Source organism: Papaver somniferum, chromosome 10 (genome assembly GCF_003573695.1).
Source record: "Papaver somniferum cultivar HN1 chromosome 10, ASM357369v1, whole genome shotgun sequence".
Lineage (NCBI taxonomy): Eukaryota > Viridiplantae > Streptophyta > Magnoliopsida > Ranunculales > Papaveraceae > Papaver > Papaver somniferum.
In genome coordinates, this window is record NC_039367.1 from 9,220,207 (window position 1) to 9,292,295 (window position 72,089).

The 72,089-nt window shown below is 35.6% G+C and overlaps 2 protein-coding genes and 1 long non-coding RNA gene across 6 annotated transcripts; 1 reads left to right on the forward strand and 2 right to left on the reverse strand.

Moving 5' to 3' along the window:
- Positions 1-33,365: 33,365 nt before the first annotated feature.
- On the forward strand, positions 33,366-36,522 carry LOC113316890. 4 transcript variants are annotated; one of them, XR_003343063.1, is made up of 4 exons: positions 33,366-33,755; positions 34,021-34,209; positions 34,937-36,209; positions 36,341-36,522. It is a non-coding gene; the product is annotated as an uncharacterized LOC113316890 (long non-coding RNA). The 4 variants fall into 4 exon arrangements; XR_003343062.1 differs by having other exon boundaries at positions 33,374-33,755; positions 34,937-35,021; positions 35,829-36,522; XR_003343064.1 differs by having other exon boundaries at positions 33,375-33,755; positions 34,937-35,021; positions 35,893-36,522.
- A 4,272-nt stretch (positions 36,523-40,794) lies between these two features.
- On the reverse strand, positions 40,795-43,036 carry LOC113315052 (myb-related protein 305-like). The gene is made up of 3 exons (XM_026563361.1): positions 42,773-43,036; positions 42,448-42,577; positions 40,795-41,425 (listed from the first exon to the last, which is right to left on the reverse strand). The coding sequence occupies exons 1-3, from the start codon at positions 42,906-42,908 to the stop codon at positions 41,065-41,067; spliced, it is 627 nt and encodes a 208-aa protein (XP_026419146.1). The 5' UTR covers positions 42,909-43,036; the 3' UTR covers positions 40,795-41,064.
- Positions 43,037-65,431: 22,395 nt separating this feature from the next.
- LOC113315826 lies at positions 65,432-71,303 on the reverse strand. Its single transcript, XM_026564077.1, has 2 exons — positions 68,960-71,303; positions 65,432-68,218 (listed from the first exon to the last, which is right to left on the reverse strand). The coding sequence occupies exon 2, from the start codon at positions 67,768-67,770 to the stop codon at positions 66,415-66,417; it is 1,356 nt and encodes a 451-aa protein (XP_026419862.1). The 5' UTR covers positions 67,771-68,218; positions 68,960-71,303; the 3' UTR covers positions 65,432-66,414.
- Positions 71,304-72,089: the final 786 nt, after the last annotated feature.

Genomic DNA, 72,089 nt, shown 5'->3' on the forward strand with positions numbered 1-72,089 from the left:
CACAAATAATCAAGAAAAATCATAAATAAACTCATAATAGTGCAAATAGTCATAAAAGAATTAAATAGAATTACTCATGCATAAAGAATGGTTTCCTCCATCATCCCAGTAATGGGGTTTAGCTATTCATAATAATCATGTTCTAAAAATATATATTTGATGCTCAAAATATGATTAAAAGAGTCAAAAGTTATGAAACAATGATTCTAAGACTCACAAGATTTTTAAAAGATTGAAAAAGGGATAGCACAGAGGATCTACGACCCTCAGTAAGCGTCCAGAAAGAAACAATAGATGGTAACTGCAGCTAAACTACGACACTTCCTCTCTGCTGCTTGCACTGTTGAAGAACGACGGCCCTGGAGGGTCCGTTCTTCGTCTTCTTCTTCCTCCTCGAGCAGCAACAGGAAGCTTTCCTGCAACTCCTGTTCTTCGCCTCTGCAACCTCCCTATGGTCTCTGATCGACCCCAAAACTCTTGATAACTTATCTTGGACTCGTAACAACCTTTTTATACACAATAGGTCAACTAAATCTTCCCCAATATTTTCGTTTATCTCCACAGCAAGTTACGGGTTTTTTCCTCTGCCAAACTCTCTTTACGCGTCTTCCTTTTGAGCCGTATACTTTCCAAAGCCTTTATAAGATATATTAGAATCTGTGGGAAGATATATCTGCATTCTAGTCACGCTATATTTCTGGCAACAAACCAAACAGGACCCGACTTTCTTTCTCTGTTTGAACCGAGTATTTTTCTTCCCTGTTAGTCGATATTCCGGATTATCCAGCCCAAGTTAATCGATCAAAACACATGTACAAACCCTGTTTACTCCATTCGAGTCCAGCCCAACTTAGTTTGGCGGTTGAATCTCTCCAAAGAACGTCCAACAATCGAGTTCCAAATCTGTTCCGTCAGCAAAGTTCTTTCCCGCCAAAACGTTAATTTGAAATGTGAAAAAGGATGCCCCCTATCCTCTGATGGGGTGCGAATAGCAAGTGGGGCTGAAATAAAGTTATTGGGTGGAAATAACCAAAACTTGGGTGCCTTTAGTAATTTTTCTGGGATGTTTTCCGCACTTTTTCGGGGTTCCTCCGGAGTATTTCTGGGGTGTCTCTAGCATACTTCTGGGGAGCTTCTGGTACGTTATCTACGGAGGTTCAAGTGCCACATTTTGAGCCAATTTCGCCGCAAAAGCTTATTTCTCCAAAAACACCTACAAAGACATAAAATAACCAAATAAGTACAAAATCGAGCACTAACAATATATACAATTGGGACAAATTAGACACATAAATGCGTCTATCAAATACCCCCAAACTTATTATTTGCTAGTCCCGAGCAAATCAAAACTACAAAATAAAATCCTAACTCACTGTCGCAGGCATCGTCGAATGCATTTAGCGTATGCAATAAGCCTTTAAACCCCTAGGTGTCCCTAGTGGCCGAGTTATAGTCTCGGGAGGGCTTACAAGAGATATACCCACAAAATCTGTACTCCAGACCTTAGCTATCTACGCAGAACCTTGGAAGGCACTAAAGAATCTCCTTGGTTGGCATACTTATTGACCACAGGAAGAAGTACCCTGATGTGAAATTCCAATTGTTGTACACGAGTTTTCACTCAAGCATACTAAAATTCATATAAAGTGACAGAGCTCTACTAAGATAGTCGCACTATGGACATCAATATCCGGAGTTAAAACTAATCACATGGATAGATCAAGAAGATGGATATACAAAAACATAGATGGTTTTGATGTTTACTAAGTGAACGGTGTTTCCCATATCTGTCTGAAGGCCTCTGCCAAGATGAACCTAACCTAAATGACTGAGATACTAGTCTGACTAATATCAACTCACTAGCATATACAAGGGAACCAGTGGTCGATAATCCTAACTCTAGGTCAACACAACTGGCATATACAAGGGTTCCAGTGGTCGACTTTATTTAGTTTTATTCCGTTTGGTCTAATGGTCTGGTTTCAATTTCTCTTTCTTTTCTCTTTTTTTTCATAACTTTTTTTTTTTCTTTTCTTTTTTTTTTCAATTTTTTTTCATGGTATCTCAATCACTCTAATTCACCGTAGCATTGGTAACAACTTGAATCGTGAGCCCCACCAAATCACTTAGAAACATATTTAAAAAGAAAACAACATCAAAAAAAAAGTGAAAATGACTCAACGAGATATGGTGAAACTATCATGTTATTCCTAACAACTGAGCTCTGTGCTTTTATGAATATACTCTTTAGATGTTGCCATCTAATCAGATTGGTTCCTCAACTACTACAACCAAAATGCTTCCATCCACTTAGATTAGTTAGTGCAATCCTCAATAGGCATAAATTTCTAGGTTCTGGAGTTTATTTATTCATACTGCAACTAAAAAAGTTTCTACCATACCCCCAAAATTAAATCTAACATTGTCCTCAATGTTCTAAAGATAAAATTAAAAGCATGAACAAGGAGAAACTGTTACCATTTGAAGCAAAAGAGTTAAGGAAAGATATTACCGTGTTGCATAAGATTGGGTTACCTCCAAAGAAGTGCTAAGTTTAAAGTCTTCAGCCAGACTTAGGAAAGGATTAGTCAACTCGAACAGTATAAAAGTAGTCGGAATAATTGTGGTCTTTAAAACCAAAAAGAGCTGACAAAAGGAAACTGCAGTGAACCAACGAAATGAACAATACTAGCATGCCCTTACCTAGTTTCCTGATAACTATCGCTATTTGCGGTTCAGGTTCAGGTTCTATGAAAGGGTCTAAATAGAATATTTTCCTCGGATGCATTTCCTCATAGGTTGGATCCAAATTATTAGGTCCTAGAGTCTGGAAAAACTCAAATAAGAACTTAGAATCACAAAATAATAACCTAAATAACTGAGGATCCTCTAAGTCAATCAGGTTTGACTTACATAATTGACCACAGTGAGAGTAGTGGTCATTCTTAGGAAAATGTGTCGATTCTATTAACCTAAAGTACTTAGGCTTAGTCTCAGAACTTAATATTCGACTCATTTTAAATACAAACATTCCCACATTTGGAAGAAAACTATTTGGTGGGAAAATAAATTCAAACTTGGTGTTATTGCCTGGGCTAACCACATCTACCATAGGATGGGTTTCTAATGACTGAACTTCTTCTTGGACATTATGAGGTTCAGGAGAGCGAGTATGAAGATAATCTTGTAAGATGGCTGAGGCATTGATGTCAAGTCCCAAGTGAGGGACCTTTCTAAGAGTTGAAGCATATGGAGAATGATAATCACCCCCAAACTTAGAGTTTTCAGTGTCTCTAGTTAGACTAGTCACAATCTCCCTAATTCCTAGGTCATCAGATTCCTGAAGATGGGCAATTGATTCTTCTAAGTCAGGTTCATCCTCATTAATCTCTACGAGTTCATCTAAGACTATTATTTCTAAATCGTACGACTATGAAACAGTATTCTCAGGGTAAAATCGTTCCTCGAAAGCATCATCGATTACAGTTTCTAAATCGTTCGACTCGAAAACAGTAGTCTCAAGATAAACCGGTTCCTCTAAACCTTTATCGGATTCGTAAACAGGACATACTACATCGTCTAAAACGGGGATATTTCTAGTCAAATCCTTGTCCTTTTGAATAGGTGAATAATTGTTAAAATTATTAGGATCTGAAAAAGAAATAATATAATCATTATAAGGCTCAATTGGGTTAAGAAATTCCTGATCACTATTCCCACATGTTTCTGATTCTTCATCAGCACTATCCTCATCACAATCGTTAATATAATAGCATGAAAATGGTTGAACCTCATCTAAGTAGTGTTATCAATTCTAACCTCGTCATCCTGATTATGGAAATAACTATTCTCAAGGGTATTATCGGAAACACTATATCGAGCATTCTGCGCCTCTAACAAACGCTTCTCAATCCACTCACAAGATTTCCTGATGGTGTCATGTATCGAAGGTTCACTATTAGTTGCGATTCTTTAGTCCATAACTAAGTCATTTATCTCAGTTGACTCATATGTTGACTCAAGTAACCTACGACGTGATGACTCAATTAGCCTACGCGCCTCATCTAGAGGAGAGGAATTATAAGATTTTTGCTCGTAAGACAAATTCGCGTGTGGATAGTAATTGGGCTCACCATGGTATGAACCATAACCTTGAAAAGGTTGGCGTTCCCAACTACTATTCTCACCATGGTCATAAAATTGATGATGTTCATATTCAACTTCAGGTCGATACTCATTGTATTGGCTTCTATTATACCAGTTTGACATTCTTAATTGCAAGGGAATTCTACAAAACCACAAACAAGGCCGACTCGACTCCACCAAAAAAAACCTAAAGATTTCTAGCAAACAAAAAGCATGATGGCTCCACTTAGATTGTTTCTAGACCAGCTTCTATCTCTCGAAGGGGAATTCGTTACAGTTTGAGCAACCCCTCTGGATCAATCCGAGCTAATGTGAGATGAAACTGAGGCGAGGGAAGCTCAATGGAGCTTTGATACCCAAGGCCTCACCGGCGTTACAAGGCGGATTGTTTCAACTCCCAGAAGTCATCATGAACTTTGAAATTGCTTAAAAGGTAACCAATATCCTTCGAAAAAATTTCCTAACAAGCTCGATACCCTATAGGTCTCTTTATAATCAGATTTTTAAGCTTGGGTTCGCATTAGGTTTTGTTTTCCTAAAACGGGAAAGAAGGGAACGGTGATGAAATCCGAACCCTTATCTTGTTTAGGCCTGGCCTTGCCCTTTACTAGGAATTTAGAAACAGTCCAAATTTGTCCTCAATCAATGAATCACCTTAAGGAATACAGTAACTCGCTTACAGGAGATTCGCGAGTGTTTCGATGGACTTACCTCCCGTACCAGACGGGGGATGAACCGTTGAAGTCGACTCGGGCCACGACTCCTATGTCATGTACGAACCCGAGGGGCCGAGACAATATCGTAATCGTCGTCCTTCCCTACACACAGTTTGTATTTAAGAGTACCCTTCCATAGGGTATAAAAAAATGTCCAATGTCCAAAAATAAAGAATAAAGTCCAAAGAAAAGTCTAAAAATTACAAAAAATTACGAAAAATAAAACCCTATGTACAATTTCTAAACAAAAATAAATAAATAAAAAGCTATATACAAAAATTCTTCATCACTCCTTTTGTATTCCTCTATTCTTTCTTTGGCTTCGCTTTTCTTTTTAGCACTTTCTCTTTTCCTTTTAGCGCAGCTCCGAGTCCGAAAGCAAACAAAAATACCAAAACGGGTAAAAAATAACAAAAAAAATAATAAAAAAAAAAATAAACCTAAAAACAAATCTATAAACAAGTCCGCGTCGGCGGCGCCATTTTGTTGTAATAATTCGATTGCGGTAAATAAGGATTCGTTTCTCGGACTTGAAAAGATTTTTAAAACAAAAAAATATACAAAATTTGTCACAGGATCAAGAGATACTAGGACTCAGGATTCCACCAATTCTTGTACTCATGCGAATCAACTATTAATTCTAGACAATTATAGTTTATAATGATAACAAATATCGACTCTTTTCTTTGCCAAAAAATAGATTTTGTAAAGTATTAGATGTAAATCATAAGCATGATGCATCAAGAGTTCCTAGACTAAGCATACAACATCAGATAAAATCACAAATAATCAAGAAAAATCATAAATCAACTCATAATAGTGCAAATAGTCATAAAAGAATTAAATAGAATTATTCATGCATAAAGAATGGTTTCCTCCATCATCCCAGTAATGTGGTTTAGCTATTCATAATAATCATGTTCTTAAAATATATATTTGATGCTCAAAATATGATTAAAAGAGTCAAAAGTTATGAAACAATGATTTTAAGACTCACAAGATTTTTAAAAGATTGAAAAAGGGATAACACAGAGGATCTACGACCTTCAGTAAGCGTCCAGAAAGAAATGATAGATGGTAACTGCAGTTAAACTACGAAACTTCCTCTCTGCTGCTTGCACTGTTGAAGAACGGCGGCCCTGGAGGGTCCGTTCTTCGTCTTCTTCTTCCTCCTCGAGCAGCAGCAGGAAGCTTTCCTGCAACTCCTGTTCTTCGCCTCTGCAACCTCCCTCTGGTCTCTGATCGACCCCAAAACTCTTGATAACTTATCTTGGACTCGTAACAACATTTTTATACACAATAGGTCGACTAAATCTTCCCCAATATTTTCGTTTATCTCCACAGCAAGTTACGGGTTTTTTTCTCTGCCAAACTCTCTTTACGCGTCTTCCTTTTGAGCCGTATACTTTCCAAAGCCTTTATAAGATATATTATAATCTGTGGGAAGATATATCTGCATTCTAGTCACGCTATATTTATGGAAACAAACCAAACAGGACCCGACTTTCTTTCTCTGTTTGAACCGAGTATTTTTCTTCCCTGTTAGTCGATATTCCGGATTATCCAGCCCAAGTTAATCGATCAAAACACATGTACAAACCCTGTTTACTCCATTCGAGTCCATCCCAACTTAGTTTGGCGGTTGAATCTCTCCAAAGAACGTCCAACAATCGAGTTCCAAATCTGTTCCGTCAGCAAAGTTCTTTCCCGCCAAAACGTTAATTTGAAATGTGAAGAAGGATGCCCCCTATCCTCTGATGGGGTGCGAATAGCAAGTGGGGCTGAAATAAAATTATTGGGTGGAAATAACCAAAACTTGGGTGCCTTTAGTAATTTTTCTGGGATGTTTTCCGCACTTTTTCGGGGTTCCTCCGGAGTATTTCTGGGGTGTCTCTGGCATACTTCTGGGGAGCTTCTGTTACGTTATCTACGGAGGTTCAAGTGCCACATTTTGAGCCAATTTCGCCGCAAAAGCTTATTTCTCCAAAAACACCTACAAAGACATAAAATAACCAAATAAGTACAAAATCGAGCACTAACAATATATACAATTGGGAAAAATTAGACACATAAATACGTCTATCAGTTAGGGTCTTGCAATGCATGTTGTTCATTCATGAAAACTGGACATTCATCTGCAATATGTCCAATAAGTCCACAGCAATAGCATAATGTAGGAAGATACTCATATGCAAATTGCACCCAGCTTTTTCCTGCAATGTCCAGTAAAACCCCAGGCATAAAAGGTTCAGGTAGGATCATCTCTACCTTCGTTCGTACCATCTTGAAGTTGATATCCACCTCCAAAACTTTTCCTGAGTCACTTAGTAGTTCCTCCACCGATGTTTCATCCTCTAGGTATAAAGGTAATCCTAATAGCTAAATCCAAAAAATTGCATATGTGAAACATGCAAGTGGGTCTTGTTGATATTTGATCCAATCCTCTAGTAGGACCACTTGGTTGGATTATCCAAGTTTTTCTTAACTAGGATTGTTTCTTGTCACTTACATGCTCCATCGTGCGCTGGATGATTTTGTTGTCGGTGTTTGGTCATGTCTCGAACTTTTTGATTTTGAGTGGGTGTCAATGTTTTGTAACCGCTTGTTTGAGGCCGGAGAATGTGAATTAACCTGCATGTACCGTAACTGCCAAACATCTGTTGTTATGAGCTTGCATGAGAGACTTCTTTCTTTCTGTGAGGCGGAAAAGTGAAGTTTCCTTCTTTTTTTTTGTGAAGATTTGGTTGTGAAAAGGTGTGGTATCTTCTGTGAATGATTGACTGCCTTGCCTTGGTTTTTTTCCTCTGCAATTATTTTCTTTTTGTTTTGATTCTGTTGGGGAATCTTTCCTTCCTTTTGCTGGAAATTATGAATCTTTTCTCTACTTTTGCTTTTTGGAATTGGAACTGAGTGGGCTGAGAAAATAAGCAGAAGATGAAGATGAGAGGTTTGATGTTGTTTGTTTTGGAGGAGCAGAGGATATAGAAGGATCTGAAAAGGGGGGGGGGATATTTTGGTTTGTTGGTGAGTTCTCGGGAAGTAATGGATTTCAGGTATCTGTGTATGGTGTGCAGGTGCTGCAGTCGCGTGTGGTGAGGGTGATGATTGATTTTATGCCGTTAGAGGAGGCCATGCATTATGATTTTGGTTTTAAGCTACTTGAACTGATCTTGAGGGAACATAATTGAAAGCTTCCTTTCTACCGGAAACCCTAACAACATAGAACACTATGGTGATATGTAGGATTTCTTTTATTCTTGTCTTTAGTCAATGCAACGACCATCTTGACCCAAGAGAGAGAGAAAAATTTTCCGGACGAAATCTGGATTTATACAAGGGTGATCACAGATCAACTTACAATCATCAAGTTTAAAGAAAGGTTGTTGACCTGGACTCCTACCATTTCAACTTTTACAATCATTCCATAAATTACTAAAGAAATATCAGTTGTATAAAAATGCGAAGAGATCAAACTTTTTTCATACAAAACACTTTGCATACTGCAAAAACGCAATAGTGGGGTGTCTGAAAAGATCCAACTACGGGAAATCCCTACAGGAATGAATAAATGAGATTATTTTTTAAGCCACATGGATGGACAAAGTGGACTTTCCATAACGGTAAAAATGAACCTAGCGGTGGAAAAATAAATGCGCGGCTTAGATTAGACCACGCGGTTAACATTAAGATGCTGGCGGTTACGCTTCAGCCGCTAGTGTTTTTAACTTCGCCGCTGGAGTCTTAGCCTAGGGCCGGAAACGGTCACCCAAACAACTATTCTTTTTCCCTCAACATATACTACTCAGTGTTATCCTCCAAACTCATAGCACTCTTTTATCCAATCAATTTTCTCTCAATTTAAATCAATTTAATTTTTCAACCATGAATCCTGATTTTGGTACTTCTGACGAAGATATGGAAATTGATAAAACCTTGTATGTGTATGTAGATATTTTTGCCTCAGATGGATGAAGAGGCAATTGAGGCTAGAAGGTGGCGAAACTTTATGTTGCAATTACATTATGGTATGATATCAAAACCTTTAGGGCCACAAGATGTTTTGACTAGAAGATGGACGTGGAGAGTCGACATTTTTACTATGAAAAAATGATGCATGATTATTTTATCTCTGGATACATGCATTCCTATGCAGATTCTCAGCATCGATTTTGTATAGGCCGCAACTTGACTCAAATGATTATTGCTTGTAAAGACGAGGGTACCCAAATAAACCACAATCTTTTTATTTAACTTATACGTCATTTTACCAAGTGTGATCGTCTATAGACAAAGTTGAGACAATACAACAACTTCGGTACACACACTTTGTATGATCGTCTATGGATACGAGATCGAGGCAATACGACAACAAGATAACTTATATGATTGACTATGGATACAAGATTGAGACGATACGACAACAAAGTGATCACTTGATAATAGGTTCAGAATCAACCGAAACTCTATAAGATCAATATCAAGTGTTACGGAGTTAACGTATAAGTGTAATTTACTTTTAATTATAATAAACAACAATTATAATTGCGGAATAGAAAAGTGAATGACACACTAAGGTTTTGTTAGCAAAAAAACCGCAAATGCAGAAAAACCCCGGGACCTAGTCCAACTTTGAATCAGAATTAAGCCGTTATAAAAAAATCTAATATCAACTTCGTATAGTTGAGACCAAGAAGACTACCTTCAATATCCCTGCGTCTTCGACTTCTAGAGTAACTCATGTGAATAACAAGTCATTTGGATCGTATTCCAAACAGCAAAAGAAGAATCTATTTGGTAACCACTCTAATCAATCTTGCTACAAGATAAGAAGAGTTATTGACAAAGGCTCCTATGTTTAATCTAATAAACTCCTTTGTCTGGTTAGATCAATCTATTCAATAACTACCGAAATAGTCAAGTATAGATTCACACTCAATCAATATAAATCTCAAAGAGAAATATAGAGAATGTCGATATCACGCAACTAATCAATCATATCTATCAAAGATAAACTGATTCTAGTTGGAACCCAGTCGATCAAGGTTTGTGCACTAAATCCACAATATACGAAAACTAATAAGAATTATTCTCCGTTTTCAAATCTTCTATTGCCTTCAAATACCTGACAACACCACTTGAATCTCTTGTGATAAATCACGCACAGAACGAAGTTTGTTAACAATGGGTTATCATAAGATGTCTTTAGATCTAACAACAGATCCCATCGATACTTTGATCTAGTCTGAACGAATCTTATATCAGAAGAGAAGATTTTCAAGAATAAACAAACTATGTGCAATCAAAGTTTCAACAAACGTTAGTCAATCAAATCAAATCGAAAACTAATAGCACTACAATTATCTAGTTTCCCACCAACGGTACTCGTAGAGCTTCTTGATCCCACAGAAGTATTTAAACGAGCATTCGTAAGAGATTTCGCCTAATTAGGATACTTTCCTCTCCGAATAGACGGATCCACCAGAAACAACATGAAATGAAGTTTTCCTAGCTCTTAGTATAGTTTGCAAGAAATGCAAACTTAGATATTTATAGACCAAGGATGTTTGGACACCAAAGAATTTCCAAAACCAAAAATATTCTCAAGATATGCAATGAATTCCCAAAATTCGGTTTTCCTAATTCCAATAAATGCTTGTCCAATATTTCTGAAATCTCTCATAGAAAATCTCCAATTAGTAAATACATTACTAATTTTTATTCTCTATAGATATGCATTAATTGTTGATAATTAAAGCATATAAAACCAAAAACCTTAATTAAAAAATTCTTAATTTATTTCGGTACATGATCACCTTGAGTACCAAGGAATATCTTTGAACAATAAATGATAAGAGTTACTGTTTGAGTTCAAAGTATATTGACATCTTTACACTGCAAATCCTTATCCTGTATTTACATGGATTTGAATATTGGAATCGGTTACACCACACTTCCGAACAAGTTTAGAATTGGTTCTACCACACTTCCAAGTCTACTATGTGATTGGTCATACCAAGTCACAATGTTTAGTTGTGATCGGTACTTCCAAGTCACATACATGGGTTCGAATCGGTTATACCATTCACTAGGATCGGTTGTACGTAAACATGGTACCTACTTGTTATTGGTCACACCATTCACTAGGATCGGTTACACTAATTACAAGGATCGGTCACAAAACCACTTATGATCGGTCACACCAATAATCATAATAGGTTACACCAATTACAAGGATATACCATCTCATGGTGATTACTTAGGATCGGTTATACCAAGATACATAACCTGAGTTAAGATCGGTTCTACCAACTCACACATATTGGTTATCAAATAATATACAATGAATAGTCGGACCAATAAACCTATTGATTTCCCTTTCGATTCATGAAACAAGTTCATGAATGTACTTCCTTTAAACAAATGTAAAACACCGTTTCATATGATGAAATCTTCACAATTAACTTATACACATAATCATCAAACTATATACAAGATTATGTCGATGTCATATCTACGAAGTTCAAAAGATAAGCGTTATACTTCGTAATTTAATTCCTTAATACTATGACCATACTATTATGATAATATCTCTTCACTAGAGTATTTACAATATGTACAATACAGCTTCGCATGTTATGTTTTCAATATAGCACGACTTGAAAGATACGTTAGGAATGAAACACGTTCAAGTCAATATTACTAACCTCAAGTGGAAGGATGATGTCGTCGTTATAGTTCTTACTTCTTCACATTCTTCAGGTCTTCGGAGTAATACTTGTATGTTTCAACATTCCTAGACTTTCTAGTCTAACCTAAACGAAGTTGACTCTAGTATTTAATCAAGCGACTCTATATGAGTTTTGATACTAAAATATGACAACCAAATTTGACATACCAACGCTTGATGAGTTCAACCCAGCTATACTCTAACATTGCGAGCTTTGTCGGGTACAACCTACTTTTTTTTTTTCTTGATCAATATATTTTATTACCAAAAGAATAACCAAAGAGTTACAAAGAAAAGCCATAATGGTTAAAAGAAAACGAAACAAAAAAGAAAAAAAACAGAAGGAGAGCCTTAATATAAGGTTACCCCTTAACAAAAACGATAGTATCTGTCATTCGGATTTTCTATCATTTCGTAAAATCTTTTCTTGTATAAAATCTTCTAACTTCACCTTTATTCAAACCCGCATCCTTCTTGGCAAGACCATCAGCTGTGAAGTTGATCTCTCTGGCACTATGAAAGAATTTTAACTTCTGCAAGAAACTTTTAACTCTCTCCCACCTGGACTGCACAAACCAAAGAAGTCTCCCTGATGTAAATGCTTTTATTGCAGCAGTTGAATCTGAATTTATAAGTAAATCAGATGCATTATTTAGTTTTCCCTATTCCATTGCTCCAATTACTTTCATTATTTCAGCTATAAAGTTAGTAGCTACTCCCAGTCCTCTTATTTCAGCATACAAAACTTCACCAGAACTGCTTCTGCAAGCAAACCCATATCCTGCATTCCCTGGATTACCCCTTGAAGCTCCATCACAGCAAATTAATATTTGATTAGGAGCAGCATGATAGAATTGCAGCTCCACTATCCTATGAGTCTTCACAGGCCTCCTTTCCAAATCAAAACTTTTGAGTACTTGAAAATCATAGCTACATTCCCACATACATCCTTTCATTTTTATAGAATAGTCTGTTACGGACTGCATAAATCTCTTCTTGAATTAGTTATATCCTGTTTTTGTTCTTCAAATACAATTATGTTCCTCAAGAACCAAATCTCCATCATGGTCACTGATGCTGCTATTTTCCACACCTCTTTTACTGCACTACTCTTATTCTTGGGAAATTTCATTATGTCTTCATATGTTTCAGGTACTTTGAATAAGAAAATATCACCTAGCCATTTCCAGATTAGTTTACTGAAATCAGATTTCCACAATATGTGTTATATGTTCTCAGAATCTTTGCCACATAAATAACATTTAGGATAGAGAGAAACCTTTCACCTGCAGTTTTTTATCTGTAACACACACTCCTCTGACAAGTTTCCAGACATTACTAGCTGTAGTTGGATGCAGGAAAGAATTCCAGATTGTTTTGTACCATTCCACAACTGGAAGGTGATTTCTTATAATTTGTATAGCTGATTAACAGTAAATCTCCAGTCATAGTTCCACTCCAAATCCTTTTATCATCTTTTCCAATTATCACAGGCAGTTCTTCAACTTGAAAATAATTCAACATTTGTTCAGGAATGAACCATTCATCACCATATATTAGTTCTGCAACCATCATTGATTGATTTTGAGCTATGTATTCATCCTCAAGGGATAATTCACTTAAAGACTTTTCCTTAATCCATGCATCATGCCAAACTAATATATTCTTCCCATCTCCGACAATCCATCTTGTATTTTGTTTAACTTCACTGATAACCCATCTAATCCCGGGCCATGTAGAAGATTTAAATTAATTGGATTGCCATTCACCACTAGCTTTTTGAAATTTGGCTTTAAAAAATAAATCTTATTCATCATCTGAGTTTTGGATCTTCCATAACAATTTCATCAACAAAGCTTTATTTATGTCTGTTAATATTTTAATACCTAATCCACCTTCCTCCAATGGTGCACAAGTTTTATCCCATTTTAGTGTAACTAAATTTCTTGTAGATGGATCTCCTGACCAGATAAAATTTCTTATAATCCCCTCACAAGTTTTAATTACTTTTACTGGACATTTGTACACTAACATGTTGTAGATAGGTATGTTGCACAAAACTGTTTTAACCAGAATGACTCTTTCTTGAAATGCTAATAATATTCCTTTCTAACTAGCAAGTCTCTTCTGAAGCATCTCAACAAACCCCCATATATGACCTGTTTTAACTCCACCTTGTTTTAGAATCACTCCAAGATACTTGTCGGGAAAATTAGAGAGAGTCATATTAAATGATTCAGCAGTTTGGTTTTTTCTACCTTCGGTAACTCCTCCCGCAAAGATCTTACTTTTCTATTGATTAATAACTTGTCCAGAGGATAGTTGATAATCACTTAACAGTTTTAAAACCTTCTCAACATTCTTCTTATGACCATTGAAAAAAAGAAAAACATCATCTGCAAAGAAAATGTGAAAGGTTGAATACGTTTTCCGTTGACCATTGGGATGAACTTGTTTTCATTAATCATCTTGCTTATGCACCTACTTAAAACATCCTCTGCAATGACAAAAAGAATAGGTGACAGTGGGTCACCCTGCCTTAACCCTCTTGCAACTTGAAAGAAGCCAACTGGTCCACCATTGACTAGAACAGAAACTCTTGCTGAAGAAAGAAGTAGTTTGATCCAATTTATGCAATTGTCATAAAAACCAAATTTCTTCATTGTTATGAATAAAGAATCCCAACTCAGGCAATCAAAAGCTTGATTAATATCCAACTTTAAACCCACATTTCCACCCCTTATTTTTTTATCCAATTCATTGATGAGTTCATAAGCTAAAAAAATATGTTCTTGAATACATATTCCCTTTACAAATGCACCTTGCTTCCTTAATACAATTTTTTCCATTAAAATTCCTATTCTTGTGGTAAGAATTTTAGTAAAGATTTTGAAGCTGAAATTACTTAAACCTATTGGTATGAATTGATTTGGCTTTCTAGCACAACTTACTTTTGGAAGAAGGAATAGAAAATTTGAGTTCAAACCTTTGGGTATAAAACCATGCTTCCAACAGTATTGAATAACTTGAATTACACCATCTCCTATGATATCCTAAGCAAATCTGTAGAAGAAACCTGGAAATCCATCTGGTCCTAGTGCACTATCAGCATCTAATTGAAAAACAACATTTTTGATCTCTTCATAAGAAGATATTGATTCTAGCATTTTTATTATCTTCTTGAGTAATCACCTCTGGAATTGTTTCTAATATGTCCTCCACCAAATTATTCTCTTTAAATTTAAACTTTTCCTTGAAGTGTTATTCAAGAATAGAAGAAATCCTTTGTTGATCTGTTATTATAGCTCCTGAATCATCTTCCAACTCAGATATTGTATTAGCTGCTTGTCTTAATTTAACTAAAGTATGAAAAAATCTGGTATTAGCAGCTCCTTGTTTCAACCATTTTTCTCTTGACTTTTGTTGCATAATAGATTTATGTTACTGAGTTATGGTCTCTTGTCTCCCTCTTGCTGTAATAAGGTTATTTAAAAGAGTAATGTCTTCTGGATTCTTGTCAGATAATAATGAAGCTTGTTTTACCTCTTCTTCAACATTTGCATTTTTAATCTCACATCTCCAAATACATTCCAGTTCCATTCTCTAATTTTATTTTTCATAATCTTCATTTTTTTGCATAAAAACAAAAGTTGGATTGCCAATCACTTCTTCAGACTATACCTCTTTGATAAATTCTTTAAAACCATCTTGAGACAACCAGATTTTAAGAATTCTAAAAGGAATATTCTTAGGCTTTGGTATATGAATATTTGATCTCAAAAGGGGACTATGATCTGAAATACCTCTAACCCCAACATTGTAACTCCATCGTGGATAAAGGTCTGACCATTTCAGATTATATAAAGCTCTATCAACAGTGCAAACTATTCTTTTCAAGCCCACTCTATTATTACACCAAGTGTATTAAAGACCAGAATGAGGTGCTTGAATGAGATTTCATGTATTAATGCAATCATGGAAATCTTGCATTGCAACACCAAGATGATTTCTCCCTCCAATCTTTTCCTCCATACTAAGAACAGTATTAAAGTCACCTATTATAAGCCATGGTAAATCCAAACAATTTATGCTTAATAGTTCATTCCATAATTCTTTTCTATCCACTATCAAAGAATCAGCTTGAACCCCTGAGACCAAAACACCACCAAAATTTACTTTTATTACCTTCTTTGTAATAGAAACTACAGTTGGACTAGTAATTGAAGCACTCCAAAAAAGCCAAATATTTCTTTTTCCATCATTAACAGAATTATGTATTATCATGTGATTCATTTCTTTTAACTTCAAGCTCTTACTATCTTTAGAATTTCATTTAATTTTTGGTTCAACAATCCAACATAATGTAGGACTAAACTAATTCACTAAACTTCTAAGTTTGTCTTTCGTTTTAACTCTTCTTAAGCCTCTGACATTCCAGAATAAAGTCCTCATTTAGATTGAGAAGGTTGAGAAGAAACAAGACTTGTCATTCCTTTTTTATCTTTTACAAAATTTTGAGCTCTTTGCCTTCTTTTTGTGATGAGACTGATTTGCTTAGGCTTAACAACTTTCTTAATAACTTCATGAGTACCTTCTTCCTTTTCACCAATAACATGAAATGCTTGAAGAATTGAAGAAGTACTTGATGTTGCATCTAAAATTTTGTCAACACTTAATGGAGGAAAGTTATCATCTAATTATTGTAAAGCATGGAATTTACCTGAAGTACTTGCTTTTGCAGAATTTTCAACTTCATTGCTCGCTGGAGGAATGATTCCATCAACTAATGCATCTTAAGTAATATCAGTTTCCATCCTCTTGTCAGAACCTTCAAGTGTTTGACAAATATCAAAACCAGTGGGTACCAAATTCCTTCTTTTAACTCTCCAAACATTCTTTTGTGGAACTGGAATAGAATTATTAGTTCCTTCATCTTGAGCTTGTTCTTTCTTTAAAACTCTGCATTCAGTAAATAAATGGCCTATGAATCTACCATATTTTGTTTTGACTAAAATTTGATGAGGAATATGATTTGCTAAATCTATTTCAACAAGAACACTTGCATAATATCTTACTTCCCTCTTCAGTGTAGTTTCATCAACTTTAATGGCTCTTCCTAGAATGTCACCCAAAGCCATAATCATCTTCTCCTTCCAGTATTCAATCCCCAATCCTGGGATATTAACCCATACAAAAGAAGTGGTTGTTATTGAGTTGCTGGATTGAAATTAGGTTCCCATAATCTCAGTTTAAAGGCTTGACCACCAACCATCCAGTAACTATTCTAAACATATTTCATATCAGTTTTCATTTGTGAGCTTAATGATGAAAAAACCTTTACCAATCGGGATTAATTGATAAGTACCTGTAAGCTTCCGTTGATCTTAAAGAAGATGCAGCCGCTTCAAATTTCATTTTTCACAAAATCTAATCTTCCAATAAGACTATACTTCCATTCAATCAAACTTTTATCTATATCTTCATCTGGAATTTACAATGAAGGTTATACTACATTATTTCCATTTTCCGAAACATTCTCTTGATTAGTGAGAGAAACCCTAATTATTTTTTTTGATGCATATTCGATCCAGATTCAAAATCTGTATCAGATTGATCCCTTTCAGACATCATTAATGTTTAAATCGAACCATAAAACTAACACGGATCATTGATATGATGTAAGAATTACCTAATTAATGCTTGAAATCCTTGAAATCGAAGAGAATTTGGAAGAAATAAATGACTGAGTTAATCGGAGTTAAGATAGATCAGGATTATTGACGTGTTCCAAGATTTCAGTTGTATGGCTTGTTAAAAAGAATAACTTTGTATGAGGTACAACCTACATTTAATTATCAGTATGATGCACGACATGTAAGAGGGTTTAATCATGAACAAAATGTCACTACAACCCTCCAAATACTATGTTATGAGATAGCCGCAGATTCCATGAATGAGTACATCCTTATGGGAAAGGCAACCGCATTTAGGCATCTCAAAATGTTTTTCGAAATAGTAGTCAAGTATTTTGGTCCAACTTCCTTACAAGAACTTACTCAGATATATATTGATAGAATTCATTGCAGAAAACACAATTAGCGATTTTCCAGGAATGCAAGGTAATCTTGATTGCATGCATTGGGAGTTGATAGACACATTTTTGTGTCCGATTTGTCTCGATTCTATATATTGTTATGGCTCATTTTTGTACTTATTATGGTGTTTTAGTTATTTGTTGGTATTTTTGGCCAATAAACATTTTTGGAAAAAATTGGCTCGGAAAGTACCCGGAGGACACATGTTATTCGGACCCCCGGTTTGGATAAGGGGCACCCCCAGGACACCCCTTTAAGGAATCTGCTAAAGGCACCCCTACTCTGGATAGGGGGCGTCCCTTCTTCTTCACAGTTTCAAATCCTCAAAATTGGCGGGAAAATTAGTGGCAGTGAAGAATAGATAAGGGTTCTTGATTTGGAGGAGTTTGAGGTCGATTAAACCTCTGATTTTCATAGGATAGACTCCTTATGGGTCTAGGAATCTGATATGGGTGTTGAAATCGATTAGACTTGGCTCAATCGACGGATTTTTATCACAACAGAAATATATGGAAAGTCACGTGTGTGACCTGTTTTAGGGAGTTTTAGAGAGATTAAAGTGCTATGAACCTTCCCAAAGATTTGTATCTATCTAAGGAAGAGTTTAGAATAAAAAGGAAAGCTCAGAAACGTGTATAAATTCTAAAACAAGAAATTGCCGCAACTTGGACGTGAAGAGAGGGGAAGAGATTTTGGAAGATTTGGGAGAGACTTAATCAGTATTTTTGATATAAATAGATTGTTTGGGTCATATAGAAGGGAAGTCGAGAGTTGGGGGAAGTTTAGAGAAGAACAGAGAACGAAATCAAGAGTTGCAGGAAATTGTTTCTGCTGGTGCACAAGGAAGAACACGAAGAACACGAAAAACAAAAGGCCATTGAAGACAGTCGTTTCTGGGGTCTTAAAATCAGCGACAAAGCAACAGTATTTACAACAGTTTTCTGTAACAGTTGTTTTGTAACTCCGATACACTGTTGCAAACAGTATGTGTTATTACTTTTCACTCTTTTAATCATCTTTTGAGCAACAAACACATATTTTGAGACCATGATTAATATGAGGAGCTAAACCCCATTGCTGAGGCGATAGAGGAAGCTATTTTTCCAACAAAAAGTGGTATATTCTATTTTATCTTTTTATTTGCAATAATTATATGATTATTTGCCTTGAACTATTATTGAATATGATTTTTATTTGAGTGATTGTGATCTATTTTGATGGAGTATGCTTAGTTTTAAGACTTTTGATGCTTCATACTTGGTATTTACAATTACTACTTTTGAAAATCTACTTGTTGCAATATGTTAGAATTAAATTAAACGAGAAAATTGCATAAATATAAGTATTGGTTTAATCACTTTGAACTTGGAAAATAGTGGAATCTTAGCCTCAGTGTTTCTTTTAATATTGATATCATCTTTGATTGAGTTTGCTATAATTTTTAGTGAGTTTTCTATTTTAATATTAGAACTTAAGTCTAATTAATATCCTTCACAAGTCTGAGAATCGAACCACTTTTACCACTATCTACAAATCACATCAATTTTTGGCGCCGCCGACACAGACTTGTTTTTAGGGTTTAAGATTTATTTTGTTTTTATTTTTTTATTATTTTTTTTCTTTTTTATGTTTTTGGGTATTTATCTTGTGTCTACAGGTTCTGGATCATAAAGAAAATTGAGCCAAAGATTTTGGTGATTTCATAAAGACTTGGAGCTAAGGATTAAAGCAAAAAGAACAGAAAAGAAGACAATTTTATTTTAGACAATTTTAGAGGGTTTGTTTAAAAACTGTATTAGGGTTTATTATTTTTGTAATTTTTCTTTACTTTTTGGACTTTGGGACTTTGGGACATTATTTTTTTTATTACCCTACGGAAGGGTACTTTAAATATAAATTGTTTGCAGAGAAGGAGGACAATTACGATATTGTCTTTGCACCTTAGGTTCGTACACTTGACATCGGAGTCAGTGGCCCGAGTCGACTACAACCGATTCATCCCCCGTCTGGAAAGGGAGGTAAGATTCTAAACACTCGCGAATCCCCTGTCAGCGAGTCACTGGACTCCTTCGTATGCATATATGTTGAGGACTGAATACGGACATTTATTTTTCTAGTAAAGGGCAAGGCCTAGCCATATAAGATAAGGGTTCGGATTTCATCACCGTTCTCTTCTTGCCCGCTTTAGGAACACGTAACCTACTCGAACCTAAGCCTAAAATTGTGACTAGAACGAGACCGATAGGGTAACGAGCTTAACAGGAAAGTCATTCGAAAAATATTGGTTACTCTTTTAAGCATACTTCGAAGTTCTTGACGGTTGTAAGTTGAATGCGTGACTGCGCCGCCTTGTAATACTGGTGAGGCCTTGGGTATCAAAGCTCCACCGAGCTTCCCTTGCCTCAATTCAACTTACGTTAACTCGGATTGATTACAGAGGGGTTTGCTTAAATTGTAACGAATTCCCGTTCGAAGGATTAGAAGCTGGTCTAGAAACAATCTAAGTGGAGCCATCATGCTTTTTGTTTGATAGAAATCAATAGGTTTGATTTGGTTGAGTCGGCCTTGATCATTGTTTGCTTACCCTTCCAATTTAGAAGATTTTATTGTGTGCCTGAACGTAAAAGAGACGCACTAGGTAGATTTGTTAAAGAGAAACCTAGTAGTTCGAAGCGTCTCGATTACCTTAATCTAGAGAGTCCGACTTTTGAAGAGTCTGTTTTTGAACGTCCTTTGACTGAGGAGAGAATCCTTGTTGCTCCGATAGCGCCAGAAATGGCAACTTTGAAAGCTTTGTTGAATCCAACTAGGACTACTCGTCCTTCGTGTATTAAGTTAGCTGAAACGGAGGCACCCTATGAACTGAAACCTGGGACCATACAGATGCTCCCAATCTTTTTAGGCAAAGAAAATGAAAACCCTTATTACCATGTTAGGGATTTTGAGGAAATTTGTAGTACTCTAAGAATTAGAGGCTTAGATGATGATGCTTTGAAACTTAGGTTATTCCCATTTTCCCTGAAAGATAAGGCCAAGTCGTGGCTATATGGTTTGGACTCCGAGTCAATTGATACATATGAACAACTTACATCTTCCTTTTTCAATAAGTTTTTCCCTAGGCACAAAACATCGTCTATTATGACGCAAATATGCACATTTCCACAACAAGAGGGAGAATCTTTATATAGGTATTTGGAAAGGTTCAATGATTTATTATCCCAGTGTCCTCATCATAGTTTAGAAAAGGTTAGGCTAGTTCAGATCCTTTATGAGGGTTTAGATTATTCCACAACGACCATGGTTGAGTCTCTATGCACTGGTGGATTTGAAAACCAAACTGTTGATGCGGCGATGGAATTTTTTAATGAAATCGCCGAAAAAACCCAGCAATGGGAAAATAGTATGGCACCCCAGAAAACAATTCTTTTAAGTAGAGGAAACGTTAATAGGGTATAAGGAGGCTATGAATCAGATGCCAAAATTGTTGTTATAGCAAAAATGTTAGAAGCTTTAGAAGTGGGCCAGACTAGTGGTAGAGTGGAGCCTTTTTGGGAAGGCCAGAATATTGAAGAGCAAGCCAATGCTCTTTACAATAACACTAGATTTGATAACCGTCAAAAGATTGACCCATATTCAGAAACCTATAATCCTGGTTGGAGAAACCATCCGAACCTTTCGTGGTCTAAGGGCCAAAGTCAAGGTAAGTATAGTAATTCTAACGCTCCCCCAGGTTTTGGCTATACTAAGAATCCTTCAGGACTAGCTCAGTTTCAGAATCAGTCATATAGGAAATACCTAAGTTTAGAGGAATCTCTCACCTTGTTAACTCAGCAAACTGCAAAATTTCAGTTATCCGTAGAACAGAGTCTACAAGCTAGTAACAGGATAGGACAAGAAAATAGTCAGGCTATTTCCGAGTTAAAAACCCAAGTTGGTCTGATAAGTGATTCTTTGAGAGAAAAAGGTAAGTTTCCTAGTCAAACACAACCCAACCCTAGAGGAGTTCATGAATTAGGTGCAAAACCATCGAACCAATTGAATGTTGTTAGAACCCTTAGGAGTGGTAGAGTTGTAGACAATAAGGTAACCATGCACGATAGTGAACATACTGTAGTTCACCCCTCAGAATCTCACCTCTCAGGACCAGTAGCTGAGGAGACTGATAAAGTTTCTGATGATGTGAATTCGGTTCCTGAAAGGTATGATTTTATGCCTAGAGCCCCATTTCCTCAGCTATTAGTACCAACAAAGAAGGAATCGAACTTTAATGACATAGTTGAGGTTTTTAAGCAAGTTACCATAAACCTTCCTTTATTAGATGCAATTAGGAAAATTCCTGCTTATGCCAAGTTCCTTAAGGATATGTGTACGCGAAAGCAAAAACTTAGCGTCCATAAGAAAGCCTTTTTAGCTAGTCACGTAAGTTCAATCATTCAGAACACCTCAACTCCAAAGTACAAAGACCCAGGTTCTCCTACCATTGCTTGAACAATAGGTAACTTCCGGGTAGAAAAAGCTTTACTTGACTTAGGAGCCAGTGTGAACTTACTGCCATTCCATGTATACTTACAGCTAGGACTTGGTGAAATGAAACCTACTCAGAGACACTGCAGTTAGATGATAGGTCTGTTAAAATCCCTCGAGGTGTTATCGAGGATGTTCGTATTGAGGTCAACAAGTTTATTTATCCAATGGATTTCGTGGTTCTAGATACCCAACCTGTCCCTGACCCAAAGAACCAGATACCTGTGATTTTAGGTCGCCCATTTTTAGCTACGTCTAATGCGATCATTAACTGTCGAAATGGTGTGATGAATTTATCTTTTGGTAATATGACTATGGAGATGAACATTTTTAATGTCAGTAAGCAACCTCATGAGCTAGATGACACATGTGTTGAAGAGGTGAACATGATAGAAGCCTTAGTTCAGGAGTCATTACCAAACATTTTGTCTGATTACCCATTAGAAAGTTGTCTATCCCATTTTGGTTCAGATTTTGACGACGATAACACTATTGAACATGTGAATGCTCTATTATATTCTACCCCTGTGTTAGAAACTGATAGATGGAAAGCTAGGTTCGAACCGTTACCAGTTTCTGAGACTACCCTAATTCCTTCTTTAGAAGAGCCCCCAAAGTTGGACCTTAAACCACTACCTGATACTCTAAAGTATGTGTTTTTAGGCCCATCTGAGACTTTACCTGTGATTGTAGCTTCCGATTTGGATAGTGATCAGGAAAGTAGGCTAGTAAATGTACTTCAAGACAATAAGGAAGCTTTAGGGTGGACTATAGCAGACATTAAGGGTATAAGTCCTACTGTGTGTATGCATCAGATTCATTTAGAGGAAGACTCCAAACCTTCTAGGAAGATGCAACGTCGATTGAAACCTAACATGAAAGAGGTAGTTCGAAAAGAGGTGCTTAAGTTGTTAGATGCGAGTATTATTTACCCAATTTCAGACAGTAATTGGGTCAGCCCTGTTCAGGTTGTCCCCAAGAAATCAGGTATCACTGTAGTCCAGAATGATAATAATGAATTAATCCCAATCCGAGTGACCACGGGATGGCGTGTGTGTATTGACTATAGTAAATTGAACAAGGTCACAAGGAAGGATCACTTTCCCCTTCCTTTTATCGACCAAATGCTAGAGCGATTAGCTGGACATAGTCACTATTGCTTCTTAGATGACTACTCCGGTTATAATCAGATCGTTATTGCCCCAGAAGACCAAGAGAAAACCACTTTTACATGTCCCTTTGGTACCTTTGCGTATAAACGCATGCCTTTCGGGTTATGTAATGCCCCTGCAACTTTTCAGCGTTGTATGATGAGCATATTTTCTGATATGGTAGAACGGTTCTTAGAGGTATTTATGGATGATTTTTCAGTGTTTGGTTCATCTTTCGATGAGTGCTTGCATCATTTGACATTAGTGTTGACTAGGTGTAAGGAAAAAAATTTAGTGCTTAATTGGGAAAAATGCCATTTCATGGTTAAATCAGGAATTGTGTTAGGGCACATCATTTCTTCAAAGGGTATATAGGTAGACAAAGCCAAGGTTGACCTTATTAAGAATTTACAGGTCCAAAAAACCGTAAAAGATATTAGGTCATTCCTAGGGCATGCAGGTTTTTACCGTCGATTCATTAAGGATTTTAGCTTGATTTCTAGACCTCTTTGCAATTTGCTTGCTAAAGATGTTAAGTTTGTCTTTGATGATGCTTGTTTAGAGGATTTTGAGAAGCTTAAAACTTTACTCACTACTGCCCCGGTAGTCCAGGCACCTAACTGGAACCTACGCTTTGAAATTATGTGTGATGCTTCAGATTATGCTATAGGCGTTGTGCTAGGTCAGCGAGAAAACAAATTACTCCATGTGATTTACTATGCTAGCAAAACTCTGAATGATGCCCAAATGAACTATACAACTACCAAGAAGGAATTACTAGCCATCGTGTTTGCCTTGGATAAGTTTAGATCCTATTTATTAGGTTCTAAGATCGTAATCTATACTGATCATGCTGCTTTGAAATACCTTTTGTCTAAGAAGGATACCAAACCTAGATTGATTAGATGGATCCTTTTGTTACAAGAATTTTGTCCAGACATTAGAGATAAGAGGGGTGCAGAGAATGTAGTAGCAGACCACTTGTCTAGGTTAGTTGTTAGTTCCCTTAATAATTCCCTTCCTATAAGGGACAGTTTTCCTGATGAACAATTGTTCTCTGTTTCCCAATCACCTTGGTATGCAAATATAGTGAATTATCTTGTTACTGGTCGAATGCCTCAACATTGGGGAAAGCAAGATCGTTCTAGGTTTTTAGCCGAGGTTAAGCATTTTTTTTTGGGACGATCCTTATCTGTTTAAGTATTATCCGGACCAGATTATTAGGAGATGTTTATATGAGAGTGACCAGTCTAGTATTATCTACTTTTGTCATGAACATGCATGTGGGGGTCATTTTAGTGCTAAGAAGACTGCTGCTAAGATTTTGCACTGTGGATTTTACTGGCCTTCGTTGTTTAAAGATTCCCATAGTCATTGTGTTTCTTGTGAGCGTTGCCAGAAGTTAGGAACCATTTCCCATAAAAATATGATGCCTTTGAACCCTATTTTAGTGATTGAGGTCTTTGATGTGTGGGGCATTGATTTTATGGGTTTATTTCCTATTTCGTTTGGTTATCTTTACATACTTGTCGTTGTGGACTATGTGTCTAAGTGGGTTGAGGCGGTTCCGTGTAAAACGAATGACCACAGGGTCGTAGTCCAGTTTTTGAAAGATAATATACTTACACGTTTTGGTATGCCGCGAGCTATAATTAGTGATGGAGGTTCACACTTTTGTAATAGACCGTTTGCTCTTTTAATGAAACAATACGGTATTACCCATAAAGTAGCAACCCCATATCACCCTCAGACTAGTGGTCAGGTAGAGGTTTCCAATAGCGAAATTAAACGTATTCTAGAGAAAACAGTTAATCCAAATAGGAAAGACTGGTCGTCGAGGCTTACTAATGCCTTATGGGCCTACCGTACTGCGTTCAAAACACCCATTGGAATGTCACCTTATTGTTTAGTGTTTGGCAAGGCATGTCACCTGCCTGTTGAGTTAGAGCATCGAGCCTATTGGGATATTAAGAACTTAAACTTTTCACTTGACAAGGCAGGAGCTCAAAGAAAGCTCCAGCTCAATGAGTTGGACGAGATTCGTAGAAATGCATACGATAGTGCTAAGGAGTATAAGAACAAAATGAAACTTGTGCATGATAGGAATATTTTACGAAAGTCATTTTCTCCAGGTCAAAAAGTTCTTCTGTATGACACTCGCTTGCATCTATTCCCCGGGAAGTTGCGCTCTCGGTGGACCGGTCCTTTTGTGGTCCGTACTGTTTTTCCTCATGGCGCTGTTGAGATTGAGACACCAGATGGTAGTAGTTCTTCGAAGGTTAACAGTCAGCGATTGAAGCCCCTTTTAGAGCCTTTTCCTACAAGTGATGTTGAGGAGGTCCCTCTGGAGGACCCTGTTTACCTTGATTGACCATCGAGGAGATTTTGTATGTTGTATAATATTTTTGTAGGTTTTTGGTTACACTTCACCCAGGTACTATCTTTCCGACTTCTCTCTTTACTATTTCCTCATGTTACTTATATTTTTGGTACTGTTCTTTAATTAGAAACATTGCGGACAATGTTAGATTTAAGTTTGGGGGTGGGGTAGAACTTTTTGTTACCTTTTCGTTGCAATAAATAAACTCCAGAGCCTAGAAATTTATCCCTAATAAGGATGGCACTAACCAATCTAAGTGTATGGAAGCATTTTGGTTGTAGGAGTTGAGGAACCAATCTGACTAGATGGCAACATCTAAAGAGTCTACTCATAAAAGCACAGAGCTCAGGTGTTAGAAATAACATGATAGTTTCACCATATCTCGTTGAGTCATTTTCATTTCTATTTTTATTTTGTTTTGTTTTTAAACTATGTTTCTCTAAGTGATTAGGTGGGTCTCACGATTCAAGTTGTTACCAATGCTAAGGTGAATTAGAGTGATTGAGATCAAAAAAAAAAACTGAGACCAGACCATCAGACCAACTGGAATAAATTCAATAAAGTCGACCACTGGAACCCTTGTATATGCCAGTTGTGTTGACCTAGAGTTAGGATTATGAATCACTGGTTCCCTTGTATATGCCAGTGTGTTGATATTAGTCAGACTAGTATCTCAGTCCATTAGGATAGGTTCATTTTGGCGGAGGCCTTCAGACAGATATGACAAACACCGTTCACCTAGTAAACATCAAAACCATCTATGTTTTTCTCTATATCCATCTTCTTGATATATACATGTGATTAGTTTCGACTCCGGATATTGATGTCCATAGTGCAACTATCTGAGTAGAGCTCTGTCACTTATATATGAATTTTAGTATGCTTGAGTGCAAACTCGTGTACAACAATTGGAATTTCGCATCAGGGTACTTCTTCCTGTAATCAATAAGTATGCCAACCAAGGAGATTCTTTAGTGCCTTACAAGGTTCTGTGTAGATAGCTAGGGTCTGGAGTATAAAGGTTTTGTGGGTATACCTCTGGTAAGCCCTCCGGAGATAACACTCCTCCACTAGAAACACCTAGGGGTTTAAAGGCTTATTGCATACGCTAAATGCAATCGACGATGCCTGCGAAAGTGAGTTAGGATTTTATTTTTGCTCGAGGACTAGCAAATAATAGGTTTGGGGGTATTTGATAGACACATTTTTGTGTCCGATTTGTCTCGATTCTATATGTTGTTAGGGCTCATTTTTGTACTTATTATGGTGTTTAATTTATTTGTAGGTATTTTTGGCCAATAAACATTTTTGAAAAAAATTGGCTCGAAAAGTTGTCGGAAAGCACCTGGAGGTAACATGCTATTCGGACCCCCGGTTTGGATAAGGGGCGCCCCAGGACACCCCTTAAGGAATCTGCTAAAGGCACCCCTACTCTGGATAGGGGGAGTCCTTTCTTCTTCACAGTTTCAAATCCTCAAAATTGGCGGGAAAATTTGTGGCAGTGAAGAATAGATAAGGGTTCTTGATTTGGAGGAGTTTGAGGTCGATTAAACCTCTGATTTTCATAGGATAGACTCCTTATGGGTCTAGGAATCTGATATGGGTGTTGAAATCGATTAGACTAGGCTCCATCGACGGATTTTTATCACAACAGAAATATATGGAAAGTTACGTGTGTGACCTGTTTTAGGGAGTTTTAGAGAGATTAAAGTGCTATGAACCTTCCCAAAGATTTGTATCTATCTAAGGAAGAGTTTAGAATAAAAAGGAAAGCTCATAAACGTGTAGAAATTCTAAAACAAGAAATTTCCGCAACTTGGCCGTGAAGAGAGGGGAAGAGATTTTGGAAGATTTGGGAGAGACTTAATCGGTATTTTTGACATAAATAGATTGTTTGGGTTATATAGAAGGGAAGTCGAGAGTTGGGGGAAGTTTAGAGAAGAACAGAGAACGAAATCAAGAGTTGCAGGAAATTGTTTCTGCTGGTGCACAAGGAAGAACACGAAGAACACGAAAAACAAAAGGCCATTGAAGACAGTCGTTTCTGGGGTCTTAAAATCAGCGACAAAGCAACAGTATTTACGACAGTTTTCTGTAACAGTTCCATTGTAACAGCTGTTTTTCACTCCGATTAATATGAGGAGCTAAACCCCATTGCTGAGGCGATAGAGGAAGCTATTTTTCCAACAAAAAGTGGTATATTCTATTTTATCTTTTTATTTGCAATAACTATATGATTATTTGCCTTGAACTATTATTGAATATGATTTTTATTTGAGTGATTGTGATCTATTTTGATGGAGTATGCTTAGTTTTAAGACTCTTGATGCTTCATACTTGGTATTTACAATTACTAATTTTGAAAATCTACTTGTTGCAATATTTTAGAATTAAATTAAACGAGAAAATTGCATAAATATAAGTATTGGTTTAATCACTTTGAACTTGGAAAATAGTGGAATCTTAGCCTCAGTGTTTCTTTTAATATTGATATCATCTTTGATTGAGTTTTCTATAATTTTTAGTGAGTTTTCTATTTTAATATTAGAATTTAAGTCTAATTAATATCCTTCACAAGTATGAGAGTCGAACCACTTTTACCACTATCTACAAATCACATCAGGAGTGAGACACATGTCCGGTTGAATGGGCAGGTCAATATAAAGGTCACTATCCAAACCAACTGTAATATTAGAAGCTTCGGCTATTTATGATTGTTGGATCTGGCATGCTTATTTTTTTGGACTCCCGGGTTCAGAAAATGAAATCAACGTTTTGTAAGTCACAATTGTTTGAAGATCTTAAGCATGGACTTGCGCCACACTGTAATTTCACCATCGGCGATCATGACTATACTCAGGGATATCATATTGCAGACGGGATCTATCCACAATGGTCAACTTTGGTTCAAGCCTATAGTCAAATAGGCTTTGGACCAATGACTTCGAAAGATATGAAGTATTTTAACACCCAACAAATGGCTCTGAGAAAGAGTGTCGAATGCTTTTTCGAAATTTTGAAAAGGAATTTCGCCTTCGTTTATGATCGTGTCGCTTTTTTAATCTTCAATAAATGAACAAAATTATGCTAACTTGCATAATTCAGCATAACATGGTCATTGAGGGAACCTGGTGTGACCCCACCTTGGACTAGTTATCCATACGAATATGTGAGGCCTAGTATTGTAGTGCACCATGGCCGTCTTGCAAGAGACTATAGACTTGCCACTGACAGAATTCAAAATGGAGACCCCTATGGAAATCTAAGGGAAAACTTAACTGGGCACCTCTGAGATAGAAGAGGAGCTATGCGCGGTGGTCAAAACCCAACCAGTCAGTTTTTTTTTTTTAAAATCAAATGTCATTTTATTTTAGTTATGTTTGAAGTTGTTTATGTACTTTGAAATAAGATGTGAAATGACGAGGGTACCAAGTACGCCACAATATTTTTGATATCAATTTGAGACACACCATGCGTAATATAATTCAGACAAGTACTTTCAAGGAGATTACTTTTCAACAAAGTGACACTAGGTACATATAATAGGTATCGAAACTGAACCTAATTATTAGGATCAAACCCAAGTGTTGGATTAACGTACACTACAATTATAAATAAACAATAATTATAATGCGCAAAGTAAAATAAAAGCTCACAACAAGATTTTGTTAACGAGGAAACTCCAAATGCAGAAAACCTCAGAGACCTAGTTCAGTTTTGAATACACCCCCCACCCACCACCACCACCACCCCCCCACCCCCACCCCACACACACACCGTTAATTTTAGTGACAAAACTCTTTACTTATGGAGAATACAAGTATAAAAAGATAAAGATATTACATTATGTAACAGTCTCTTGGCTCATTCTTTATTCGCCTTATTCCAAGCTTCAACGAAATGCCGTTGTTGAAGCATTTGAATACAAAAAGCTTTACTCCCTTAAAGGAAAGATACGTATATATTCAATCCAATCATATTTGTTAGTCACTTTCGTAGTATGTAATACTACACAACATGATATGTTTCCCCCCTTTAATCAATGCTTTACTCTTTTTATTTAGATATATACTTTTCAACACATATATTCTTTCTTAGTGATTATGAGTCACCATATACTCCGTATATTTCTCTCACTTTTTGTCACAAAAAATAACAAAGAAACAAAAAAATACAACAAGTTTTGCGAAAGGACCCTCAAGCACATAAGAAATCGATACAACCTATAAGAGGTAAGCAAGAAGGTATAACATACCACTTTTGATAAGCAACATTAAAACTGAAACTCCCAAAGTAATTTGCTTTTAGCCTCTTACCAAGGAACAATTACCCGAAGTAATTTCCTTTATTTATGATCAGAATTAACTTAGTCCCGGTGCTTACTAAAGCATAATGTAACTACTACATATGAATATGTCACGGTGCTTACTAAAACATAATATAGTATAATGTAGTGCTTACTAACACAAGAAAACATATGTAGTGGTTTTGTAAGTCATCTACGGGGGTCGAGGGGGCAGCGGCCCCTCGTTATTAGTAATTTCTTGTTAGAATACAATTGCTTAGAAGTGTACCTTTTTCTAGTGTTATAACGGCTTTCTTCTCCTTCGCTGTTGGTGAAGCAGTGATGGCTTTCTTCCTCTTTGCTGTTGGTGCAGCAGTAATAGCTTTCTTCCCTTTTGGTGTTGTTGGTGAAACAAGAATAACTTTTCTTGTCCTTTTAACTAGTGGTGATTTAGCTGCTACTGCAACTGCTTGGTGTTTGTTGTTGGTGACTTAGAAATGTAAGTATAACTGATATTGGTGCTTATCCAAGACTAAAGCAACATACCAATATGTAGTATGTATAATACTAAAAACACTACATATCAACTATCAAGTGTCTAACAAGTCTTACAGATACTTATTCTCAATATGTAGTGCTACATATGCTTATTCTCAATATATAATGTTAGATCATAGACACAACAGTAACAGAAGTATCAGACAACATACCAATATGTAGTACACACTTGATAGTTGATATGTAAGTATTTTAACACTACATATTGGTATGTGGCGGTGCTTATTTCAGGTTTTGATATATTGCATGTCAATATGAAGTGTTAAATTATACACAAAACAGGCATTAAAGCATCACACACTACATATGGACATGTGCAGATGCTTTACCATTTTTCATTTAGCATAAAAATCGAAAATCAATTACAATTAGGTTTTATTCTAATCTGCTTACCTTTTTCTGAGGTGCATTTGCTTTCTTCCTCTTTGTTGGTGATGGAGTAACAACTTTACTCATACTTCTTGTTGTTGGTGATCTAGCAGCAGGGGGGTTTCTTTTGGTTTTGTTGTTGGAGAATCATCAGAAGTTTTTCTTCTTCTTTTTGCTGATGAAGGGGTTTCTTCTACAATTTCTTCTCTAATTGTCCGGTTAGTTGTTCTATTCGTAACCATTTTTTCTCTTCAATTGAATGTAACGAAAATTAGATCTGAAACTGATGTTTTTGATTTCGATTTCTGAAACTGATGTTTTTGATTTCTGAAACTGATGATTTTTTTTCTTCTAAAACTGATGATTTTGAATTTGTCTTCTGAATCTCATGATTTTTTATTGAGATTTTTTGATTCGATTTCCAGAAAAGAAGACGCAGTTTAGGGTTATGCAGTTTAAGTTTTAGAAGAGAGAAGGAAACTATTAAAAAAACTCAGAGAAATTTGAAAAAACAACTGCAAATCTCCGTATTCACCTATTACTCTGACTCACGTATCTGTGGTTATGGGTAGCTTGGTAATTTTGCATTTTTAAAAGTTTTTTGGACCAGCGGTTAAATGAGTTCTCCCGCTGGACTATAGGTTAACCCGGATCGGGTTTTATAGACGAAACATCAAATTTCTCAAATCTAAATTCCATGACGAGAATTTTGTTGTTTAGTCCACTAAACCCGACCCGGGTTAGTGGCTAGTCCAGCGGGAAAACATATTTACTCGCTAGTCCAAAAAAGTTTTGAAAAGAGTAAAATTACTCTACTAATCCTAACATATAATACATACTACATTTGTTACTAGTAACATATGTTACTAGTATAGTACTAGTAGTACTAGTTACTACTAGTATACTAGTATGTTACTACATATGTTACTAGTAACATTAACATACGTTACTACTACTATTATGTTATGTATTGATACCACATATCAATATGTAGTATCAGTATTTATGTACTACATATAAATAACTACTGTTATCTTATGTATTGATACTACATATTGACACTACACATCAATATGTAGTATCAATATGTTATGTACTACATATAAATAAATACTGTCATGTTATGTATTGATACTACATATTAATATGTAGTATCAATATGTATTGTACTACATATCAATACTGTTAAGTTATGTATTGATACTACATATTAATACTGTACTAGTTTACTAGTATACTACATATTAATATTAGTACTACATATTACTACTAATATACTACATATTACTACTAGTATACTAGTAGTAACTAGTATAGTAAAGTAGTTACCTAATATACTAGCAACATATTTTTGTTACTACTAGTACAATACATATTAATATGTAATATCACCGTATTGATACTACTAGTTTACATGTGTTGATACTAATTAGATCTCGAAGGGTATTTTAGGCATTTAGAAAACACACTTTATAATCTCCACAAAATTTTTGGATTAGCGGATAAATGTTGTTTACGGGTTGACTAGCCATTAACTGGTTCATGAAAAACTGGAATAAACACTAATTCCTACTTCCGTGATTACATATCAGAAGAACAACCCACATAATACATTATTTGATACTATATCTCTAAACTATTCAAGCTAGCTCCGCCTCCCCGTTTCTTCTCCACCACCTACACATCTCCCATCCTAATTTAGCATAACCTTAATCACTGTCGGCACCACAACAATCAGACCTGTTTCGATGTAATGTAAGTGATCACAAATCTTCTTCTTTTATTTATTTCCTCTCAGTTTATTACTTTTCTCTGATTTATTTTTTAATTTTTCTGTGTTGTTATCATAGTGCATATTCATTATAATAGAATCACAACCACCTCCAGCTTTTATACATTCGAGGTTTATATTGAGTCACCACCAAGCTTGTGAATACTCGAGGTTTGCATTTTTATTTTTTAGGGTTTTTTTCATCAAAAGACACCATCCCCACCACCATTAAAATGTAGTTGTGCCTTTACTCTAGAAATTAACTTCATTCTGCAGTTTGCCTGTTTTGGATATCTGAGTTTGTGTTTTTGTTCCCTCGAAGTTGATTTATTTGGGGTTTTTTCTCAACAGGCTCCGTCACCACCATCGCCATAATGTAGTTGTCCATGCTACTGTAAAAGTTAATCAGGCAACTTTTTTCCTTGCAAAATTAGTTCTTTTGATTGATATTCTTTTCTTTCGATACGTCACAAGTATTATCGTTTTTCTTTGCTTTGAATAACTATTTTCTTTGCTTTGAATAAGTATTTTTTAGCAATTTCTGTACATCTAGCAAGTGCTGATGGTTAGTGTGTTGTTTTACATTGTAATTATGTATTAATTTCGGTACTAAATTTTATTAGCTTCAGTACTAAATTTATCATTGGCTCCATAGCTCAATTTATTAGCAATCCTGGTCGAATATGAGTACCAGTGGGTTGCTCAAATGATTTGCAGAAATGGTAGGGTCACAAGTTTTTCAAGAAGACCCATTGGTGGAGTAGACTGCCAACTTTGTACACCACGTCATGTCTATTTGTGGTGATCGTGTTGTTATTTTATGTTCAGGTGAGAAGTATGGGTGCTCTAAAGAATAACTATAAACTTTTGTTAGATTTGTTAATTTTTGGTTTGCTGGAAATATTCTCCCACCATCTCTAATTGATAAAAATCCTTATTATTGTTCCACCATTTCTAATTGTTAAACTCCTTTGTTGGAAGCCCACAAACTCTGCACTTTTGTCGGTTAAACACCATTTGACAAGCAAAAGAGGTATGAATTAGCACACTTTTGGAAAATTATGTCAGCAATAATTGTTGAATTTCTCAGACATCTGTTTCAAATTACAATGAATATGGAGTGTGTTGTTGGTCATCAACTGATTCAATTGTATTACATTGTAGGGGCTGTTAGAGTTACAAATAGTTACAAAAGATTATCTGCAATTATTATTGAATGAATGCACTATTAGTTACTTTAAAGGTTATCTTTAATTTCTTTCCGTTCATGTCCTGAATAGGCTTTGTTACAAAAACAGGTACAACTATAACAGCCAACTAAGAATTGAGAAGAGAATGTGAATCCATAGGCTCGGAGAGGGGTGGGGGTTTTCGGACTTTACTATGGCAGGTTGTCTTAATGCCAGTAGCCAATCTATCCATTACAGTATGAGCAAGATTAAGGTCCTTAGGTCCTGTGGAAGTACCTCTTCCATCAATCAACAGAGGTAATTTGTAAAATGATTACAGCAATATTAAATTGTTGTGGAAGAGCGTTATACATAGTAAAATTTTAATTATTTTTGGCCACATAGATGGTTGATGTTGTTTTGAGTTTCTAGAAAACTAATTGCAGTGATGAGCTGTATAAACCAAAATACTTTGAGATATTAGGTTTTTCTTATTTACAATCGACACCGTACGGGTTTTCATCAAGCTGATTTTAATTGCGGAGAATGAGTTTGCCTCCAATTGTGAATAATCACTCTCAAACATTCTACCTTGAAATTGGCTTTAGATTTCTTTGTTGTATGTAAGCCATATTGTTGTTGAGCATTCTGTCTTGCGCAAAGTTATGATAGTATTAATATCATAAAGGAGTGGAGTGTTTTTTCCAATTGATTGGCACTAGGAAAATATTTCATGAGATAAACTTAGGTTCTGTTGCCCAGTCCTCCAAGTTTAATCAATTCTTTTACATCCTTTGTCTATGGTCAATAAGAACGAACTCTTCATTGCTCTCATGGATCATTATATTCAGATAACGTAATAAGTTTTATTTAACTTATAATATTTTAGCTACTATAAAATTGTTAGTGATGTGGTGCTTAATACAATAATCTAACAGGTTGACTTATATTTGATGCATGAAGGTAATCAAGTTAACCATTTTGAATTTTGATATTACGAAAAGTCGTAGATGACTTTATTTGATTATCTTTTGCTGGGGTGTAGGGAAGATTGATGACTCTGAACGGCTTCGCTCCATGAAGTTAAATCAGCAAGGAAAATCGAGGCTCTATATGTTGGAAGTAATTTGGTATCTAGCAACAACTTTCTGTTTTCCTATTTCTTTCTTTTTCATGGTTGACAACTTGAAATTATCCTCGCAAAGCTTAACTTCGCCATACAAATTATATGCTTCTAAATTCGTCTACTTCTTCATTTTACCATAAGAATTCCTATTAAATCATATTTATTTGATATGTGGACCTATTCAAGGGATTATAATTTGTAGATTTGGTTTCTGACCGTCGTAGCATGGAGCTGACATCAAGCTCTAACGATAATTATAACAATGAGGTAGTAAACTAAATTTATGATGGGTGGGCGGCATGTCCACATCTGTATGGTACGGGTTAAGCTCTTACACACATGTTTCTTAATTAGGTAACAGTCGGGTGCGTCTCCAGTCCACAAAAACATTGTGATCTTGAAAAGTAGGGTTCCAACTTCTTTTTCTTAACAATTGACTTACCTGAAGAGTAAAATTTCTTCTGGCATGGCCTATGGTCAGCGTATCTGTTTGTAAATGTTGTACAAAACCCTCTTAGATAACTTGGATGATTGTGTAAACAAAAGATCACCGAGTATTTCAGAATTTGATTTACTAAAAACACCACGTTTCGAACAAAAGATCACTGAAAATTTGAGAAATTGATTTACTGAAAAATACTACCATTTATGAAGATTTTTTAGTTAACTATTAATGACCTTCTTACCAACTTTAGATATTAACTCTTACAGTAATGATCATAAAGAGCTTTTCTAATTGCTTGATTTGGCTTATGTCTGCTCAATTTTAAATTTGGATGTTTGACTTTAGCTGATGGGTTCTGTTCAACAGATTTTGGAAACTTGGTCATATACATGGTATACACATCATCATCAGTTTTTTTGTTCTTTGATAGGAAGATGTTAATGTTCAACGGCGAAGAGGTATGTTTATGGAGTTACTTGCAGGACTAATTCTACTTGATGCATGAGTGTTTCCCATGAAAAGGTTGGTGTTGCAGTCAATAGTACATTTATTTAGTTGTAACTCCAAGTGCGAGGATGTTTATCAGGGCAGATAGTAGAAACAATTTCTTCAATTCCAAGTTGAGACATAAAAGTGGTTTCTGAAGTGAACCACGGTGGTCTTATATCCCAAAAGGAATGGAAAAGTGGGAAGTGAACACAACAGTAGCTGCACTTGCTTGATTTTTAAACGGCGCAAAGGCAAAAGGTGCATCTTTTGATTCTATTTCAAATGCCACTACTTCATGAAGAACATGATGGGTTTATGGCTCAACTTCACTTTTTGATAAAGTCTTTTATATTATCTTAAATGTATCTTTACTTGTGTGATATGGCCAGAATTAATTCTAAACAGAAATCTTATGACAACACAAGGAAGGTGGTCTAGATTCAGTGAAATTCATATGGGGAAACTACAGAGTTGAGATTCGTTTTTGTTTGTTGTCATATTGAAGTTGTCTTGATTGTTGTGGATTGCTTGCATATCAGTTTGGTATTTCATTTGCATTACGATTCTCACATTAGGTTTTTCAAAAATAAAAGAAAAAAAACAGTGGTGCTGCAAGTTCTAGAATGAACTGGTGTGTGAAATATGTGGGAAAAAAAATCTACAAAGAAATAATATATCGTTCTCATCATCATGAGCAATATTATCATTTTTGTGCGGGTGGGTTCATTGGATAGCTATAACAACTTTTTGTTGCCCAGAAAAGTGTTATACTTCATGGGATTTAGCAAAGCTGATAACATTTAGCTCTTTGTTTTTGCATAGCTTCTCAGTAACTTAGAATGACTTTACGTAGCTTGCTATAGGCGGAACAAACTTAGAATGACTTCACCTAGCTTACTATAGTCGGAACACGGGCACGTACTTTAAGCAATGCTTGATAGCATCAAAAGTCCATCTTCTAATTAAGGTCAGTGGTGGTGGACCTTAGTTAACATTAGATGTTTTTGTATGTATAGCAATGCAATTTTTGTATGCATATAACAATACAATTCAAGAACACATTTTGTGTGGAGGGATCGTAACAGTTGAAATTTGTGTAGAGGGATCGTAACAGTTGAAAATGAGAAAAGCAACGCATGCAGTGCTCTGCAGACAATAATTGTAACTGGCACATCTAAGTAAATCAAACACATGTGATTCCATCATACAAGTTGTTTGAAATTCCATCACGTTTGTTTTCTACTTCCAGAGATCTATCCATCCCTCATTTAATGGTACTATGACAATAGATATATCGTGAAAGTAGAGATACCTCTAGAGCTATGTACCTATTTAGCTAGATAGATATAGTACCACATTTTGTCTTTGCTTGATTTGTTTTTCTTTGCTTTTTCCACATGTTTAATTTGTATACGTTGTCTCTTTCCATATCACATTTCAAAAACGTGGTTGATAGCAAGTGTGCGTATGTAGTTGCCGAAAGCAAGCAAACAAACAGTACCCATAAAGAAACTGCTTTTCATATGTAATGACTTTTGCATATACTCTAAACTCTCCATCATCAATTGTGTCGTTAACTTATACTCCTCTACTATTTCATCTTTCTTCTATCCGACCATTTTCGTGAATTAGTACCTAGTACTCTTATGTCTTCTTCTCCATTTCCTAATATTGAAAAAAAATCAATGGTTTACAGTAACTTTTAGATAAAATAAACGGAAAATGGGTCATTTGTCCAAATATTTTTAAAACATGGTTTAAGTGGACGAGTAAAAATTATTATGGGTAAAATGGACATCAAAAAAATTGCAAGGATGAAACTGGATTTATCCTGACTTAAACTTAAAAAATAGCAAGGATGAAACTGGATGCATCCTGATGTAAACTAAAAATAAGAAAAAGTATTTAAAAATGGATACGATGAAACTGTTTACATCATGATTATTTTTATATTTTTGTCCATTTAAACAGTATCAAAATCTAAATGTCTTTTTCACCCAAAAATTATTGATTTTGGTCTTTTTAACCAATTTTATGTAAAATAAAATTTCATTTCATCACGTGGTAACATGTTGGATACACGTGGGGTCATCTAAAGGAGATGTAAACATCAAACATGTGATGATATTAGAGATGGGAATGAATTAAATTTCGTCGTGTTTGAATTTGAGATTGAGATGGAGATATGGAGTTAGGTTTACGTCCGAATCTATTTATTTCTTGCATGGCCAGCTTGAGATATACGATAACATTCAAAAGGAGAGTTGAGTTTTTCTTTAGATGTATAGATTATTCGATTGCTTTATTTTACAACGTGTTTAATTTTTATGCTGTCGGATACAACACACTTTTGCAAAACGTGATGCATACCATAATTTTGATGAATGCATGCATCATACTCGTGGAGATAATAGACATGTTTTTAGGCATTATAATTTTCTCCATGCATGCATGACTATTGTATGTGGTGCAGTTTTGTAGCTTACCTATTTGCACTACGTCTATCTATATATATCCTCGGATTCCTCCGGACAATTCTAGATTTTACAAATGCTTATATGACATTCATTTATGTCATCACCTGATGCATGCACTGTCATGAGATTCATGGCCATCATAATCAGTTATTGCTCCTCATACATCACAAATATCACATGATGCACCCGCCCAAGTGAAACGTATGCCATATATATATCCGAAATTGCTAAGAAATCAGCTCCTTTGATTAACCCAACTCTCGGCTGTAGCCTATAGATGAAATCTTCGATCTCTATTCAACGACTAAGTTCCAAAATTTAAGGGTATATGTACTGGGGCTTCATCGGAAGCAACACGAAGATGAAACATTGTAGCTTATTCGCGTATACTTTTTGCGATCTTTCTTTTTCTTTCTTCTATTATTTTGTTAACCTTGTATTTGTCTCTGTTATTACTCAACTGCTAGTCAGCTAGTGACAGCCCAAATTTCTTGTATCTACCATTTTCTCCTATTAGTGGGGCCCTTTTTAATTCTATCATATGTACGTAGTTATGTACTATTATGAACGAAGACCACATACGAGTTTATCAAGTATATTTCTTCCAATCATGTTCCATGAATTGCAAAAGAACAAGCTTTTGAATTTACTCTTCGGCAGATATCTCGATTATTAAGGAAAGGAAAAAAATCACTATATATTCTATAACTAACTAATAAACATATATTTATTTATTTTTCGAAGCGAAAACAAGAAAGTTGATACACGCTTAGAAGAGAAAATAAATAAGTGTGTGTACATATATAATACAGTAAAAAGGAAAAAAAAGAAAAACGAACAATACGCTATCGCACCATTGGTATTATAAGAGCTGAACTTTAGGGAAAACATTTTTGCGCCGTTCAGAAATGGGGACGCACATATACTGACGATCAGCTTGCAGGGAGACTGAAACCATCATCATCAGTAGTATACGTCCTGTGACATGCTCTGATCATCACCCTAGCTAGGTGTATATATAGAAGAGTGCAAGTCGAAAGAGATGAAAACAACGGGTGTATAATTTACTAATGGAAAGGGAAGAGATAAGGTGAAAGATGATGTGATTTTTTTTTTATATTCACTTTTTTGTTTACTTCATTTTCTAAAACAACAAAAATCAAACCGGTTTTTATTTCAGTTTTTGACGAAATATATATACGTTTTGTGACGTATACAAAGATCTTAACCTCACAAAAAAAAATGCAATACAAGATCCTGAAGTTAAAAAAGCGAGACCTCATGAAAAGTTATATTGCCCATGTTGCTAATCGAACTGTTATGTTATATTGCGACCCCACACGTAAACTATCCAACCGTTATCTGTGCAAACATTTTTGATCAACCAATATTCTTTCTTTATTATTCCAAAATCATTTCATTAGAATATTTATAATCCAATTGTTCAGTTTGTAAGGCTAAGCTATCCATTTAACATTGTAAAACTATGCTGCTTTACGGTGATTTTTTTACGAGGTGACGAACCATGTGCATGATTTTTCGACATGATAAGATCATCGATGAGAATTTTTCTAACTGGCAAGAAATAAAACATATAAATCAAAAATCAATCTTTGGATCATCTCCGCGGCACCAAGTCCTAAATCGAAGCTACGTGGATGAGATAACTCTTCCAAACTCCAATCGTTGCTCAACATAAATAAGAGGTTAAATAGGGCATGAGTGGTGCAGTGATACGATACATGGTTCCACGTACGAGAAAGCCATGGAGAAAAGGAAAAATAAGAAGGAGATTTGCCTAAAACCCATAGGAAGTCTTTCTTCTCGTATCATCATCACACCGCTTGATTTATTCTTGGTACCCAGAATAGAGAAGAAATTGATGAAGCCCACGATTGATTCTTGATGTTCCAGATGAGGTAAAGTAGATTACTTTCATGCATCCATTATACCCTCCTCATGGACTTTTTTCCATTTTCTTTTTGAAAAGTTGGGACTGTATTACGAGCTTCATAGGAACACCGGGGATATTTATAGCACTCTAAAATAATATTTTGTAATTTGTTTAGTTATCTATTTTCTGACGTGGACTGTTAATATCTTCATAGTACTAAAATCTAGTAATAATCTCTCCACTTCTTTTACAAAACAATACATTTTTACAAAATTTAACCCAACTTTTTCTTCATGATCTATGGCTATGAAATGAATTTCCCTTTTAATCATTCAATTGCCCATGTTATTTTCAGTTAAGATCTTGTTCATCCATTCATTATAAGGATACATATTTTATTCCTAATCCTATAACAATGCGAGGTTTTGAGCTCAAATCTCGACTACACGCAATTTTTCTCTAACCAAAAGAATTAAATTAACCCTATAACATAGTAAATTACTTAGTGTAACTACCGAACCATGTAATTTTCTATTACACACAGGTGCCTCAACACATATATAAGTCTTCCGCAACAATAAAAAGAAGCAATTCAAACTCTAGTACTATATCCATATGTATGGTTTTTATTTATAAACACACCTAAATAAATAATATACCTCTCACAGTTCCCAAATACTGTTTATATAATCCTTTAGTGAATAATTAAAATGATGATGAGTATTTATTTAATTAAAGTTACTTAGTCACCATTAAGTAACTGCATAGACCATAAATCCTCCATACCCCAAAAGTTTTCACTGTTAGTTTCCGGGGGTGGTAATGTATTCGGGGGGAAACTTAGATGGTTATGATGAAGGTGTTGATGAAGATGGTGATCGGCTGTATAAATTGGTGAATAATTTTCGACACCGTCTTCCGTCGTAGATGTTTGAGTACTTGTGCTGGCCCCACCGCAATGTTGTAAATCGGTACTAGTTTGTCCAGGATTTTGTGACGAGTTATCACCTGGTTGTTTCATATGCTTTTGGATTTTTGTCCTCCAAAAATTCTTTATCTCGTTATCAGTTCTTCCCGGTAGGTGCCTTGCAATTTTTGACCACCTGTACGTACTAACTAACGTTAATTGTATTAATTGAAATTAATCACGAACAACATAACAGGGATTTTGTTGTTTTGTTTATCAAAGCTAATCGAACTCGTTTAGGTCATTATTTTTCCAAAACTGATTTGCTTGATCCGAATATTGGAATTTCAAAACTGCTTTGCTTGGAATTTGGAACCTACAACGTGCACTACACTTGCAGTCTTGCCTCAAATGCAGTTCACCTGGATAGAGATATAAGCGGGCCTCATCCATGGACAAACTTATAGAGGTGGCTTACCTCTAACTTTTTTAATTTTAGCTAGAGTTTTCTGGGCTGAATATTTTAGATCTGAGCAAGTTAAAGTTTAGAAAGATAGAACTAAACTAAGACATATTACGTGGCAGTGTGGCACTATCTTAACCAAAGTCCCAATATCTACGAGATTATGTTCCAGTTTTGAGAATCTACGCATTTACCTATAGTGACATGCATGCATATGATAACTGATCCCGTTTCGATCCCCAACACGTAAGTTTCGAACACGGTCGACCTAAACTCTTTTTTAAGATTATTAACAAATTAGAGGAATGCATTAATTAATAATATATTATACTAGTTTTTTTTTACTCGGAGGATGATCGTGGCTAACTCTAAGTTTCCCAATTTTATCACGAAGTTGGTCATCAGTATCAAGAGGTCATGGACAATCTATACCACACAACTCCGGAACCAATGAAAATAAGAGTAAAGCATGAAGAAGATAAACTGAACAACATTATTTGATTAAAGGAAAAATATTATTGATAAAAGAACAACGTTTAAAAGAGTAAAAGATGATGAAAACTGTATATATAACCAAGACAGCAAGACTTATCTTATAATTGGATAGAAATAATTTATTTTATTTTTTGCTTGATCCACAAATAAGAAGAAAGGGAAACACCAAAAGATACCTTGTTTCTAAATCAGATTGTCAAAAGCAAAAGATGTAAAAACATATGCCAAGAAAATTATAAGTAATATCATGTCTTACTCACCTATTTCCCCACTTAGCATGTAATTCCATGATCAGGAGTTGTTCTTCAGGTGTTATATTACCCCTCCGAACATCGGGTCTCAAGTAGTTGAGCCAGCGAAGACGGCAACTCTTCCCAGTACGGTTGAGACCTTCATATACCATATAATTAAAAACAGTAAACATTAACATGCATGGGAAAAAAACTGATTTCTAACATGTATATATATATATATATATATATATATATATATATATATATACAGAATACCTAAGAATTATCAGATATATATCGTCAATGACTTGGGTGAACCGATAATTCAAACGTTCGATGATGAGTTAATTACCAGCTGATCTAGCAAGTGAGTTCCAAACACCTTCTCCGTGATTTGCTATATAGTTTATTAAAATCATGTCTTCTTCCATAGTCCATGGACCTTTTCTTACTTCAGATTCTTGAGAACTGCAAGGTCTTTTATCCATCTTTCTGAGGATGAAGATATCGATTTGCAAAGAAGAGAAATAAGGTGGCTAGGGTTTTATAGACAGGCTAGTTCCTTTAACAGTTTATCCCAACTGATTCATCTTGATCAGGTTTAAAAGCAGAATATTTGACCTAATTTTCATGTTAATGACATTATTTTGACGTAATTCTTATACATTTTATAGTTAACCATCGTACGCTAGTTTGATAATGGCATACATGCACACATAAAATTATATGTGCATGAGATGCATCCATGCACACATGGTAACATGCCTACGTCCCCGGCATTTCGTTTGTTATTCGTATTTTCAGTCTTATTAAGAAATAGGTCTCAATTCATTGTATTTCTTTAGATAGAATTTAATTAATTTAATTTAGTTTAATTTAAGGAAAACAAAACATGAACCCCTTATGTACAAATTTGTCATGCAAAATGCATCACGACATTGATGTATCTTTCTCAAAAATTCGACTCTTATTCATTTGTTTGTTCATAACATCTCTCCCGTTCTCTTTTTCGTTCTTTTTCACTTTTAGGGTTGTAGCTCTTGTTAGGATCCTTCTCTTCGCAATGAAGTGGTTATTGGTGCTTACTATAAATAGGCAGCAGCCATGGAGATTTTTTTTACTGTGTAATGACCTTTTCTATCCATTGATTTTGAGCATATGATAAGTTTTTTTGCTGACTTTAATTTTGGCCCGTTTAAGACTTGACAGTCTTAACCCCTCTAAATTCCATGTAAATTCAAGAGTTTATCAGAAATTAACCTATGGATTATAGCAGATTTTTTGTGCAAGTAATTTGTTTAGAGCAAGCGTTATAGTGGTTACGTTTCTTCATACCATGCTACGAATATGTTTGGTCTAATTGATTTTTACCACATAAGAAGCATTTGCCACACCTGTGGCAACAACCTGTGTGACGAGCTTATTGCCTCACTTTAGTACACTGCGGCAACAGCTGGGCTTTTATGCCACGAGGTAATAACACTAGGCAAAAATATCGTTTTTTATTAATTATTTTCTTTTCTTTGAAAACTCTTTTGCCACACCAAACGGCGAGGCAATAAAGACATTTTCTTTCTTTAATTTTTGTATAACTGCTGCAGTTAAAAGCCTTCTTTTGCTAGAACAAGCGCCGCAAGATACCAGTACTGGTAATACAGCAAAATTGTTTTCATAAGAGAATTTCCCACATAGATTGAATTAAAACAAAGAATTCAGATTTCATTATATGTTATACAGAGTATAGAAAATCCAATTTTACCACAAGAAAAGAAACAAATTAATTTATAGAGTCTCAGACTTTCATATTAACCAGTAGAGAAACTTTTTACTTCAAATTAATATCTCTAAACCATGAACAGTCAAATCCACGACCAAACAATATCACCTTGAATAACTTTAAAGTTGCAAAGTGAAAAGCGACTGTAAAGACCAACTTGTGTATGTACCATTTCAGCTTTGCATTGAATAGTTTTTCCTGCCCACTGTGTGCTTGGCTTTTTGGTGGCTTCTACTCTTGACATTGTGATCTGAAAGTACCCTATGAATACACAAGTCAGAATTGATTGGACATGAATGTATTCCCAGAACTTACCTGATGCTCTTCACTAACCCAAAATTCCACAAGATCCTTCAACTCCTCTTTGGTTAACGCATTAGGTTTATCTGCAAGACAATCTGCATTTGTATCGTGGGTGTATAGTGAAACTTTTCCATTTAACTTTCTTAATCCTAAATATTCCGCAAGCTATTGCTCTATCTTATTCCATTTTTAAGGAAAAACAACTGGTTACCAATAAACCATTGTCTATAGTTTTTCTGTTACCAAATCTGATAACAGTATGACTATCAGGTATAATCAGAATACATACCACCCTGAAGCATTATGAATTTGTCATAAGTTTCAAAAGCATGCATCTCCACACACTCAACAAAATGATCTGCGGAAAAAATATATTAATTTATGACACTTAATACCTTACAAATCTCGGGACTAGGTTAAGCATTAAGACCCTTGCACAGGTTAGCAAAATATAAAAGTGCAAGTAAAGAGGTACACTTGAAATTTGTCATATGCAAACTACTTAGAAGCCAATCTTAGGCTTATAACTTATTGCATACATCATCACTATCATGAAATATAGAATACTACAATCTGTTGTGCGAGAAATCTCAGTCAAACCAACAGGAATTTCCACCAAGTTCGTGCAAAGAGGAAGGTGAAACGTAACAAGAGTAACATGTGAAGGGGGAACTTCTGAATAGAACTCCATAGCATCTGAATGGTAACAAGAAATAAATGAATCTCCAACAACTAGTGAGGCTTATATGAGGTACTACAATGTTGTAACAAATAACTTTATGATTTATTTTCCTGCATTATTATGCTCCTTTATGACTTAACTGTCCATATGGTAAGATCATATTCATTTTAATAAGGGATTAAAAATTTGTTTGCAGACCATGGATACCACATTTCAAGTATGTGCACATTGGTCGTGTTTGTAATTCACATATAATATTTTTCAGATTCATGTTCATGATGTATATATGCTGACAAGAATCTGTCACTAAGCAAAGTAGCAATGCATAAAGAAGTCAAAACTGCTCAGAGTATGATAGGAGGCCAGAGATATGCAATCACCTAACAGAGAATAAGTGGCTAAAAAGGGAGACTGGAGGGTGGAATGATAAATGGTCGCACCTCCTTGATAAATAGGTGGCGCATCTCATTCCAGCTTTTGGAAAAATGCACTTTCAAATAATCCGTTCTTCTCCACCAACCAAAAGTCTCTAACAGGTGTAGAACAGACATACTGCTGAATCAAAACACAAAAATGCCACAATTAGCAAGTACAAAGTCCTGGCAAACCAATGGGGATATGAAATACTAAAAAAAATAATCCCAGGCTTGCATGAAGCTTTATAAATGACATAAGATCAGGATAATCATGTTACACAACCATAGGCACATATGCCTTTCATCTACTTAATCAGTGATTCAATCAGTAGATACATAATATGTATATAATATTACAAATGAAAGTTTCCTAACAATTAGATGAAACTCTAGCTAGAACTACTGCAGGTAGACACGAGTCCTAAGTGTATACATATGAGTAGAGCCATGTGGGCATTTGTTTTTCCAACTCGCTCTGCCACTGGAGTGTTGACACCAACACAAGTACCCGTATAACACTGTAAGTCTGTAACTGCTATATTAAAAACCTCTGATGGCTATTCTTGTCACTGTGACCTATCACAAGGTTCCATCACATCAAAGTGCAGAAGACTAATAACATTTATCATAGATGAAATTCATATATTACTGTACATTAAACATTTGAGTTATCACCAATGCGTATAAGAGAAACAATATCTATCAGAAATGAAATTCATATATTACTCTATAGTTGATATTAAACATTTGAGGTACCAGCAAGAAAACTAAGCAAACTAAGTTGTTTAACCTCGATATTCAATTATTCATATATGACTATGTTCCTCCAATTAACATGATGCTTTGCATATGAAGAAGCAATTACTGACACAAAACCAGAATACAACATATTCATATGTACGATTATGGAAATTAAAATCCCCTTTCGAGCACATAATGTACGATTACGGTCAATCACTAATTTTAAACACACGAACCACACCAAAACAGAAGAAAGAAAACCCTAAATCCAACAGAAACCCTATATATACAGAAAACCCGTTTTTGGAATTGAAATTTCAGAGAGAGAGAGAGGGGTGAGAAAATGTCCTGCTGTAAGTCTCCGGAGGATGACGAAAACGGAAACCCCAATTAAATAGAGGTGCTATGTAGATCTCAGTGAGAAACGAAGCTTGTACCTTTTGATGTTCGCGAAATTAGAGATTCAGAGTGACTAGATTTAGCTTAAGTTGGAAAAAGGCGATTGAAGTAGTTGATGGTTTCAGAGTGACAAAAAAATTTTGAAAAGATGCGAGTCGCTTTTTAGGGTTGTGAGAATTTTTCGAGAAAGACTATATTATACCTCGTGTATTAGATTTTTTTTTTTTTCTTTTTTGGATATTTTGATTTTGGGTCCCAATATTGTGGCCAGTATTGTATTTGGGTGGTAAAAAGTTTGAAATTAGAGTTTAGGTGTTAGGACGTAGAAGGGAACACCTCCCGCTAGATGTGTTCGGGCCACATATTCAAAGGATGCGGTCCTTTTGTGTTCGGGCCACATATTCAAAGGATGCGGTCATTTTTCTTTTTTTTGACACGTATATAAACTGAAAACTTGTCCCTCCAAATCTCCACAAAAAAAATCATTTTTTGAAAAAGTAAGAAATAAATAAGAAAAATAGTTAAATAAATGTGTGATAGAAAATGATTAAGTAATAAAACTATTAAATCACTTTTTTGACACGTATATAATAGATGTCAACATATAAAGATGGGCCACATATTTCAAGTATATAGCCCGACCACATCGTAGCCGCACCCGAAATTGAATGTCTTGACAGTTAAAAATTGTGGTTAAATCGTGAAACAACCAATTTAATATTATATTTTAATTTATTTACTAACACACCCAACATTATTTCTGTTAGGCTATGTATTTGATGGAGAAGTTCCCGTTAATTAAGGGCTGAGGTCGATTTAGAAAAGAACCCCAAAAAAATCAGGATTTCTAGTTTCTCATTAGCAATGCCGCAAAATTATTCTGACTCATCTGCACCACGACTAATTTCACTCACTTGCTCTCATGAAATCCGATTGGTTCACCTCTGGATTCCAAAAACTATTGACTATTACGTCTATTCTTATTATAACATTTGTCTTGAATCAAATTGTTCAGCTAATCGTGTATTTGTTTATGAGATTATAGATATTTAGCGAAAAGATAAGAGCTAAGCTCCACCACCACTACCAAACCTTCCTAACAAAAATTATTGACCTAACCCTTCAAAACAGTAACTAGCTTCTTCGTGATTGCAACACCCAATGTTAAAAGTTAGTTATTTAAATGGACTTTACAACACCATCAATAGACCACCACCAAGACTCATTTCCAAATTTGACGCTTTTCGCACCTTACCCTCAGACTTACACAAACCAATCAAAAGTGAAACCAACAATCATAATTTCAAAATATAAAACAAAACCCACAATTCAAAACATGATCTTAACAAATAGTTAGGGCAAAAAAGAAATTTTAAGACATTAATATTAATGTTTACGAGACTGAAAAATTGGTATCTTGGATTCTTTAAGAAAATAACTTAAGGTTACTTTGTTTTTGATTCAACATACTTATTTACTAATCTTGAGATTTTCAACATGCTTTGACTTCAGAGTCACACATAGTAAATGTGTTATTGATCATCTTAACACCAGGATCATGGGTTGTAGATGTAGAAACATTTTCAACTTTTGAGTATTCACAATATTGCAACACGTTAACTGAATCAGCCATTGGATTCAAGTATTATAGGTTGGATCGCACCAAACACAGATTGTTAGATCTTTTCGTGTTTGCCTGCTCTGATACCAATTGAAATGACGAGGGTACCCAAGTACACCACAATCTTTTCGTCTCAACCTATAAGTCCAATACCAAGTGTGATCGTTTATGGACAAAGCCGAGACAATACAACAACAAGGTATACACTTGATAATAGTTAGTATAAAACCGATATACTATATGATCACAATCAAGTGTCTTGGATTAACGTACTAGTGTATTTACTTTTAATTATAATTAAACAATTATAATTCTGGAATGTAAAAGTAAATCGCACAACAAGATTTTGTTAACAAAGAAATCACAAATACAGAAAAACCTTGAGACCTAGTCCAGTTTTGAATACTCTCATAATTAAGCTGTTGTACAAAGAACAAAGCCAACTGCGTACAGTTGAGACCAAGTAATCTACCTCTAGTTACTTAGTTCCCTCAGTATCCCTGCGCCTACAACCGTCTGTCCAACGCATGTGAATCCAAGACAAAAATCACTATCTTGAGTTGCTTTATCGATGTAAAGTCTTAAGCACTCAACTCCTTTTGATCGTCGATGTAGTTCTTACAGTGGTTAGAAAGGGGTTTCGCTGCTCGAACTTATAAAGATTAATTTTTGGACTTAAATTATAAAATTAAAATAGAAAATTCGATTAAAAGTGGATGGCAAGTTCGAAAAAGTTTCAATAGTAAAAATAGACCAAGGCTTAGAGATTCCATTATTCCATATAATTGATTGGTTGACAATAATATGAAAAGCATCAAAAGAAAATGAATAAGATGGAAGATAAAATGGAAGAGCAAGAGGAAGGACAGATAATTGAAGAAGAATAGATCATGGATTCTGAGCAAGAAAGAAACTACAAGAGGTCAAAAAATGATGAACAAAATGATTCTCCTATTATTCCTCCTGTAAGCCCTGTCTTAGAAAGCCATATAATGAACACCAGTGACAATTATGAAGCAAACTCAAATGATGATTACATGGAGGAAATGCAGATGGATGGAAAACAAGGAATACATGCAATACCAAAGGGTTCTCTTATCAAAAGAAAAATGACCCTACAATGGTGGTAAAAATCTCTTTTTCTATCTCCAATTTAAATTTCATTACTAGGAATTTCTTGCGGTTTTTCAATCTGAATTTAAAGTTGTTTTCACTGTCATATTCTTTTGTCTACAATGAGGATTTTATCCTGGAATGTCCAGGGTTATGGTAATAAAGATACTAGAGCTCATCTCAAAGACCTAGTGAGAACTAATGATCCAACAATCATTTTTCTCTCTGAAACCAAATCACATTATCAAAAAAATTGAAAAACTAATTAAAATTATTAATTATCCTAACCATTTTATTGTCAATACAGTTGGTATTGCAGGAGGCATTTGTATTCTTTGGAAAGATGGTATCAATTTGAAAATAATTAGCTCTGCTTATAATGTTGTTAACTGTGAATTTTTCATTGATGCTAGATCTAAAATTCTAATGTCATGCATGTATGGTGCCTTACCAAATGGTAACAGGGATAATCAATGGAATTTTGTGAAGTCTTTCAGTGAGAATGTATGTTTGTGATGGATTCTCATATGAGATTTAAATTTCATTATTAGTAATGATGAAAAAGAAGGAGGTATTCCACATACTCAAACTACTCTTGATATTGCTAAAGAATTTGTTGATGATCTAAGTCTTTAAAGTATTAATTTCTATGGTAATCCCTTTACCTGGTCTAACAAAAGGCATGGTGATGAGCTCATTCAGGAAATACTAGATAGAGTTCTTTGTAATGATATTTGGTTCAATCTGTATAATGATTGTCACGTTTATCATTTAGCACCTATATCTAGTGATCACATCCCTATAGTGTTAACTAGTTCTAGAGATTCTAATCTTGTTAAGAGCCCAATAAAATTTAACGTATGTTGGTTTAGTGACCCTAAGTGTAAATACCTTATTAGTGATAACTGGAATGTTAGTACTAATGGATCTGAAGCCTTTAGACATAAGAACAATTTAAAACATGTTAAGTTTGTCTTAAAATACTGGAATATTCACACTTTTGGTCATAGTCAAACAAATATCAGCAGGATAAATAATCAACTAGAGTCTCTTCATTCTCAAGGTATAGTGGATACTATGGACACTAAGATTATCATTCTTCAAGGTGAGTTAAATCATTGGCAGAATATAGAAGAGGACTATTGGAAACAAAGAGCTAAGGATGACATTCTAAATCTAGATGATAAGAATACTAGGTATTTCCATAATAGAGCCAACTATAGGAAAAGAAGGACTCAAATTGAAGTTATACAAGACTCAACATGTATTTGGATTACTGATAGGGAAGGCATAGCTTCAAACTTATTGCATCATTCCTTTAAAATGGCCAGAACTAGTAATCCTCCTAGAGTTAGGATTTTTTTTGAGCATATTAATCCTTGTGTTTCTGCAGCTGATAATCTGGCTTTGCTTAGAATGTCATCCCATGAAGAAATCAAAGATGTTGTCTTTAATATGAAACCTTGGACTTATCCTGGTCCAGATGGTTTCCCTCCTGGGTTCTATCAACATAGTTAAAATGGTTCAGGCTTTTTTCGCAGTAAGTTCATTCTTAAAGAGAATAACCACAATTTTCTCTCTTTAATTCCTAGGATAGATTGTCCTAAAACTGTTGCAGATTTTATATTTTTAAGTTTGTGCAATGCATCTTATAAGATCATTTATAAACTTTTGTCTAATAGGCTTAAACCCCTATTGAAAAAGATTATTAGTCCATTTCGAACTGCTTTTGTGCAAAATAGGCTTATGACAGATAACATTGCCTTGCACATGAATTAGTAGACACTTTAAAGAAACATAAATACAAGAAAGGTTTATTAAGTATAAAACTTGACATGAGTAAAGTTTTTGATAGGATAGAATGGACTTTCCTAGAAGATTGTTTGAAATGTCATGGTTTTGATGATGATTTTTGCAAGATGATAATGCAATATGTTACTACTGTATCCACTCCTGTCCTTCTAAATGGTGCTCCAGGTACCCAGTTCAATCCTACTAGAGGTTTGAGACAAGGAGACCCCTTGTCTCCTCATCTCTTCATTATTTTCATGGACATTTTCTCAAAAGCCTTAATGCATGCTGAAAATAACAATCTTATTAAGGGTATTAAGGTTACACCTGCTAGTCCATCTGTTTCTCACCTATTTTTTGCAGATGACCTGTTGATTTTCAATAAGGCTAATCCTAAGGAGGTAAGAAATATCAACACTATAATTGAGCAATTTAGTAGAATATCTGGCCAAGCAATCAATTATGATAAATCAGGTCCAAAAACTTGTAACCAGGATAAGAATACTATCACTAATATTCTTAATATCAGAAGAATGAGCTTACAAGAAAAATATTTAGGAGTTCCTTTGTTGCTGCAAAGGAACAAGACAGAAAGCTTCTCAGGTATGTTTGACAAATTTGGTGGTAGATTAGGAATTTGGAGAGCTAAACACATAAATCAGCCTGCCAGGACTGTCCTTACTCAAACTGTTTTAGGTTCTATAGATACTCATCAGATGAGTGTTTTTCCCATGCCTAAGAAGCTAACTGATAGGATGGATGGAATATAAAGAATATTTTGGTGGGGTAAGAACAACAATGCTAGAGGGTTATATTTTAAAAATTGGTCTACTGTTGCTAACTCCAAATGCAGAGGTGGTCTCAACATCAGAAAATCTGCTATTTTTAATCAAGCTCTCTTAGCAAAACTAGCTTGGAGGATGTTACAGGACCCTACTGCTCTTTGGGTCCAAATTTTAATGCATAAATATTTTCCTAACTGCTTCCTACTTTCAGATGAAGTTAGTGGAAATGGTAGCTAGATTTGGAGAGGTATTTGCCAAGGTTTGAAAATTGTTAAGAATCATTGTTGTTGGGAGCTAGCTAATGGAAAGGATATCAATATTTGGAAGGATAAGTGGATTCCTGAGTGTCAGGATCTAGTTCCTTCGACAAATTGGTCTTCTAATATTGTTCATGTTTCTCATCTTATTGGTCAAGACTCAAAGTCCTGGAATTTAAGCATGCTTAACACCTTTTTTCCACCTGCAACCGTTGATCAGACATGTAGGATTAGAATTCATATGTTATGAAAAGATAGAATTAGGCGGACAAAAACTAGAAATAGGAATTTCACTGTTAAGTCTGCTTATAACGCTCTTTTGGATGAGGCTTCAACAAGTAACATCAGTAGCAACATTAGTTTTCCATGAAAAATATTATGGAGCATGAAATTGCCTCCTACAGTTCTTCACTTACTTTGGAAAATACTACAGGATTGTTTACCCACTAGAGACAAAATAGTCAGACATGTACACAGTATAAATGACCTCTATCCTCTTTGTGGTAGAGAAAAAGAAGATGTTGATCATCTGTTTCTTCATTGCTCTGTTGTTCAGAAAATTTGGTTTGTTATGGATGCTACTGTTCTTGATAGTATAGGCAATATGAATTTGGTTTCTTGGCTTACTGATATGTTTGTCTCTAATAATTTTTATGCTAATTTTGTGCATGTGAGAATTATATTTATAAGTTGTGTTATGTGGAATGTGTGCACACTCAGATGTTCCATTATCTTTGATAATATGCAATTTAGAATTAATACATTCATTCATAATGTGAATTGTTTTATCTCTGACATAGAGAGAAATATTTGCCTTTGACAAGCACCCAGTGTTAGTACACTTTCAAACTTGAAGTGGAAATCACCTTCACTGGATGCTGTAAAAGTAAACTTTGATGTATCCTTTGTTAGTAAAGATATACCTATAGGAATTGGACTAATAGCTCGTAATTCTACAGGGGCATTCCTTGGAGCAAAGGGGAATACAACCACATCATTAGATGAGGAACAAGGGGAAGAAATTGCAGCATTGGAAGCGATCAAATGGGCAGCTGGGAGGAATATTGTTATGCTGCATTTGGAAGGTGATAACAAGAACGTAGTTGATGCTATCAAATTGAAGGACTGGAGGGATTAAATGGACAATAAACAGTGTTATTCTAGAATGTTTGAATTTACTTAGTTCTTTTAATAATTGGAAATGCTCTCATGTTAAAAAAAGAAGCAAATGGTGTAGCTGATGATATTGCAGAATATGCAAGAATCAACAACAACACTGAATAGAATGTTTTCCCTCCAGATTTTATCTTAAGCAAACTGGAGATAAACAATGTAACTATCTAAATCTATCAATAAATTCTTTTTTTCCTATCAAAAAAAAAACATAACTCTCGCAATTAATCTTCCTTCACAACTAATGTTTTTAACTCTCTCTCATTAAAACACATATCTTCAAATATCTTTTAACTTTTAATATCTTACACATGGTCTCCACACTTCTACACACGCTTTGGCACACTTCTACACACTCTGTGGCACCATACACACATATCCAAATAATTGGCCCAATAATTCTTCATATTTTCTTTTGGGCCTAGCCCATTAAACCACTTCATTTATTCTATTTTAAGAGCAGAATTCCGCATTTTAGTCCATCGAGCTTTATTTCCCCAAAACACCTAGAAATACACAAAATACCATAATAAGTACAAAAATAAGCACTAACAAAATAGATAATTGAGATTAGATCATACATATAAATGTGTCTATCAAATACCCTCAAACTTATTATTTGATAGTCCTCGAACAAATCTAGAAAATAAATCCTAACTCACTGTCGCAGGCAACGCGATTGCACTTAGCGTGTGCAACAAGCCTTTAACCCCCTAGGTGGCCGAGTTATAGTCTCGGGAGGGTTTACAAGAGGTGTACCCAAAAAACTTTTACTCCAAACCGTAGCTACCTGTACAGAATTCAGGAACGACACTAAACAATCTCCTTGCTTGGAATACTCTCATTGACTACAAAAGGAAGTACCCTGATGCGAATCCAATTCATATATAAGTGATAGAGCTCTACTCAGATAGTTGCACTATGGACATCAATATCCGGAATCAAACAAATCACATGAATAGATTAAGAATATGGAAATAGCAATAGATGATTGCGATGTTGACTATGGTGAACGATGTTTCCCATATCTTTCTGAAGGTCACTGCCAGGATGAACCTATGAATCCTAATGGATTGAGATGCAGGTCTGAAGTTTAATATCAACACAACTGGCGTATATAAGGGAACCAGTGATCGATAATCCTAATTCTAAATCAACTCAGCTGGCATATACAAGGGAACCAGTTACAACAATCGATTTTATTTATTGAACAATAATAATCTTTTCCTTTTATATAAATAAATAAATATATATATATATATATTTTCTTTTCTTTTCTTATTTTTTAATAAATATATACTCAGAGTGGTCTAATTGGTCTGGTCTATTTACTAACTCAATCACTCCACTTCATCCTAGCGGTGATAACAATTCGATGCTGGTGCCCCACCAAAACACTTATAGAAACATATAATTTTGCAAAAAAAAATAAAAACAGAAAGTAATAAGACGACTCTGAGATATGATGAAACTATCACGTTATTTCTAACACCTGAGCTCTGTGCTTTTATGAATAGACTCTATTTTTAGGTCCCTCAACTCCTACAACCAAGATGTTTCCATCCACTTAGATTATTTAGTATTATCCTTAATTGACACAAATTTCTAGGCTTCGGAGTTACACAATGCAGGTAAAAAGTTTCTTCGATACCCCCAATCTTAAATCTAACGTTGTCCTTGATGTTCTAAAGATGAAATTAAAAGCATGAACAATGAGAAACTTTTACCATTTGAATACAAGGAGTTAAGGAAGGATATTACCGTGTCGCATGAGCATGGGTTACCTCCCAAGAAGTACTAAGTTTATAGTCTTCAGCCAGACATCAAATATCATAAAATTTCTAGTTACCTTTCAAAATCATATACCAATAGGCGAAACAATTATGGGTCAACAATACCAAATATAGCTGACACAAATATAAGGGACCTACAATGGATTAGATAAATAAACAAATTGAGCACAACCTTATCTGGGGTTTCTAAGGTTTCATTCAAGACAACTAGATTTCTCTGAGGTGCCCCTTTGGGCTCCATGAAGTGTTTAGAAAAACAGGCTCGGTTGAAAGACGAGTCTCTAGAAACTGGATTTCTCCATGCACGGTATTAGGAGGATCGGGTTACAGAGTTTGAAGAAACTCAAATAATACCTTAGAGGAAAAAAGTTTGAGTCCCAAGTTAGGAACTTCAATTAGGGATACTTGACGATTGCAAGAATCATCATTACCCCCAAACTTATGGTAAATAATATCCTCAAATGGACCAATACCTATTGGATGGATTCTAGGGTCCCTAAAGTCAGCACAATGCCTAACTTCCTTTGCGGATTGGTCATCCAAATGAACACCATCATCAAAATCATATAATGGATTATCAAAAAAGTCTCTCGCAAAGGATCGCCGACTTCCTCCGACTCACTGAAGTTCATCAAATAATGGATTGTCAAACACAGTGTAGGCTAAAGGATCACATACTAAAGTGCTAATCAGGTGAACCTCTTCTAGGTCATCCATCTCATAATACTTAATAACATTAATTACATTTAACTCAGTAGTCATATTACTAAAAGATATGTTCATAAGTCCGGTTCCACAATTGATGACAGTGTTAGAAGTAGCCAAAAAGGGTCAGCCTAAAATCACTGGTATTTGAGTACTTTGATCCTGGACATGCTGGGTATCTAGAACAACAAAATCCACTAGATAAATGAATTTATCAACCTCAATAAGAACATCCTCTATGACACCACGAGGGACTTTTACAGACCTATCGGCTAATTGCAGTGTCATTTCGGTCGGTTTCATCTTACTAAGACCTAGCTGGGTGTACGCATGGTACGAGAGTAAGTTAACACTAGTTCCTAAGTCAAGTAATGCTTTACTGAAAACGCGGGGGTACCAAAATACACCACCAACTTTTTCTTAGGCAACCTGTATGGACAAACTTAAATAAAATTCTGAAAGTTCAACTTAATGAATCTCAATCAAGAAATAATATTTAGAGTTATATCTATTTCTCCCACAATCAGAAAGTTTACAGAGACAAGTCTGTGAACCTGATTTACGTGTGAAAGTACTTGGACGATTCCAAAGATCAATATCCAAGAACCAATCAAGTCGTATCCAACAAATAAGGATGGATGTATCTACTTTGATTTATTTATGTATAACCTGTGATATTTCAACTACAAATATAAACTATAATGCGGAAAAAAGAATAACACAGACGCCAGAAATTTTGTTAATGAGGAAACCGCAGGTGCATAAAAACCTCGGGACCTAGTCCAGATTGAACACCAAATTGTATTAAGCCGTTGCAGACACTAGCCTACTACCAATTAACTTCATATTGGAATGTAGTTGAGACCGAATTAAATCCTCAAAGCAATTCAGTTACAGTCGCGTTCCTTACGCCTCTTGAATCCCAGCAGGACTCCGCACAATTGATTCCCTTAGTTGACGTCCTTTACAGCCTAAGAGTTGTTTCAACTCAATTGAAGACTCTATAACAATCTGCTTCCTACATATAAGCCTATATGGTGATTTTCTTTTTGATCGTAGATCAATGTGAGACTAGAAATTGATAGCAGTAGACAAAGCCCAGCTAACCTCAAAATTCGGACTTATGCTTCCCGAAGAGCATCCTAAATTCTTATTCACCTCACAACTATTTAACCCGTGCAATCACAAAGTCTGGGAAGAAGAGAACTTTGTTATTTCTATCTATCTTGTTTAAGTGAGAAGCTCAACAATCAAAGAAGATCAGGATACACGAACTATCAAAAATAGTTGGACCTGACTTCACGAATCCCTATGAAGTTTTTTTAGTCGCTAAACCCTATAAGTGTTTTAGGAAGAGGATGACTCTAGTTTACAACTACACTTCGCCAGAAATTACCTTTTTCGACAGGCCAGGTCTGTAGTTAATTGTGATTATTGACGGACCCTGCCTGTCGGATGGCCTGTCATTTTTTAAGGTGTCAAAAACACTAATTGTTAGTCACGTACTGTCAATAATTATCACAAGTAAACAACGATCTTTGCCTGTCAACAATTATTATTTCTTGACGGGCACCCCTTGTGAATTATTCTAAAATTGAATTTCCAATTTAAATAGTATTTTTTTTTTGCTTAAATTACAAATAAAAGTAACATGAAGAACTAAAAACACTTTGAACTTCAAAACAAATAGACATATATTGTAAAAGTTCAATCTCATAAAAGTTCTTTGTCCAAATAATATCCAAGAAGGCGACATCAGGAACGAAAAATAAAACAGAAAAAGGCTAGTTTGAGTATTAGAATACAAAAACAACAGTGGCACTATGATGGTTTGTTGCGAACTCAGTGAAAATATGGGCAAGTGCATTTGAAGAAAAAATCACCCTAAGAAGACTCTTAGACTGCTAGCTGATTTCTTTCTTCATGGCCTGCACATCTACACTATCTCTAGAAATAATAAGCTTGACCTGACTCTCACGACCATGCTCTGCCTGGAACCACCAAAGTATCAGTCTCAGGGAGAAACATTTTCAAAGTATCCGATCAAACACGTGTACTTTGAGGATGCACAAAAATGTTGCACATGGTTGAGCAAAGCTCAAGCCTTAATATCAACAACGCTGCGAAACTCGCCTTAAGCAGAAGATTTTGACCTACGGAGGCTTTACATAGTATGTGACCCCAACAAGTTAATGTGAGCATCTAACTCTAAATTGACAATTAGCCAGCAAGTGGACCAGGATCACCATATGCTAGATTTCTATTCTTCATGTGGCTTCCAAAAATGCTATGCATGGAGATTTATTCTTTGGAGAGAAGGAGCTTAATGACAGATCAAGTACATCATATGAAGTTATTCTAGCTCTTGGATAAAGATCAAGATTCATAGTTCAAATAAGATACACGAAAGATAAATCAAATGCTTTCATTCACAGATTTCCGAGATACATTATTAGGAGTTTAATATTGAGACCCACAAGTGTGCATTCAACAATATTAGATGGATATACAAGTAAAGATACAAGAATATTTATCTAGCGAATGAGCTTTAAGTGTTGCATCTCATGGAAAATGTGATCATATTTATGACTGGTTCAGCTCCAATGATTTTGAGATTTATGGATGTAATAAATCCTTCCATTATTATGAATCAACAGCTTCCTATCAGTATTGGAGATTGAAAAATAAATCGAATTTCAGTGATAAAACCTAGAAAAATTTGGCGATTTTTTTTTCAATTGTTTTTCGAAATTTATCTCAAAATGAAGATTGATAGGAGACGATAACTAATATAGACTCTGATTTTAAATCGAATTATAAATTTGATAGAGTTCTCAGATCCTAAACTCAAACCGAATCAGAAATTGGCAAATAAAAACCTAACTTTTTAATAATCGCGAGTATAACTATAAAAGTAAAAGGAAACTTATCTTTTTTCATTTTGATTCAATGATGAAATTGTCGAGATTAAGTCTCCGATTCATCTTTGATGATCGATTCTTCTTTGAGAACAGAGATCAATTTTAGGGTTGAAGCAGGAATGAGTTATTGTTGTTGTTCGAGATTCATTTTTCCCAAATTTTATCGCCACTGCCAACAGTCTGTGTTAGAAATCATAAGAATAGATTCAAATCCCTAACAGAGAAGATCGTTTTCATGGAGGAAGATAGATTGGTGAAGGAAGAGGGATTGAAAAGAAATTTATGGCTAAGTATACATTACATGAAGTGGGATTGGATTAGTGTGCCCCGTCAAAAATAAAAGCTCAACAGTGGCCCGTGTACTTTATAAATTTTTGATACCAAAGGCCTATCACATATGAAATGATAGTGTATTCCTGTCAAATTCCTCAAAGACCCCCCATGTCAAATAACCTCCAATTTATAGACTTATAAAGTATAGGTTGATTTAGGTTTAAACTAAGATAGCTTTAGGACCAAGAAAACAATATCCGTTGTTAGATGGATCTTTGAAATGTTATCGACATATCAATATATACACTCTGGTTAGGATGAATCGTAACTGAACCGTGTACAAATACATTGTTCATAAATGATTAGCATAAACTAGCCGATTGAACTAAAAGCTTAATCATTTTCATAAACACTTAAGACTTTTAATTTTGAGTCACAACCATAGGTTATGTGATCAATCATGTCTATATAGTGTTCTTAGAGATTTATTGAAATGCAAATTATTTGACATAAATAATTTTATGTGCATCTGAAAGTATTCGACAGGGTAGTGTACTCAACCTTGATTTTGACCATATTTGTCATGGTACATGTACCGGGTATGTGTACCCTTAAGACAAATATAAGTTATGGAACATACAAATTTTTTCCAGTTTGCGTACCAGGTTTGAATACCACACGGTTTGAAAATCAACAATTCTTTTTTCGTATGCGTACTAGGTATGCTTACCATTCCAGGTTCACGAGTTCACATACTTTTTGTAGTATGGATACCGGGTATGCGTACCACTAAGTCACAGTCGGTATATAGCTACTCCGGTAAGTGTACTGAGTACATGTACTACGGCTCCGTACCTATAACAGTTTTCGCAGTTTGTAAAACTGGTATTCATACTGTCTTGTATCCAGATTTTTTGTAGTTCTATATTTCTCTCTAAATCAATTCGAAACATTCCCAAATAACATCAATGACCCATATCATTGTTCCATGCTATTTTCGAATGATAATCTTGAATCATAATTTAGATTATGAACAATAAATTGTTCTTAACCGAAATTCATCAAGTATAAACAAATGTTCATTAAGCTTAGCCATACATATTTCGAGAACTAATTACCAAGATAAACTTGACTCGAAATTCTTGACATGCTTACGATAGTATAATTAGTTATGCGACAACGTCTCATAGATAGAAGGATGAATATAAATTGAGAAATAGGTGGTTCAGTCTTCACTTACCATTTGTTGAAGAAGTTCTCCAAAAGCTTCAGTTGATCTTCGACATAAAAATGGTAGAACGCGGTGATGTCCGATTCTCAACTACATACTTCTATCCTATTTCGATAGTTAACTAATTGTAGACTAGAAATCAAGATATAATTTTGACAACTAAATTTGACAACAATCTTGAGATAGCAACACTTGTGAGTTCGACCGATCAATGCTCTAAAAATCTTCCCCTTTGTCAATTTTAGTGACAAAACTATCAATACATATGGATAAAAAAAATAAAGCTTCAAAAACTCCTCGAATCCATCATGCTTGATTTCATTGGTTTCTTCAACCCCTTGAATTCTTCGTTACTTCAAGATGCAATGATTCTGAACGTGTTCAACTTAGCATCGTTGTTGTTGAAGATCCGTAGCGATAACAACTTTGAAAACAAATATTCTGAATCGCTGTTATCCGGAAACATAATATTATTATCTTCTCCAAAGTTCAATTGTATCACAACTTCGAAGTAATACTATGGTGATATGTTTCTCCCCCTTAATCAATACTTACATTTTTTGCATAATAGGTGAAACCTATAGATATTGATTCCCACCCACCACCACCACCCCCTCCCCCTTACATAATGATCCGTAAACCATATGTATGTAGTGCGAAACTACTAATTAATTCTCCCCCGTTTTGTCAATAAAAATTGGCAAAGGTACGAAAATCATGGGATCGTAATGAATTCAACCAAAAGATATTTCAACATTTAAAAGAAATTAGAGACAATATATAAGAACATAGTTAATATGTAACTCCTTATATCAACTTGATTTAGATGACATCACAAAGTATGAAATACTTAGCACTCATCTAAGAGATTTAAGATATAAGCCTCCCTTGTAAATTCCATAGCCAAACACCCCACAAAGATATAACAATCAAACACAATTTCATTTAACAACTCTCCCCCATTTGATGTCATTCCCAAGAGCACAACATGAATGACCTTACTTTAATGAAAAATAAGGATTTTGTCGGACATTAACAAATCTCATGGATTTGTATCCTGAATATCGACTTAAATTTAATCTCAACGTCAACTACGAAGAAGGAGATAATTTTAATCGGTATGACTCAACATAAGAAAATATTACGGAGTGTATAGTGCAGTAATAACACAGAAGTGTGATCACGAGTAGATCGATAATGCGAGAAAATTCTCACAAAGTTAGTTCTATTTTAAGTTTATAAAAAACATAATAGATTTAACTTCTGAGCATATATGAGATATCAGTTCAATTTACAAAAAGTAAAGGACACATATATCTCATAAGACTTTGCAATATATTAAACCAATAATGATTGCATACTGCAAGTTCATCTTCCAGAAAATCTGGGATTTAAATAATTAAATATAAAAACATGCAAGATGAAAATCGTTGGAAATAGCTTGTGTAATCACAATATTTACTATACCAAATCCTAGTTATCCTTCTCAAAAGCAAGAATAAATTCTCACAAGAAGTTTCCTAAAAACGCATCAGGTTTTTGATAGCCTGAGCAGAGAATTCCTTCTCATTGATGATGGGATCATTCAGTTCTTCCAAGTCTTCAGAAATGTCAGTTAACTCACTAATTTTCATTCTTAGTTCACACAAGGTGGCTTTTGACTGAGCCATCATGTGTTCATAGTGAGTGTTTTTATCCATTGAGGGATTGATTCGAGATTTCAAATCATTCCTCTTGGACACAATGTTCTTCACTGCAGCCCTGAAATCATTATCCTTATGACATCTTGATAAAAGACAAGTTGAGGTAAAACCTGTTTATTCTCTAGGATTCTTGATGATTTAACTCCTTCGTATAGGTGATCGTTAACGGCATCTACTGCATCCCTTTTTATAACACCATGTGTTTTTAGCATGGCGCATGCTAAAAGATGTGTTATGGCCTGAGATGAGGCTTCATACAAAGCTTTCGTTGCTTGGTAAGAGGTAGATTGTCTTAAGGCCAATATCACGCCAAAATGGCGCATTATGTTTGGCATTTGACCAAAGGGCCAAATCACGCATCAAATGATGTATTAGGCCAATTGGGTATATGGCCTAGATCCTTGCAACGCATTATGAAGGCTATTGGGCTAGAGCCAATACGCGCAACTATTGTGCATCATGCCAGAGCGGGAAGGCCAAGTGAATATTGCACAATCATTGTCATGTATTCATAAATACATGGCAACGACCATGAATGGTGAACCAGGCATATCAATCCTCTCCCCTCTCCAAAGTTGTAGGAATGTCAAGTAAACATATATAGGTAGGGTTAGTTGGTTGAAGGGTGAATATGCAGACCATGCACTAAGTAAGCTTCATAGCTTAGCCGAAAGAGTATAAATGATGCGTAAGCCTCATTTACAACTGCGTAGCCTAGCAAATAGGGCATTTGATGCTTAGGCATCACTATGCCATGTCGCGGACTCAATAATGCACAACCTTTGTGCGTTTTGGTGGAACGGACTATACGGACTAAGCCACGACCTTGCAAACGAGTTGGCTTAAGTTGCGGTTTGATGGGTCGGAAAACCGACTTTGTTTTACCGTAAGTGCACGGTGTCAAAATTGCACGCAATAGCAAGCACGGTTCGTTCCCTCAAGGAGCGTGAAAACTACTACTAATCAATATCAAGAACTAACTAATCAAGATGCAATATTTCAAAGATTGTTGTACTAAGAAAATAAGCTAACAAGTAGAATAAAGCAAATTTATAAGAAATTGTAATCAAGATGTGGAAGTATTAGGGCTACGGAATCCGTTGCAGGTTAGGTTTCACTTATGTCTCTCACAAAGGTCTCTAATTCACTCATGTACAATAGCGAACCTAGCTATCGAAACACAGAAGATATTTTCAATTAAGAATTATAGACAAGAATTATCAAGAGGATATGTTTGTTCTCAACCTAAAAGGTAGAAATCCAAAGTACTAGGCATACATGGCATACATAGTCAAAGAATATTCATAAAGCAATTGTTACCAAGGTTTCATATGGATGTTGTTCTAGAATTCAACTATGAAATATACATGGCATAAGACATGAAAAACTCATTAAACAAACAACCCATTTTCATTTTTGAAAAACACAAACATGAAATTAAACTTTTACTTTTGAAACCATTGTTAAGAATACACGCAATATTAACCTACAAATTCATCCTTGACCCTAATAATGGTTTAGAAAGTCATGGCTTTCTCAAAAGTAGGGCTGCACAACGGGTAGGGTGGGTAGGATATGGCCTATACCCGCCACTCTACCCGTTTACCGGCGGTTAAGAAAATCTTTACTCGCCACCTTACCCGCCAAATAATGGATAGGGTAGGATACGGTTAAAAAACTGGCGGGTAGGGTTGGCGGGTAGGAATAGGGTACATGCACTTCTAGGTAGGGTGGGTAGGATATGGCCTATACCCGCCACCCTACCCGTTTACTGGCGGTTAAGAAAATCTTTACCCGCCACCCTACACGCCAAATAGTGGATAGGATAGGATACGGTTAAAAAACTGACGGGTAGGATAGGATTGGCGGGTATGGGTAGGGTATGTGCACCCCTACTCAAAAGCCATAGAAACTGATAAAGAAAATAATAAAATCTTAGTATCGAAAAACGAGTAGAAATGCTCAAACCATATTTCTTCCCTGAATGCGGGTTGTCCCCCCTACTCCATCTCGCTGAGCATTTATATGTGCTGCCAAGACTTCAAACAGGACCGTCCAAGTACTACCAGGCCCGATCCAATAATAATCACCAACTCGAACCACAGGTCCACGGCACCTAACTCTCTTCTCATATTCCTCTCTAATCCAGTTGCCCCCATCTTCGGCCACAGCTGGTTGCACTTCCATGTAATTCTATTGCCAAAATTGGTGCACCAACATTGCTACATATGAACTGGAATCAACACACTAGCTAGATATTCAATGGAAGTTCAATTCCTTCTTCACTCTTCCTTTGTAGACTAAATATAGGCTTCTAACTCCATTGTTCTGCTCATTAAGATTTCGGCCACAAAACCAACTTGTCTGCTTTCTGTCCTCCATGTGTTCACATCCAAGACCACCACTGTCACATTTCAGCCATTTAAATCCTCTACCATCGCAAACAATCAAAGCCCGTCTCGTAGCCTGGTGCCCTGATGTTGTTACTCAATCAGTCTGATGCTAAAACCCACAATTTTGTTCTTTGTCTTCACTGTTATCTGATCTCTCAGCCAACACTTCCAGTTGCAGCATCTCATCTTCGAAAACCCTTCATAATCAACACCAGCAAAACAAACCCATTCTAGGTACCAGAACACCAACTTGGCTGTCATCTTCTTCCATTCGAGTACCGACAGTTCATAGTACGAACTAGCCTTCACAGACATCACTAGAACTGAATCAGACTTGAACCATCTCTGCCAACCCATCTTCGTATCTTCATCTCTTAGCTCCATCTTTCATTGCTCAATTTTTTGAGACAAATCTCCCAATTTCAGTTGATATACAAACCCCCGAAATTCAGACCACATATGAAACCCCAAATATGATTTCATTCATATTTAATCTCTGCCCATAGAAGACGCCATCTGATTAACATCTCAAATCGAACCAATTTCAGGTCAAATACACGGACACAACCACCACCAGTTTGAGAGCAAAACCCACAGTAGATAATGAAGAGTAATCACCACTGTCATCAATTACTTCAGCCACTTGACTCTTCTTCAACACTCCGCAATCTTCAAACCCGTTGTAGCTGTTGTAAAATCACGCACTGCAGAGACCTCTAATTCCTGCAATTGATTAGCTCCACCAAAATTAGGTCAAAAACCCATTTCCATTTCCACTTCAGAACCTCACAGATCTGTCTTGTTGCTGCTGATTAACCCCCAAAACATAACCAATTCAACCTTGTACCAACACCAATATTCGACCACCATCTCAAGCAATTACTCTCTCCAGATTTCAGTTTTAGCTCGACCTAATTTCAATTCATGGAAGACCCCCAAATACCTCTGCTTCTCGAGTGAGGAATGAATTTCTTTGACAAAGACGAGAAAATGATGTTCAATGCAAAAATGTGGTGCATAAGCAACCACGTCTTCTAATCATCTTCCACTCGTGCGGCTCACATGCTTCAGGGAACATGGATATCTCTGTCCATGGCAGGGCAGTGCAGCCCATAAGCTCTGACTCCTTTGGCAACGCAAGTCATAAGCGCCAAATTAGCTTATTAGCCATTTATCTTCCGGGTGAACGTATTTCGTTTGTGTTCCCTGTAAAAACTCTAAAATATAGTTATTAGCGAGATATCGAGACCTAGATAGTATAAATGTGGGTATAAAAGTTTCGCACTTATGTGCTTATCAAATTCCCCCACACTTACATTTTGTTAGTCCCGAGCAAAACAAAAATTAGACCCGCTCCACAGCTGATCATATACAAAACTTCAAGACCCGCTCAATAGCTGGTCATCATGATTTTTAGACCCGCTCCACGGCTGGTCATAAAATGCAATAGACTCAAATAAACCACTTTTTTTTCCTTTATTTTTACAGACCCGCTCCACAGCCGGTCATAATATGAAAAGAAAACAAAAAAAAATAGACCCGCTCCACAGCTGGTCATGAAATGCAATATGCTCAAATAAACCACTTTTTTTTTCTTTTTTTTTAACAGACCCGCTCCACAGCTAGTCATAACATGCAAATCAATAACCTATTTTTACAGACCCGCTCAACAGCTGGTCATAACATGAAAGTGAATAACCTACAAAAATCTAAGGTGTTAACCGCTCCCCCACACTTAAACTTTACATTGTCCTCGATGTAATTGAGTCATCCAACGTAGAGTTAAGGTGGGAAATTCTAAAACGCGATATGCAAGAGGCGAACAAAAATAGAAGATAGAGTAAAGGGAACAAAACTGATGGGTTGACTCCCATGAAGCAAATGATATTGTTCCCTGCTTGCGCGCAGCAAGTAATCTCAAAAGAACCGAAGACGATACACAACATCACCTTGCCAAGCATATATGTAAAGCCTGAAAAGCTGGGGATCAACCCAACACACAAGTTCAGCTGCAACTATGAACCTGCAAACACTACAAATACCCAAAAAAATATGTGAATCCATAAATAACTCACTCTCATAAAGAATAAGTTCAGAATATTTACCAATTTTGATTCCCATTGGAGACTCCCAATTGGGTTTTAGATTAGGAGGGAGCAATGCATTAACAATGTCAATAAGCACAAGACCACATGACTTGGCAAAAGTAGCTAAGCAAACAATTCTTGGTTCTAATTTCTTATTGTGAATTAACTGACCAGTATCCATATGTTTCACACTTATAAAAGCATCTTGATAACTACTACTAGTCTTACGAAAAACTAGTTCATCAGGCTTGGAAAAACAAGATGAACAAATATCTGATGATTCGGTTTTGGTTAACTCCTTACAACCTGCAAAATTTTCAGACACGTTTTCGAGATTCTCATTATAACAGTGAGTATAATCATTCACACCATTAACCATACATACATGTTCACAAGTTTCAGAAACCGCAGACGAATTTGAAAGGCTAAACATATTTATCTCCATTTTCATATTTCCAAAAGTAAGCTCCATGATTCCATTGCGACAGTTGATAACCACATTCGAGGTAGCCAAAAAAGGTCTACCTAAGATGACAGGAATCTGCCGACTAGGATTAGAGACAGGTTGAGTATCTAAAACAATAAAATCAACAGGATAAACAAAACTTTCAACCTGTATAAGAATATCCTCTACCAATCCCCTAGGAATTTTAATTGACCTATCAACCAATTGGAGAGTGACATTAGTGGGTTTCAAATCACCGAGTTCTAATTGCACATACACAAAATATGGCAAGAGATTCACACTGGCCCCTAAATCTAACAATGCATGTTCAATCCTATGTTCACCTATAGTGCAAGCAATCGTAGGACAACCCAGATCTTTAAACTTGCGTGGAGTTTTATGTGTAATAATCGAGCTCACCTGTTCAGTAAGGAAAGCTTTCTTATGCACATTCAATTTTCGTTTCATAGTACACATATCTCTTAGGAACTTAGCATAAGAAGGAATTTGTTTAATGGCATCTAAGAGTGGAATGTTGACGTTAACTTGTTTAAACACTTCTAAGATGTCACTAGGACTAGATCCTTTCTTACGAGGTAGTAATGCTTGAGGAAAAGGAGTGCGAGAAACATAAGAAATTTCAGAATTTACCTTCATCGGTTTATTTTTGTGTTGAAGGAGTAACCTGAGTAATATTAGGCAGGTTCCTATCTTGCACATTCTCCTCAGCATCAAGAACATGGTTATCCACAACCCGTCCACTTCTTAGGGTAGAGAAGGCTTGGACATGATGCGTAGGCTTAGCACCAGATGTGCTTACCTCAACAGAACCCTTGGGGTTGAGCTGTATTTGACTCGGGAACTGATCCTTGTCTCGCTCATTTAACTGGCTAATAATATGATCTAGTTGTTGATCTAAGTTCGCCATAAATCTTTGAGTAGCCTGCATAAACAAATTCATACTTTCTTCCAAACTAGAAAACTTTTGGTCAGAAAAATTATTATAATAGAAGACGTATGCGTAATAGACTCAACATGCTTAATTTCAGCATTCTTTTTAACGACTTAACTCTTCGTAACATATCAGCAAACTTGTCCTCGGTGTCCAATTCACTGTCAACTCTGTGAAACCCTGTGCTACTAGTCATTGATCTTATGGGTTCTCTAGCCTCCCATTTTTGGGTTTTTCCTGCCATTTCATGCAAAAATTTATAACCTTCTTCGGCAATCTTATGAGGAAAATTACCACCACGAAATGATTCTACCATATTCAGAGTTTTGAAATCTAATCCCTCGTAAAGGATCAATGTGAGCCTAGGAGTATCAAATCCATGGTGTGGACATTGTATCAAGAGATCATGGAACCTCTCTATGTAATCATAAAGAGATTCTCCTTCTTGCTGAGAAAAACTATTCAATTTTCGACGAATGGCAATAGTTTTATGCCTAGGAAAGAATTTATACAAGAATAGATTAATTATGTCATTCCAAGTATTAATTGATGAAGGAGCTAATGCATTTAACCATGATTTTGCCTTATCCTTCAAGGAAAAAGGGAACAACCTAAGTTTGAGATACTCATCAGCTAAATCCTTGAATTTCATTGTACCACACAATTCTTCAAAATCTCTAATGTGGTAGTAAGGATTTTCACTCTCCTTACCATAGAATTTAGGAAGTGATTGAATGGTGCTTGCTCTAATCTCAAAAGTTGTTGTGGTGGTAAGCAAAACAATACAACAAAGTTGAGAGACTCTAGTTGGGAACATATAGTCTCTCAAACTTTTAGATGGAGGGTTCGTACCCTCATCATCTGTTTCCTTCATGTATAAAGGGTTTACTCTAACAAGACGATCAAACAGTTCTATATCCTAACCACTTAGTAGATACTGCATATGTAAACAAGATGCAGAAGTTTGTACAAACTCACCTTGCAAAATCTCAGAGAGCTTTTCTTCCGTTTTTCGAGAGATTCAAACTCACTAAGGTACCTAAACAAAATTAGAAAAACTGCTTAAAAGGAACTAAAAGAAAATAAAAACAAAAATACACTATGTACAAAAACTATGACTAGAAAATTGATGATATCAATAAGAGCGCTTTGCAACCACTCCCCGGCAGCGGCGCCAAAAGCTTGATGGGTCGGAAAACCGGCTTTGTTTTACCGCAAGTGCACGGTGTCAAAATTGCACACAATAGCAAGCACGGTTCATTCCCTCAAGGAGCGTGAAAACTATTACTAATCAATATCAAGAACTAACTAATCAAGATGCAATATTTCAAAGATTGTTGTACTAAGAAAATAAGCTAACAAGTAGAATAAAGCAAATTTATAAGAAATTGTAATCAAGATGTGGAAGTATTAGGGCTACGGAATCCGTTGTAGGTTAGGTTTCACTTATGTCTCTCACAAAGGTCTCTAATTCACTCATGTACAATAGCGAACCTAGCTATCGAAACACAGAAGATATTTTCAATTAAGAATTATAGACAAGAATTATCAAGAGGATGTGTTTGTTCTCAACCTAAAAGGTAGAAATCCAAAGTACTAGGCATACATAGTCAAAGAATATTCATAAAGCAATTGTTACCAAGGTTTCGTATGGATGTTGTTCTAGAATTCAACTATGAAATATACATGGCATAAGACATGAAAAACTCATTAAACAAACAACCCATTTTTGAGAAACACAAACATGAAACTAAGCTTTTACTTTTGAAACCATTGTTTAAGAACACAAGCAATATTAACCTACAAATACATCCTTGACCCTAATAATGGTTTAGAAAGTCATGACTTTCTCAAAATCCATAGAAACTGATAAAGAAAATAATAAAATCTTAGTATCGAAAAACGAGTAGAAATGCTCAAACCCTATTTCTTCCCTGAATGCGGATTGTCCCCCCTACTCCATCTTGCTGAGCATTTATATGTGCTGCTAAGACTTCAAACAGTACCGTCCAAGTACTACCAGGCCCGATCCAATAATAATCACCAACTCGAACCACAGGTCCACAACACCTGACTCTCTTCCCATATTCCTCTCTAATCCAGTTGCCCCCATCTTCGGCCACAGCTGGTTGCACTTCCATGTAATTCTCTTGCCAAAATTGGTGCACCAACATTGCTACATATGAACTGGAATCAACACACCAGCTAGATATTCAATGGAAGTTCAATTCCTTCTTCACTCTTCCTTTGCAGACTAAATATAGGCTTCTAACTCCATTGTTCTGCTCATTAAGATTTCGGCCACAGAACCAACTTGTCTGCTTTCTGTCCTCCTCCTTGTGTTCACATCCAAGACCACCACTGTCATATTTCAGCCATTTAATTCCTCTACCATCGCAAACAATCAAAGCCCGTCTCGTAGCCTGGTGCCCTGATGCTGTTACTCAATCAGTCTGATGCTAAAACCCACAATTCTGTTCTTTGTCTTCATTGTTATCTGAGCGCTCAGCCAACACTTCCAGTTGCAACATCTCATCTTCGAAAACCCTTCATAATCAACACTAGCAAAACAAACCCATTCTAGGTACCAGAACACCAACTTGGCTTTCATCTTCTTCCATTCGAGTACAAACTAGCCTTCACAGCCATCACTAGAACTGAATCAGACTTGAACCATCTCTGCCAACCCATCTTCGTATCTTCATCTCTTAACTCCATCTTTCATTGCTCAATTTGTTGAGACAAATCTCCCAATTTCAGTTGATATACAAACCCCCGAAATTCAGGCCACATATGAAACCCCAAATATGATTTCATTCACATTTAATCTCTGCCCATAGAAGAAACCATCTAATTAACATCTCAAATTGAACCAATTTCAGGTCAAATACGCGGACACAACCACCACCAGTTTGAGAGAAAAACCCACAGTAGATAATGAAGAGTAATCACCACTATCATCAATTACTTCAGCCACTTGACTCTTCTTCAACACTCCGCAATCTTCAAACCCGTTGTAGCTGCTGTAAAATCACGCACTGCAGAGACCTCCAATTCCTGCAATTGATTAGCTCCACCAAAATTAGGGTCAAAAACCCATTTCCATTTCCACTTCAGAACCTCACAGATCTGTCTTGTTGCTGCTGATTAACCCCCAAAACATAACCAATTCAACCTTATACCAACACCAATATTCGACCACCATCTCAAGAAATTACTCTCTCCCGATTTCAGTTTTAGCTCGACCTAATTTCAATTCATGGAAGACCCCCAAATACCTATGCTTCTCGAGTGAGGAATGAATATTTCATTTCTTCGACAAAGACGAGAAAATGATGTTCAATGAAAAAATGTGGTGCATAAGCAACCACGTCTTCTAATCCTCTTCCACTCGTGCGGCTCACATGCTTCAGGGAACATGGATATCTCTGGCCATGGCAGGGCAGTGCAGCCCATAATCTTGGACTCCTTTGGCAACGCTAAGTCACAAGCGCCAAATTAGCTTAGGGGAAATTAGGCTCAGACCCAACCCATGGATAACCCATAATATGAGGCCCTTAATTAAAAAAAGTTTAAATCTAGGCCCCGAGTTTTTAAAAGACCTTGATACCCTTATGCATATTGTCAAGCCCATAATTAAATAAAATTTAAATCTAGGCCCAAAATTATTAAATCTAGGCCCGAAATTATTAAAATACAGTGTGAAGGTGTAAACAGAAGTTACACATGCATATGGCATGTGTAACCAGAAGTTACACATCTTATGATATGTGTAATGCAAAGTTACACTTGTATATATATATGTAGAAAATAAACATCAAAAAGAAAACACAAAAGAAATACATGTATTACTTTAATATTCATTTACAACAATTTCTTAGCATGTGTAACTAGAATTTACACACACATCTGTCTAGTGTAATTGAGAGTTACATATGTGTCTATCTAGTGTAATTGAGAGTTACACATGCATCTGACTTGTGTATTCAGCGTCAACTCCAGCTCCAGCGAGACCATTACCACATTTAAGCAATTAGCTTTTAAGAAGTTATCTGAAACCTAAAATATAACAACAAACAATCAGTATTTATAAGATTAAAATGAACAG

Excerpts from the sequence above, each read along its gene's own strand:
- LOC113315052 (XM_026563361.1), bottom strand. The coding sequence starts at position 42,908 with ATGGATAAAAGACCTTGCAGTTCTCAAGAATCTGAAGTAAGAAAAGGT. Across the intron at positions 42,578-42,772 it reads CTCACTTGCTAGATCAGCTG|GTCTCAACCGTACTGGGAAG; the intron begins GTAATTAACTCA and ends TGGTATATGAAG. Across the intron at positions 41,426-42,447 it reads CATGCTAAGTGGGGAAATAG|GTGGTCAAAAATTGCAAGGC; the intron begins GTGAGTAAGACA and ends TAGTACGTACAG.
- LOC113315826 (XM_026564077.1), bottom strand. The coding sequence starts at position 67,770 with ATGTTCTTGATGCTGAGGAGAATGTGCAAGATAGGAACCTGCCTAATA.